Source organism: Salvelinus namaycush, chromosome 6, assembly GCF_016432855.1.
Source record: "Salvelinus namaycush isolate Seneca chromosome 6, SaNama_1.0, whole genome shotgun sequence".
NCBI lineage: Eukaryota > Metazoa > Chordata > Actinopteri > Salmoniformes > Salmonidae > Salvelinus > Salvelinus namaycush.
In genome coordinates this window covers 33643373-33715461 of record NC_052312.1, presented here as the reverse complement: position 1 = coordinate 33715461, position 72089 = coordinate 33643373, and positions in this window count along the sequence as shown.

The following is a 72089-nucleotide window of genomic DNA, read 5'->3' as shown; positions in this document are numbered from 1 at the left end:
CCTCTCTCCTGTTCTGTCAGACAAACAGACAGAATGTCACACAGACCTAATGCCATGCAGAACGATCCCCCAAAGTGAGAAGGCAATTTGCCTCTGCCACAGTCGACACATTGCTGCTAGGAGGTGATTGAATTTGTCAACCTGCCAGAATGAAATGGCATAAACGACACTTTATGAGACAAATGAGAGACAATTGTGTGGTTGTCATGTTTGAGTACACACACAAAGACACACAAAGACAAGCATACGTCAAAGATGGATGCAATTTGCCCAATGACTGTGACTTTGCACAATCTCTTGATTTACATACATATGCTTACATAGAAATGGTTCAAGACAAAGCATTTCTGTCTGTCTGTACTTAAAGCAATTACTGTGTGTGTGTGGACTTCCAACTGTAGCGACATTGGATCAAACTAAGAGACCAACACTTCCTGTATATGTTAGTGTGAAGGAGCCTTTAGTATATCAGCAAGCCTGAGAACTCTATGCACATACTAAATGAAACCTAATCAAACCTGTACACCAACAGAAGCAATCTGGAGTTGGTACATCAAAACCAAATCCATGACATCTGTAAGTCTTATCCCATATTTGGGTGTAATTAATACACACACTTATCGACAGACTCAGGGGGAGGTGGAAATACAGCACTAGGAGGAGAGATTAAGATGACCCCACTTGCACAGATGACCCAGCCCCCAGACACAGGCTGAGGTGTGTGTATGTGTATGTGTGTGTGTATGTGTGTCTTTTGAGATGAAGTGATAGAGGTAGGTAGAGATGGATGGATGGAGACCGAGAGAGAAGCGTGAGGCAGATGGTAAGGGCCACAATCAGCTGATGCAAGGTGCAGTTACTTAGACACTCACAGCTGTGTCACTGCACCCCACCTCCCCCTACTGAGACGATGTGTGAGTAGGGGACCCTCTGTGACTGAGAAACTGAGTGTCCGTATTCCTCCATTTCTCACATTAATATAAAACTGTCTGTCTTTTTCTAACAGCCTGCTTTTCTCTGCCTCTTCTCACCCCTCTCTTTCTATTTCACACACTGTCACTGATGTAGAGAAAGCAACAAGAAATATGTATATCTGTGGCTCAGCGAAAGGGGAATGTTTGTACGCACGTGGGGAAATCATCTGACGGGCGAGTCGTTGGCTTAAGTAAATGCAATCCTTTTTCATTTAAGGAGGAGCATTTAGATTTTCTGCAGATCAGCAAGTTCACAAATCTTTATGAGCATCGATGCTGAATAAAACGCTTTGATGAATATCAATGAGGATTCTGTTTGTGTGTCGGTCTGGTGAGAGTTTCTGGCGGCCTAGTATGTAAAATGACGTTGAAAACACATCTTTTAGACGTCTTTTCCAGATATTGACATCACGTGCATTTCAGGAAAAGGAAAAACAAAACCAACAGACACTAGACCCTCCATGGAATGAGTTTGACACTCCATTTTTTACGGATGTCAAAAAAAACATTTTATAGTCACATTTCAACTACACATACATTCTGAAGTAAGCATTATACCACAATGATACAACCAACAGACCAATTCAACTACAATGCCATTCTCAGTAACGGTTACAGATTTTTGTTGTTGTTGCTATGACTGTGATATGTTGCACCTGGCTACCTTGGTTAGCGCGCACTGCGCCCGGCCCGCCACAGGGGTCGCTGGTGCGCGATGAGACAAGGGTATCCCTACCGGCCAAACCCTCCCTAACGCGGACGACGCTAGGCCAATTGTGCGTCGCCCCACGGACCTCCCGGTCGCGGCCGGCTGCGACAGAGCCTGGTCGCGAACCCAGAGTCTCTGGTGGCGCAGCTAGCGCTGCGATGCAGTGCCCTAGACCACTGCGCCACCCGGGAGGGCCCCTCAAGGCTATGTTTAACAAGTCTGAACATTACGGTACAGGAAAATCAAGTTTTATTCAGTAGAGTGGAGTGGAGTAGAGTACAGTGTAGTTTAATTCAGTAGAGTACAGTTTAGTTTAGTAGAGTAAAGTAGGGTACAATACAGTACACTACTCAAGATACAGTGCCTTGTAAATGTATTCACCCCCCTTGGCGTTTTTCCTATTTTGTTGCATTACAACCTGTAATTTAATTTGATTTTTATTTGGATTGAATGTAATGGACATACACAAAATAGTTCAAATTGGTGAAGTGAAATGAAAAAAGTTCCCAAAAATTCGAAACAAAAAATAAATGGAAAAGTGGTGTGTGCATATGTATTCAGCCCCTTTACTATGAAGCCCCTAAATAAGATCTGGTGCAACCAATCACCTTCAGAAGTCACATAATTAGTTAAACAAAGTCCAACTGTGTGGAATCTAAGTGTCACATGATCTGTCACATGATCTCAGTATATATACACCTGTTCTGAAAGGCCCCAGAGTCTGCAACACCACTAAGGAAGAGGCACCACAAAGCAAGCGGCACCATGAAGACCAAGGAGCTCTCCAAACAGGTCAGAGAAAAAGTTGTGGAGAAGTACAGATCAGGGTTGGGTTGAAAAAAAATATCTGAAACCTTGCACATCCCACGGAGCACCATTAAATCCATTATTTTAAAAAATGGAAAGAATATGGCACCACAACAAACCTGCCAAGAGAGGGCCGTCCACCAAAACATACGGACCAGACAAGGAGGGCATTAATCAGAGAGGCAACAAAGAGACCAAAGATAACCCTGAAGGAGCTGCAAAGCTCCACAGCGGAGATTGGAGTATCTGTCCATAGGACCACTTTAAGCCATACACTCCACAGAGCTGTGCTTTATGGAAGACTGGCCAGAAAAAAATCCATTGCTTAAAGAATAAAATAAGCAAACACGTTTGGTGTTTGCCAAAAGTTCTGTGGGAGACTCCGCAAACAGATGGAAGAAGGTACTCTGGTCAGATTAGACTAAAATTGAGCCTTTTGGCCATCAAGGAAAACGCTATGTCTGGCACAAACCCAACACCTCTCATCACCCCGAGAACACCATCCCCACAGTGAAACAAGGGGGTGGTAGCATCATGCTGTGGGGGTGTTATTCATCGGCAGGGACTGGGAAACTGGTCAGAATTGAAGGAATGATGGATGGCGCTAAATACAGGGAAATTCTTGAGGTAAACCTGTTTTAGTCTTCCAGAGATTTGAGACGGAGGTTCACCTTCCAGCAGGACAATGACCCTAAGCATACTGCTAAAGCAACACTCGAGTGGTTTAAGGTGAAACATTTAAATGTATTGGAATGGCCTAGTCAAAGCCCAGACCTCAATCCAATTGAGAATCTGTGGTATGACTTAAAGATTGCTGTACACCAGCGTAACCCATCCAACTTGAAGGAGCTGGAGCAGTTTTGCCTTGAAGAACGGGCAAAAATCCCAGTGGCTAGATGTGCCAAGCTTATAGAGACATACTCCAAGAGACTTGCAGCTGTAAGTGCTGCAAAAGGTGGCTCTACAAAGTATTGACTTCCAAGTTGTTTTCAAACACCAACCTCTATTGGACACCGTAGTTCGAAATATATTTTTTTACAGAAAATTTCACTTGACTTGACTCGTTTTGAAAAATAGTAAACTTGAAAGCAAAAAAGGGAAGCATTAGGTAAGATAGGTACTAAAGCCAACAACTAACCCTTGCGTCACGGAGTTTGATGAAAAAAAATAAAAAACGTCTATCTGATAATCAAACGCTGCTATTTATTTCTGACTAGCAGATGTCACTAATGTGCATTGTGAACAGATAATGAAGCTCTGAGCAATTAACAGTTTTTTGGCACAATTTAGTGAAAGTGCCGAAGCCTTGAGAAAGCATTGGTTTCCCATCACTACTGTATGGTACTGTACTCTACTGTCCTGAACCATACTTTACTCTACTTTTCTTTCCTTTACATTACTGTACTTTACCGTACTGTACTCTGTTGTGCTCTACTGTACCATGCTGTAATCTGCGGTGCTCTACTGTACTGTACTGTACCATACTGTTCAAATTTATGCCGTCTATGATTGGTTCAGATTTTGTCCGGTCCAGACTAAATCGAAACCAATTATAGACGTCTATATTTGGGCCAAATATATGCCAGTCGGGACCGGACGTCTGTGGACGTTGAAATGAAGGTCGGCCCGGCCTGAGTCAAATCTGAACCAAACATAGGCGTTTGTCCCAAATCAAGGACTGTACGGATCGGACAAAATCTGAACCAATTTGGCTTAAATAAGGCCGTTCCGGATGTCTGTGGACATTGAAACAAATATAGGCGTCTGTGATTGCTTCAGATTTGGTCCGGACCAGACCAATAATCAACGTCCCCCAAAATACCTAAAAAAGACATTGCCTGATGGTAAATGCTTAATAGGTGCTCTCCATGCCTTTAATCTCAGTCTCCACTATGTGTCCCGTGGGAGACTCTGTGTCCAGCCTCTGCCCAGTCCAGGTGTGTGTGCGTGTGTCTGTGTGTGTAGAGCGTGTGTATGTGCGTGCGTTCATCAGTTCATATGTGTGTGTGTGTCAGAGGAGGCTTGTGGGAGGAGCTATAGGAGTACAGGCTCATTGTAATAGCTGGAATGTAATAATTGGAACAGTGTCAAACGCATTTTTACCATGTGTTTGCTGTATTTGGTACCATTCCATTGATTCCATTCCAGCCGTTACACTGAGCCCGTTCTCCTATTGCTCCTCCCACCAGCCTCCACTGGTGTGTGTGCATATGTACATGCGTGTGTGTGCTTGTGTGTGTGTGACTCAGTTGAATTGGAGCATTAGGCGGTCTTACATCCTGTCACCATGGTAATGGTTTATGTGTGGTGGCTTGTGAGAAAGCACTGGAGCAGAGTGATGAATGACCTATCAGTCTAATGCTGACACACACACACACACACACACACACACACACACACACACACACACACACACACACACACACACACACACACACACACACACACACACACACACACACACACACACAATGCTAGGCATTTATGAAATTGACATTTTGCCATCCTACCACACCCCATCTCCATTCTCACCCCATCTCCCCAGGATGTGAAGGCCCTGTCCAATGTCCCTCTGCTGGGCTACAGTGTGGAGTCCCCCCCCCCCCTCAAATGGCTGAACTCCAGACTGACCCAGTCCAGGTCAATGCTGGGGGACAACGCTGGGTCACCATCCTACGGGACGCCATTAGGGGACAGGTGACAGGTGTAGTCAATGGAAACTGGACGGTTGTTAATAGCCACGGGATGGTCATCAATGGCAACAGGATAGTCATCAATAGCAACAGAAGTGTCACTGATAATGGCAGTGTCGCTAATGGAAACAGGATTGTCGTCAATGGAAACGAGGAGGCTTGTTTGCACAGCCTTCACACACTCACATAGTTATGCTTCCGGAATGGATAAACCTTGACACACACACAGACGCTACTCCTCAGTCTCTGGTCACTGTGTTATGCTCAACTAGCAATGAGATGTATATTTATGTGTCAAAACTCTGGCGAGACCATATCAGATCTATGCAATTTATAGTTTGTATTTGAAATAATTTACCCTGTGAAAAAAATAAAGTGAAACTGTTGTAACATGAAGCAAGGTATTTATTTGAACTAGAAATGGAAAGTTTGAAACTTTACATCTTACTTTCTCTTAGTTAGTTTACTAACCTACATGCATGGTTTCTTACGGCAGCAGTACCAGTATGTGTTGGTGTTAAGTCCTGTAAATAGATTCCTATTAAAAGGGTCGGCTGAGGACATACTTGACTGACACCGAAATCTCACAAAAGCCTTCATTGTGGAAACACAAAGTTCTACAAACTTTGTGGAGATAATGAGAGAGAGACCTGAAAACAAACAACATGTGTGGTTCTCCCACAGCGTCAGCTTACAGTTTTTTTTTAAAATTTATTTTTACAATCGCTTACACACTAAAAGTGGTACTTGAGACACATTCAGTGAAAACAGTAACTCAATGTACCTAACCTTCAGACCGTGTCTGCAAAACTGAAAGCACATTATCTGCTTTAGACTCAGTTTGCGATCGTAAAACACACTTTTTGCAAAACACTTAACACAGTTCTCTACATTAGACACATCATTCAAAACTAACAGGTCTTGTGTTTTGTTTGGAAAAACACTGTCATTCCAAATGCCACACTCATTTATCTACACCCAGAGCTCACATGTGAAGACACTTATTGCTCATTTCTTCACGAAGAAATCAGAGCTTGAGCACTATAAATAGGCTTCGGGTTGGCTTTCTTGGTTTGGACAGCAATTGAGGTCAATTTTGGAGAGAGAGTTAGAGGAAGAGGAGTGAGAGTAAGAGGGGGACGGGAACAAGGAGGACAAGGACGAGGAGGAAGAGGACAAGGACAAGGAGGAGGACGAGGAAAGGATGAGGAGGGGGAAGAGGATGAGGACAAGGAGTGGGACAATGAAGAGGAGGAAGGAGAACAATGACAGATGAGATCCGGGCCACTTTGGTGGACCATGTGGTCAACCATGGTTTGAGTTTCAGGGAGGATAGGAAGAGGGTCCAGCCTAACTTGAGCCGCTACACTGTAGCAAGTGTTATCAGGACATTTCGGAATGAGAACAGGTAAGTAAACCTACTGTACTTACAGCACTACAGTAACATTTAATTTCATACTGAAAGAAATCTTGTACCCTAACCATTCACACGTTTTTGCAGAATTGCTAGACGACCCTTCAATGGAGGAAGAAACCGGCTGGTCACAGCAGAGCAGGAACAACACAGTGAATATGCTCATTTCAAACAACAGCAGACGTTTACGACAACTGCAACACCACATCGTCACTGACAACACAACATTCAATAACATAAATAGGGTGAGTTTATCCGGACTTGGCCATCTCCTGAAACGCCATCAGATTCGTATGAAGCAGCTCTACAGAGTACCATTTGAGCGAAATTCTGACAGAGTGAAACAACTGCGCTATGAATACGTACAAGTAAGCTATACTATCCTGTCGTTGGTACCTTATTCCCGTTTATTGTGCTACATATCGACTGCTCTATGTCTATTCATACTGTCATACAATAATGTTGTCTCTTGTCTGTTTCAGAGAGTTATGGAACTAGATACTGCTGCAGAGCATCATGATTTTGTCCATGTTGATGAGGTCGGCTTTAACCTTGCCAAAACAAGACGCAGGGGAAGAAACCTCATAGGACACGGCGCTATCGTCAATGTCCCTGGACAGTGTGGTGGCAAGATCACAATGTGTGCAGCCATTAGTCAGAACGGTGTCCATCATCATGCCACTCTTGGTCCTTACAATACCGCCCATATTATCACCTTCCTTAACACCTTGCATAATATCCTCATTCCCAACGACCAGAGGAATGGGCCAGAGCAGTCCAGGTTTGTTGTCATCTGCGACAACGTAAGTTTCAACCGGGTTTCAAGCTGCTTTGGTCCGCAATTGGTTTATTGACCATCCGCAAGTTGATTCTCAACCTTCCACCATATTCTCCATTTCCAAACCCAATAGAAGAGTTATTTTTGGCGTGGTGTTGGAAGGTATACGATTGCCAACCCCACCAATGCATACCCCTTCTCCAGGCAATGGAGGAGGTCTGTGGTGACATAGACGAGGGGTCATGCCAGGGTTGGATACGCCACTCTAGACGCTACTTCCCCCCGCTGTTTAGCCAGAGAGAACATCGCTTGTGATGTTGAGGTGCTGTGGCCAGACCCAAATAGGAGACAGGATGCACCCTAAATGTTTTTATTTTTATAGTAACACGCCTATTTATTTATCTTCTACTGTATTTGTTTTCTGTTACTGTTCATCCCGAAATCTGGATGAAAATACAATGTTTTGAGAAAGAAATACATTTTATTTTCCCCCCCTTGCATGTCTGTTTATAGTGTAAATATATACTGAATATGCATACATAATGTATACATTTGTGCACATACATGTACGTGTGAGTGCTATGACAAACTGCCGTGGACTCCACTGAACATGCAAAAGACACAAGATAGTAGTGGTTTACGTGTCACATCCGTGTGTAGTTGGCGTGCATAAGAGCTAATCATTTGATGGTTTGTGTGTAGAGTTTTGATGCAAAAACACAATTTTGAGAAGAGTTCAAATAGTTTTGAATGAAGTGTTTGGTTTTGCAAGAGATGTGTGATGATTTGCATGTTGTGTGTGTGTTTTGGGGTTTTGTGTGTAGAGTAGAGAAAAGGAGCCATAGTTTCAGAAATCATGCGTAAGCAATTGTCAAAAACTGTAAAATAACCTATGAGGTCAACTCACCGTGTTTTACTTTATCTGTCACACCCTGATCTGTTTCACCTGTCTTTGTGCTTGTCTCCACCCCCCTCCAGGTGTTGCCCATCTTCCCATTATCCCCTGTGTATTTATACCTGTGGTCCCTGTCTGTTGCCAGTTCGTCTTGTCAGGTCTTACAAGCGTGCTTTCCCATCTTCCCATTTTCTCAAGTTCTGTTTTCTAGTTTTCCCCGGTTCCGACTATTCATCTTGTCCTGACCCAGAGCTTGCCTGCCGTCCTGTACCTGCCTGACTCTGACCTGATCACAAACCCTGCCTGCCCTTTGCCTGCCCCTTTTTTACCATAAATAATCTGAGAACTGTACTATCCGCATCCTGTGTCTGCATCTGGGTCATATCCTGAGTCGTGATATTATCCGTATCCCAGATTTTTTTGGTACATATTACTTCATAAGTACATATTCCATTTCTCATGCATTGTCTCACTACCATTGTACGTGTATAAAGAAGGGGACAGAACCTCATACATCATTTCTGAAGAGGTGCCATTTCAGAATGAGGGGTGCTGTATTTCTGCTGGTGTTGCTGTTCTGTCTGTCCGGAACATGGGCTCAGGGAGAGAGTGGAGGGGGCAGAAAGAGTTTGATCGATATCCAATGGACTGAAGCTACAGAGACGATCCACGAACAGATGAGCGGCCAGACCACTGCTGATATCTGGGATGAGCTGAGAGACATGGTGGTGGAGCTGAGGACCATAGAGACCAGTGAGAGGGAGGTGGAGGATCTGAAGACGGAGAATGCAGGTACAAGAATATTAAATCATAGATCACAAATGTGTATCTCAGTGGAGGCTGGCGACTTGAAAAATTGAGGAGGATGGGAGACCCACGGTATAGGCCCGGAACGCACGAAGATGTCAAAGTGAGTTTCAAAAATCAGAGGTTCAGAGGAATGACTTCAGGACAGGATTTGACTGGGAAGACAAAAAACAATAACACAACACACACAAAATGTAGTCACAAAATGTAGTCCAAGCTTGAATCTAAAGTGGGCATTTATATGCTCCCTGCTTTTGTTTTAGCCGTTTGGCTGAACGATCAATGTTCTTCAGGTCACTGTACCCCTCTTTCGCCTAAGGCTCAGACTTTCCAAAAAGCAGGCAAGGCCAGCAATACAGGCGGCTTGATAAAAGGCTCCCTTTTAACCAGCTATACTTTTTATACCAATTGGTATTGAACGCCCTCACCTTTTCATCCGTCTTCATGAAACTGATCTCAGGCTGAGGTCGACCCTCGGTTTTAATTCGCACCTTGTCCGTGTATCCCAGAGAATGAAAGGGGTTCTTCAACAAAAAGTCAACAACATTTGCGGTAGTGTTGATGGTGAAAACTGCACACTCGAGCTGGTAATTTAGCTAGCTAGCTACTGCTACTTCCTACTTCAGTTATGAAGAAAGATAACTGTTTATAATCTACGTCCCCCAACTCCTGTAATTTGAAAAAACGAATTTGAATTGAATAATATCCCAAAATGCCCAACTATCCCTTTTCAATCTCTATCCAATAATTTCAACTCACCAAGCTTCACAACACATAGAACCGCCCCCATAATGCTTTGTGGCACAATCCTAATACATCTCTGATCCTAATCCTATGATTGGATGGACAACATGTCAGTTCATACTGAAAAAGCTTGATTGGTTGGAGGTCATCCTCCAGAAGTGGTCATACTGTAATTACCATGTAGGTCTATGGAAGGGGGTGAGGCCTACGAGCCTCCTAGGTTTTGTATTGAAGTCAATTTACCCAGAGGAGGAAAGAAGCTAGCTGTCCTCCGGCTACACCACGGTGCTACCCCAGAGAGTGCTGTTGTTACTATAGATCTTCATTGCAAAACAGTGTGTTTTAATAAATTATTTGGTGACATGAATATATTTAGTCATTTTATCTAAAAAGGATATTTGTTTTTAGTGTTTCACTATTTTTATTATTATGAAATTTCACTGAGGGGGATGGTCCTCCCCTTCCTCCTCTGAGGAGCCTCCACTGGTGTATCTATGAGTTTAGAAGTTCATTTTCATTATGCTATTGGTTCCGGGGGAGGATCAATAGTTTTTGATAACTGTTTTGTTTCCATAATTCCAGCCATGAGTGAAAGATGTTTCTCAACGTACATGTAATATGTAACATGTAGCATGTAATATATGAAACAAAAGGTGATGAAGACTTATTTATCCATATTTTCAACTCAATCTTTGTGATTGACTATTAGCCTAACCATAGGCAGTTTATTGATGCTTATTTACCATTGTTGATTTTGATGTTTCTTTTCATGTGATTTTAGCCGTGGAGACCAGAGTGACAGCCAGTGAGTGTGTCAACACAGGTAATAAAAAGGTGTTGATATACAATTATTATTATTTTAAAGGTAAGTTTTCTAATGTGCGCTTTCCTGTAATCACAGCTTTGAAACCCAGGCAGAGTGTCAGTGAGAGGGAGGTGGAGGAGCTGAAGAGAGAGAATGCATGTAAAACCCATACGGAAAAGGAGTGTAGTCAAAAATGTTGCACATGCACTTGTTTAGTAACCTAAAGGGGGTAGTTTGGTGGCTGTTGGTGTACGTTTTTTGTTTAGCGTCATAGCCGAATAATGATGTCTGCCATGGGTTAATAGGCTTTAATAATATTTAATCTACCAATTGAGTGCGTTCCCTCCCCTGTGTTCACAGGCAGACCAAAGGTAGCCTTCTCTGCTGATTTGACTGATTCAAACCAAGTAGGACCCTTCAATACTGACACCACACTGATCTACAGTAGAGTCATCACCATCATCGGCATGGCCTACAACCCATTTACAGCTATTAACCACACAAATCAACACACACTGAATCCAACTACAGTCCAGCATAACTACCAGTGTCTATGAGAAATACACAGTGCTGATCGCTCCCTCTCTTCTGCTGCGGGTCTCTTCACAGAACCGGTGCGAGGAGGCTACTACATCAGATTCACTGCCGTGAGTCACCGTGTTTCGCAGTACAGCGGTGTATATCTTTACCGCAATGACAAGAGAGTTAACAATAATAACAAATGCAATACCAGTGGACAGTTGAGGTACTTGTCTAATGCATTGACTCTAGAGCTGGAGGAAGTGGATGCGATCCACATGCGTCTCCCCTCCGGCTGGGTGCCCCTTGATAATTCTGATAACCACAACACTTTCAGTAGCTTTCTGTTCTTCCCTATGTGAAGGAAGCACCACATTTGATGAAATTACCTTTGATTTGTAAAGTGAACAGATCTCAGACTAATAAAACAAATAAGCATAAAAAAGCGAGACGATTCATTAGTCATTGACATTTTACCATCAGTGATGTAATGTGACTCTGTAGCTGTACAGCCTGCTGCTGCTGCTGACACACACACACACACACACACACACACACACACACACACACACACACACACACACACACACACACACACACACACACACACACACACACACACACACACACACACACACACACACACACACACACACACACACACACACACACACCATCTCTGCATTTCAAGTCATTAGAGGAAAACACATTGTATCTATTATGGAAATGAGCAAATTACAAATTATATTGTTGCTGAATTGTTCTCCTACCACAGAGCGAGAAATGGGATTTAATATTTCAGAGGGGAAAACTGAGAATTGTATTTGCTCGGTGTCTGTCTTTATTTGTTGTGTTGACACAAAGTTCTTCCTGTGTACTTTTGAGGACAAACCGATATGAGTTGTGCATTGCTTCACTGTCTCTGACTCAGTCATTCAGATGACAGAAAGAGAGAAGAGTCGGAGAGCATCAAATTATTTCATACATGGTGTCACACACTCTCTCTCTCTCTCTCGTCTAACAGTGCAAAAAGCAAAGAGCCGCAACTCAAATATTTACCAAGACAAGCAGAAGAGGCAGAGTGGGGAATGTGCACGGCTGGATTTACAGACTAGACAGCACAGTCAGCCCATGAATAAATCCCTCCGTGGAATATTCTGTCTGTGATGTTAGTAGGGTGAATCCCAAATGGCACCCCATTCCCTATATAGTGCATAGGCCCTGGTCAAAAGTAGTGCACTGCAAATGGAATAGGGTGCCATTTTGGACGTACAGTATATTACGTCTGTGATGTTAGTCATAGGTTTGTTTCTTCCTTCAGAGAAGTACCTGGACTGAATTCAAAAGGAGGCGCCGTAATTACTCGTACCTGTATCCCTGTGTTAGTGGGTTGGAGCATTCTGCAGCTTTTTCTCTCAAATGCACACACGCACACGGAGTCAAATGCACGTGTGCACACACATTCTGTACGCACGCACACACAGAGCTGGATGGATTCTAGGGTGTTCGCATTACTTCATCATCCGACCGAGCTGTTGAGATAACGGGAGGAGGAACAACAAATCTCCATCTCTACACAAGAACCTGGGAGGGGAAGTACTGTCTGAGAGATGGAGAGGGAAGAGAAGAGAGTAGGAGAGAGAAGGGAGAGCGAGAGAGTAGGAGAGAGAAGAACGCAAGAGAAAGAGGAAAGAGATGAGTAATTCTTCTAGAAAATAGCAGGCCTGCGAAGCAAATTGCAGTTTTTTAAAATATTTATGCCAATTATTTTCATTGGAATAAGAAGCAGAGTTGCCTGAGGTGTCACAGAGTAACAACAAAAGCTTTAAGTGGTGCCAGTTTTAGGAGGGGAATACTGAATTTCAAATTAAATGTGTAGAAAGGTCAGAAGCGTGCAGTCGTGTTTAGAAATAAGTGAGTAGTGTTACTTGTGCTGCATTCATAACCAAGTGGGTAGATGGTAATTACCAGTTGTGAAGTTGTAAATGTGAGTTGGATGAATTCTTGTGCTTTGAACTCATTGAGAAACGCTGATTGGCTAATGGCCAACAAGCTGCGTCAACCATACACTAAAAGTACAACTGTTATGCTTGTAAACAAATTATAGTGCTCATAAACCATTTTAGTTTTTTTCATTGCTAACAAGCATCGGTCAATACTGAAGCCACTTTTTCAAAACTCTTCACAGTCTGCATTACCAACATGCATCTTGGCCAAACAGTTCATCTCACCTCCAAAACTCACTCAAACCACCAGAACAATTCATACATGTCTCAAAATAAGCTCGTTCGACCTTAACACTGGCAACAATTCTCACTCAGAAAACATACATTGTCACTCATAACACACTGACCTAAAAAACACTAACAGCGGGCATTACATAAATGATGAACTTTTCTCTTTGAAGTTTGAATGATTTTTCACATAAATCAGTATTTCATTATATAATAAGAATAACACCTTTTCACTTTATTGACTGTACTAAAGTATATGTAACAAGAATGAATCAAAAATGCAGCAATTTGCTTCAATAGCCTTTATTTTCTGTATCTTTGCATATAGTAATTTACTTGTGAAAATAAAAAGTTGAAACAAAAAACAAATTCCTGAAATTCCAGGGCTGCAATAACAATTACCAAAAAAAACATCAACATGTATAGTATAATCACTCATACTGTACAGTACTGTGTGGGTTCTAGTTCCCGCTCTCTCCTGCGTTTGGCCACAAGTTCTCATCAACATCACATCTGATGATCTTGGAAAGTATCTTCTGGAATGTCTAATCCAACCCTTGCAGTCTTCAGGAGAAGTGTCTCCACACAATCTGTCATTCTACCCATGAACAAGGCAGTTAACCCACTGTTCCTAGGCCGTCATTGAAAATAAGAATTTGTTCTTAACTGACTTGCCTAGTTAAATAAAGGTAAGGTAAAGAAGATGTGGTCATAAACCTTCCACCTCCACGCAGAGAAAAACTCCTCTATGGGGTTTAGGAAGGAGGAGTATGGAGGCAGGAATAGTACTGGCATCCTGGGATGTGCAGCAAACCAGTCTGACTGCAGCAGAGTGGTGGAATGCCACATTATCCCACACAAAAACAAAGGTAGGGGAGTTTCTTGCCACTCTCTCCACCGCTGGCACAAGTTGATTATCTCTTGGAAATAGGGGGCGCTGTTTTCACTTTGGGAAAAAAATCATGCCCAAATTAAACGGCCTCGTACTCTGTTCTAGATCATACGATATGCATATTATTATTACTATTGGATAGAAAACACTCTGCAGTTTCTAAAACTGTTTGAATTATATCTGTGAGTAAAACAGAACTCATTTGGCAGCAAACTTCCAAACAGGAAGTGAAAATTCTGAAAATGAGGCTCTGTGTAAGGCCTTGCCTATTCAATTGCCTTTTATTTATGGATCTGTATGCACTTCATACGCCTTCCACTAGATGTCAACAGGCAGTAGAATGTTGAATGGGGTGTCTAGCTTGATGTGAGACCGAATGAGAGCTTTTGGAGTGACAGGTCCGCCCTATTGGCAGTATTCAGCTGCGCACCAGGGAACACTACATTGTTTTCTGCAATCCGTTAGGTATACACGACGAAATGCTCCGTCTTCGACGTTATTGGATACATATGAGAAAAACATCATAAAGATGGATTTTCAACTGAGTTTGACCAGTTTATTCGACGTTTATTGTGACTTTTGGAATTTTTCGTTCCATGCGCCAAGAGTTCATGGACATGTGCGCTCCACCATGCTAGCCAAAGTTGCTAATTCAACAGAAGAAATGGACATTCTAAAACAAAACAACGATTTATTGTGGAACTAGGACTCCTTGCACTACATTCTGATGGAAGATCATCAAAGGTAAGAGAATATTTATGATGTTATTTCGTATTTTTGTGGAATATGTTGGCTCCAACATGGCGGAGAATGGCTGGGCGCTGTCTCAGAATATTGCATGCTGTACTTTGTACTAAAGTTATTTTTTTTAAATCTAACACAGCGGTTGCATTAACCTGTTTGGGCTGCAGCCCGACGTCGGTACACTTATGACAACATCCAGCTCAAGTGCAGGGCGCGAAATTCAAAAGATATTTTTTTTAAATATTTAACTTTCACACATTAACAAGTCCAATACAGCATATGAAAGGTACACATCTTGTGAATCCAGCCAACATGTTCGATTTTTAAAATGTTTTACAGGGAAGACACAATATGTAAATCTATTAGCTAACCACGTTAGCAAAAAACACCACTTTTTTACTCCACCAGTTTTTTACTCCATCAGTAGCTATCACAAATTCGACCAAATAAAGATATAAATAGCCACTAACCAAGAAACAACTTCATCAGATGACAGTCTGATAACATATTTATTGTATAGCATATGTTTTGTTCGAAAAATTAGCATATTTCAGGTATAAATCATAGTTTACATTTCAGCTACAATCAGAAATTGCACCGAAAGCAGCCATAATATTTACAGACACCAACGTCAAATACCTAATTACTCATCATAAAACATTTCTGAAAAATACATAGTGTACAGCAATTGAAAGACAGGCATCTTGTAATTCCAGACAATATTTCCGATTTATTAAATGTTTTACAGCGAAAACAAAATGTAGCGTTATATTAGCGTAGCCACAATAGCCAGAAACACTTGGGCGCCGACGACCAGTTCACATGCACGACAGATATTAGAAATAGCATCATAAAATGTTTCTTACTTTTGGTGATCTTCCGTCAGAATGTTGGACAAGGTGTCCTTTGTCCAGAACAGTCGTTGTTTGGATCTGGAACGGCAAATTTCCCTCTTCATTTAGCATGGGCACTTGCCAAGTGGCACGGATCTCTCCAACGTCAACAAAGTCAGAGAACGGAACACGGCAAAACTCCCGAAAAAATTTCAATAATCTGATTAAACTATATTGAAAAAACATACTTTACGATGATATGGTCACATGTATCAAATAAAATCAGAGCCGGAGATAGTAGTCATCCATAACGGCAGCTAAACAGAAGGCAATCCCACTGTCCACCTGGCGCTGCCAAGAGTACCGGAAATGAGGGATACGTCATACAAAGAGCTTGTATTCAAATTCAGATCAAGATAAACACGAAATTTCTTCTCTCACAGAGTCTTGACATCCAGAGGAAGGTATATGAAGTGCACGTAGACTCTTACGTACCATGCCCATGTATAGGCAGGAAGTTGAACAGAGCATCGATTTCAGACATTCCACTTCCTGGTCAGGAAATGTGCTGCAGAATGAGTTCTGTTTCACTCAGAGAAATAATTCAAACGGTTTTAGAAACTAGAGAGTGTTTTCTATCCAATAGTAATAATAATATGCATATTGTACGAGCAAGAATTGAGTACGAGGCCGTTTGAAATGTGCATCTTTTATCTGGCTAATACTGCCCCTTGCAGCCATAAGAAGTTAAGAACCAGTGTATCTTTCATTTGCTGTACAACATGTATTTTTTAGCAAAGTTTATGATGAGTTTTTTGGTTAGATTACATGACTGTCCAAAATATCTCCGGACAATTTGGTGCATTATGGCGCCATATTCACAATGTAAAACCACGATTTGTAGCTATAAATATGCACATTTTCGAACAAAACATAAATGTATTGTATAACATGATGTTATAAGACTGTCATCTGATGAAGTTGTTCAAAGGTTAGTGATTAATTTTATCTCTATTTGTGGGTTTTGTGAAAGCTATGTTTGCGGTGAAAACATGGCGTTGTGTGTTTGGCTATTGTGGTGAGCTAACATAAATATATATTGTGTTTTCGCTGTAAAACATTAAAAAAATCGGACATGTTGGCTGGATTCACAAGATGTTTATCTTTCATTTGCTGTATTTGACTTGTGATTTCATGAAATTATATTATATGATATCCCTGTGGCGCAAGGCTAGGCTATGCTAGTCAGCGTTTCTGATGAGGAGGATCCCGGATCCGGGAGGGTGAATCGGTAGAGGTTATGCAGGTCATCCAGAAAATAAATGAGTCTCTCTGTATTGTAGGGGCCAATGAGTGGTTTGTGTAACAGCAGTGCTGCACCAGTGCTGCACACATTGTGATGTTAGCTCCTCTCTGGCCTGGGACATCCACGGTTGCTCTCTGTCCAATCACATTTCTTCCCCTTTCTTCCCCTTCCCCTTTTGCCAGGTTGAATCCAGCTTCATACACAAAGATGAATGTATGTGCAGTTTGCCTGGCTTCCATCTCCATTACTCTCTAAAATACAGTAAAGTTTTACAGTACTTTACATTATGCTTAGTTGTGTATGTACCTTGTTTGGTTATTGAACAGACATCTTACCTGGACATATTGATACCGGAGTTCTTTCACACGTTCACCGTTTCTCTCAAAGGGTTCAGTGCTTCATCCTTATTTTATGATTCTCTAGGACTCTGGCAATTGTCGTTGTGCTGACCGTATTCACATTCCCAAAAGTGATATTGTCTGCCAGCACGCTGTCCCTAATGTCCCGTAGTTTTATTGCATTGTTGCCAATTACCATGTCAACAATGGCAATTTCCTGCGCATCTGATAATATTCTGCCTCTCCTTCCTGTGGGAGGCAACCTTTGGATCCTACTGAAAAACACAAAACAATCAATATATTTCAAAATGTCAGTACATGTAAAAATGTGAACATACTGTATTGTACTGTAATATGTCGTTCAATTATCACTGAAGGATGCACATCTCACCTGTTGTTTTGCTGGAAAATTCGTACTATTGATGCAACTGTTGAACGCTGCAGATTTGGTTGCACCCTTAAACCGGCCTCTCTCAAAGAGAGACCGTGGTTTACAACATGGTCAATAATTGTGGCCCTTATCTCATCAGAGACCACCGCTCTTGGTCTTCCTCTCCTTTGTCCTCCACGCATTCTCCCTCTCCCTGCCACTCTTCTTTCCTGTAATAGATTGCTTTTAGAAATAATGTTTTGCTGTTGCATTAAACTGCCAAAAATGCTGTTATCGAGGTAATTTCCTTAGTAAGTGACGTCAGAGTTCAGCATGTGGGAGAAGTCAACTCAGGGATGATAGACGAGTTTCCCACTAGTAATTACCAGTCCTGTGTGGTAAATACCACCTTCCCACTTGGTTGTGAACGCTGACCCCTCCACAACCAGGTGGAGGGGTCAGAGTTAGATTGAGGAGGGGTTAGTGTTAGGTGGAGGTAGTACAAGAAGGAGTTTTAATTAGGGGAGGGGTTAAAGTTAGAATTGTTAGGGGTTAGAGGGAGAGTGAGGGGTTAGTCAGCACAGGGAGGGGTTCCAATTGGGGTGAGGGGTTAGACATAGAAGGGGGGGGGGGGGTAGAGTCAGGGGAGGGTTATGTCAACTCAGGTCTAAAGATGGGAGGGCCTATTTATGTAGGCCTATTTACTTGAGGTAAAAAAAAATGTATGCATGTAAATCAAGGAGAAGTGAAGCCTGACATTGTTTAATCAGAACTGATGGGTCTTAAATGGATGACATGTCCATGGCTTCCATCAGCAGGGAGAGAAGGGTAGAAGAAGGAGAAAGGGAGAAGGGGTGAGAAGCAGAACAGTGGGGGAAGGGAGATATGTTTATATGGCCTGCAGACACTGCCTGAGACGTGATAGGGCACTCCACCGCCTGTCTCCCCGTGTCTACTACGACCATGTCGTTACCACCAGTCAGTGGCATTCCGTCACACATCAGTCTACATGGTCGTTGGTATTCAGATAGCAGACATCTGAGTTGCATGACTGTGCAAAGGTTCAGGAAATCCTATTATTGAGAACATGAAGCATTCCTTGCGTGACTGTTTTGAAAAGCTGCCATCAAAAGGGTAATTTCAGGACAATACATGAAATCTTACATTTTAAAGTGATACTATGAAAACTGCAGTACAGCTAGCGGTATGAGGACAGTGACATCACCTTGGGTCTCTGAGCTTTTCCGTTGTCTGTTATCAACAACACCCTCTTGCAGGAATTACCTTCTTTATCTTCTCTGTGTCCTACAGCAGGGGAAGCATCTTAAATTTGAAAGTGACATGTCCTGTTGTACACTCTCACTGCATTCCTAAGAGTCGCTCCATTTCTGTGTATTTTGTTCAACCAAGGACGTAATGTAAACTCACCCCATTTCGTACAAATGTGCGTAACCGCGACATTCAAACGAGGCTACAAAGAAAACTAATGGGACTGTAGCGACTGTGTTGACTTCAAAATCGGGGGTGTGAACTAGGTTTCTATTCATGCGTTGATCGACATGGTAATGGCTCTATAGTATTGGAGAAAAGTTGAAAAAACGGACCCTCCGTTACATCTTGACGTGTCATGTCGTAACGTACAGCACGCATAAAGCAACTATTTCTGTCTTACAATCTCTCTCCACCAGGTGTAGCACTTCTCTCATCGTTTAAAAACAAGAAATTGAGAGGTTTTTCTCAGGTTTTTTCCTGCCATATGAGTTCTGTTATACTCACAGACATCATTCAAACAGTTTTAGAAACGTCAGTGTTTTCTATCCAAATCTACTAATTATATGCATATTCTAGCTATTAGGACTGAGTAGCAGACAGTTTACTCTGGGCACCTTTTTATCTAAGCTACTGCCCCCCTGTCCCAAAGAAGTTAAAAGACCTAGCGCTTTTTGTTTTACGTTGTATAATCTACACTGAGTGTACAAAACATTAAGGATACTTGCTCTTCCCATGACATAGACTGACCAGGTGAATCCAGGTGAAAGCTATGATCCCTTATTGATGTCACTTGTTAAATCCACTTCAATCAGTGTAGAGTAATGAAAGGAGACAGGTAAAAAAATGATTTTCTGAGACATGGACTGTTTATGTGTGCCATTCATAGGGTAAATGGATAAGACAGAATATTTAAGTGCCTTTTAACGGGTATGGTAGTTGATGCCTTCTCAACATGGCTCCTCATGTTTAACTGTCACTCAAATAATGTTGCCTGATACAATTTTTGAACATCATATTTCACGAAAGAATGCAGTTCTCCAAGCTTGCTGATATTATCCCGAAAGGCAGGTTTTCATTTTGAGCCCTGCCCCTACAGAAAGATACTGTTGTCATCTTCTTTCACCAAAGAACACAATTCTCCAAGCTTGCTGAAACTCTCCTGAAAGGCAGGTTTTCATTTTGTGCCCTGACCCCTATAAAAAGATAGTGTTGTCATCTTTCACCAAAGAACACAGATCTAGATGCTTGCTGAATCTCTCCCGAAAGGCAGGTTTTCATTTTGAGCCCTGACCCCTACAGTACAGAAAGATACTGTTAGAGTGCTGACAGTGATAAAAAAGTAGGCTATAGATTCTTAATTCCAATCCTCATTCAGAATGAACATATCATTGGTAACAATATAAAGGTATTGAAGCACATTTGATTACAATGCTAGTAGTTTTTGCTTAAGAAAAGGTTTTGAGTGGGTTTCCAATAGTTAATCCAGTAAAAGTATTTTCTATAGTGCCTCTTTCAGGCCTTATCATGCCTGTCACCAATGCAGTCGTTTATGATGTAGTTCTATTCTCAATGTCTTATAGGCCTATCATGTAAACATTTCCTGCAAGCAAACACTTCTGATTTATTACATTTGTACAAATACAACACTTTCAATCAATCATTCACTGGTGTGTCATTTCGCAATTCAACGGCTCAGACACAAGACGTATTTGGCAGGGTCTACAGACAATCACGGACTACAAAGGGAAAACCAGCCATGTCGCAGACACCGACGTCTTACTTCCGGACAAGCTAAACACCTTCTTCGCAAGCTTTGAGGATAACGCAGTGCCACCGACGCGGCCCGCTACCAAGGACTGTGGGCTCTCCTTCTCCGTGGCCGACATGAGTAAGACATTTAAGCGTGTTAACCCAGGCAAGGCTGCCGGCCCAGACGACATCCCTAGCCACGTCCTTAGAGCATGCGCAGACCAGCTGGCTGGAGTGTTTACTGACGTATTCGATTTCTCCCTATGCCGTTCTGCTGTCCCCAAATGCTTCAAGATGTCCACCATTGTTCCTGTACCCAAGAAAGCAAAGGCAACTGAACTAAATTACTATTGCCCCATGAAGTACTTTGAGAGACTAGTCAAGGATAATATCTCCTCTACCTTACCTGACACCTTAGACTGACTTAAATTTGCTTACCGCCCCAATAGATCTACAGACAATGCAATCACCATTACACTGCACACTGCCCTATCCCATCTGGACAAGAGGAATAACTATGTAAGAATACTGTTCATTGACTATAGCTCAGCATTCAACACCATAGTACCCTTCAAGCTCATTATTAAGCTCGGGGCCCTGGGTCTGAACCCCGCCCTGTGCAACTGGTTCTTGGACTTCCTGAAGGGCCACCCCCAGGTGGGGAAGGTAGGAAACAACACCTCTACTTCGTTGATCTTCAACACAGGGGCCCCACAAGGGTCCTGTACTCTCTGTTCACCAATGACTGCGTGGCCACGCACGCCTCCAACTCAATCATCAAGGTTGCAGATGACACAACAGTAGTAGGCCTGATTAACAACAATTACGAGAGACCTTACAGGGAGGAGGTGAGGGCCCTGGGAGTGTGGTGCTAGGAAAATGACCTCTCACCCAATGTCAACAAAACAAAGGAGCTGATCGTGGACTTCAGGAAACAGAAGATTGAGCACCCCCTATCCAAATTGATGGGACCACAGTGGAGAAGGTGTAAAGCTTCAAGTTCCTCGGCGTACACATCACTGACAAACTGAAATGGTCCACCCACACAGATAGTGTCGGGAAGAAGGCACAACAGCGCCTCTTCAAACTCAGGAGGCTGAAGGAATTTGGCTTAGGACCTAAAACCCTCACAAACGTTTACAGATGCACAATTGAGGGCATTCTGTCGGGCTGTATCACCACCTGGTACGGCAACTACACCGCCTGCAACTGCAGGGCTCTCCAGAGGGTGGTGCGGTCTGCCCAAAGCATCAAGGGTGCAAACTACCTGCCCTCCAGGACACCAACAGCACCCGATGTCACAGGAAGGCCAAAAATATCATCAATGACAACAACCACCCGAGCCACTGCCTGTTCACCCCGCAATCATCCAGAAGGCGAGGTCAGTACAGGTGCATCAAAGCTGGGACCGAGAGACTGAAAAACAGCTTCTATCTCAAGGCCATCAGACTGAAAAACAGCCATCACTAACATAGAGAGGCTGCTGCCAACATACAGACTCAAATCTCTTGCCACTTTAATACATTTAATAAATGGATTTAATAAAGGTATCACTAGTCACTTTAAATAACACCACTTCAATCATGTCTACATATCCTACATTACTCATCTCATATGTATATACTGTATTCTGTACCATCTACTGCATCTTGCCTATGCCGCACGGCCATCGCTCATCCATATATTTATATGTACATATTCTTATTCACCCCTTTACATTTGTGTGTATGAGGTAGTTGTTGTGAATTTGTTAGATTACTTGTTAGATAATACTGCAATGTCGGAACTAGAAGCACAAGCGTTTCGCTACACATGCATTAAAATCTGCTAACCATGTGTATGTGACCAATAAGATTTGGTTTGGGGGATTTGATTTGATTTGTTGCCAATCCAATGTCAACAAGGGCAATTTCCTTGGTATCTGATAATATTCTGCCTCTCCCTCCAGTGGGAGGCAACCTTAAACTGACTGTTAAATAGCCATCACCAGCACCTTAGAGGCTGCTGCCTTGTATACATAGACTTGACATCGCTGGCCACTTTAATCATGGAACACTAGTCAATTTAATCATGTTTGCATATACAGTTGAAGTCAGACGTTTATATAGACTTAGGTTGGAGTCATTAAAACTCGTTTTTCAACCACTCCACACATTTCTTGTTAACAAACTATAGTTTTAGCAAGTTGGTTAGGACATCTACTTTGTGCATGACACAAGTAATTTTCCCACAATTGTTTACTGACAGATTATTTCACTTATAATTCACTGTATCACAATTCCAGTGGGTCAGAAGTTTGCATACACTAAGTTGACTGACTTTAAACAGCTTGGAAAGATCCAGAAAATTATGTCATGGCTTTAGAAGCTTCTGATAGGCTAATTGACTAATTGGCTAATCATGTGAGTCAATTGGAGGTGTACCTGTGGATGCATTTCAAGGCCTACCTTCAAATTCAGTGCCTCTTTGCTTGACACCATGGGAAAATCAAAAGAAATCATCCCAAAAAATGTCACGTCCACGTTCATCTGTACAAACAATAGTACGCAAGTATAAACACCATGGGACCACGCAGCCGTCATGCCCCTCAGGAAGGAGATGCGTTAAGTCTCCTAGAGGTGAACTTACTTTGGTGTGGAAAGTGCGAATCAATCCCAGAACAACATCAAAGGACCTTGTGAAGATGCTGGAGGAAACAGGTAGAAAAGTATCTATATCCACAGTAAAACGAGTCCTATATCGACATAACCTGAAAGGCCTATCAGCAAGGAAGAAGCCACTGCAAAACCACCATAAAAAAGCCAGACTACAGTTTGCAACTGCACATGGGGACAAAGATTGTACTTTTTGGAGAAATGTCCTCTGTTCTGATAAACCGAAAATAGAACTGTTTGGCCATAATGACCATCGTTATGTTTGGAGGAAAAAGGGGGAGGCTTGCAAGTCGAAGGACACCATCCCAACCGTGAAGCACGGGGGTGGCAGCATCATGTTGTAGGGGTGCTTTGCTGCAGGAGGGTCTGGTGCACTTCACAAAATAGAGGGCATCATGAGGTAGTAAAATGATGTGGATATATTGAAGCAACATCTCAAGACATCAGTCAGGAAGTTAAAGCTTGGTCGCAAATGGGTCTTCCAAATGGACAATGACCCCAAGCATAGTTCCAAAGTTGTGGCACGCTTAAGGACAACAAAGCAAGGTATTGGAATGGCCATCACAAAGCCCTGACTTCAATCCCACAGAAAATTTGAGGGTAGAACTGAAAAAGCGTATGTGAGCAAGGAGGCCTACAAACCTGACTCAGTTACACCAGCTCTATCAGGAGGAATGGGCCAAAATTCACCAAACTTATTGTGGGAAGCTTGTGGAAGGCTGCCCAAAATGTTTGGCCCAAGTTAAACAATTTAAAGGCAATGCTACCAAATACTTATTGAGTGTATGTAAACTTCTGACCCACTGGGAATGTGATGAAGAAATAAAAGCTGAAAAAAATCATTCTCTCTACTATTACTCTGACATTTCACATTCTTAAAATAAAGTGGTGATCCTAACTGACCTAAAACAGGGAATTTTTACTAGGATTAAATGTCAGGAATTGTGGAAAAACTGAGTTTAAATGTATTTGGCTAAGGTGTATGTAAACCTCTGACTTCAACTGTATTGGATTACTTATCTCATATGTACGGTAAATACTGTATTTTATTCTATTCTACTGTAGTTTAGTCTATGCCGCTCCAACAATGGTCGTTCAAATATGTATATATTCTTAATTCCATTCCTTTTCTTTAGATTTGTGTGTACTGTATTGTTTGTATTGCTGTGCAATTATTAAATATATCTTGTTCGATATTACTGTGCTGTTGGAGCTAGAAACACAAGCATTTCGCTACACCTGTAATAACATTTGCTAAACACGTGCATGTGACCAATACAATTTGATTTGATCACTATAATTTTCATTCCATGTATCCATCGCAGTGCCATTCTATATTGTCAAAGTACAGTTCTAGGTCATTGTAGAGTGCATATGGAAAGTATTCAAACCTGTTTACTTTTTCCACATTATGTTACGTTACAGCCTTGTTCTAAAATTGATTATTTTGTGTTTCTCCTCATCAATCTACACACAATACTCCATAATGACAAAGCAAAAATACATTTTTTGCAAATGTATTAAAATTAAAAAACTGAAATATCACATTTACAAAAGTATTCAGAACCTTTACTCAGTAATTTGTTGAAGCACCTTTGGCAGCAATTACAACCTCGAGTTTTCTTGGGTATGATGCTACAAGTTTAGCACACCTGTATTTGGGGAGTTTCTCCCATTCTTCTCTGCAGAACCTCTCAAGCTCTGTCAAGTTGGATGGGGAGTGTTGCTGAACAGCTATTTTCAGGTCACTCCAGAGATGTTTGATCGTGTTCAGGTCTGGGCTCTGGCTGGACATTCAGAGACTTGTCCCGAACCACTCCTGCATTGTCTTGGCTGTCTGCTTAGGGTTGTTGTCCTGTTGCAAGGTGAACCTTGGCCCCCGTCTAAGGCCTTGAGTGCTCTGGGGCAGGTTTTCATCAAGGATCTCTCTGTACTTTTCTCTGTTCACCTTTCCCTCGATCCTGACCAGTCTCCCAGTCCCTGCCGCTGAAAAACATCCTCACAGCATGATGGTGCCACCAACATGCTTCACCATAGGGATGGTGCCAGGTTTCCTCAAGACGTGACGCTTGGCATTCAGGCCAAAGAGTTCAATCTTGGTTTCATCAGAGCAGAGAATCTTGTTTCTCATGGTCTGAGAGTCTTTATAGGTGCCAACTCCAAGAGAGCTGGCACGTACCTTTTACTGAGGAGTGGCTTCTGTCTGGCCACTCTACCAAAACCTGATTGGTGGAGTGCTGTAGAGATGGTTGTTCTTCTGGAAGTTTCTCCCATCTCACCTCCCTGACCAAGGTCCTTCTCCCCCGATTGCTCAGTTTGGCCGGGCATTATGGGGTATTGTGTGTAGATTGATGAGGAGAAACACAAAATAATACATTTTAGAATAAGGCTGTAACGTAACAAAATGTGGAAAAAGTTGAGGAGTCTTAACATGCATGATTTCAACATACCGTTGAAATCAACAACGATTCCAACTATTTTGGAGCTGCATAGGACTGAAGCCAACTCATCACTCCTAGTCTTCCCCAACTAGCTCTACCGACTTCAGAAGACAAGGTCGCATAGCATTATAGCATTCTCCTCCACAACCACGGCTCTGCGATCCAACGCTATTGCCTCGCGGTTTTGGTCCTCCGTCCACCACAGCCTTTAGCGGGGACGAGGCTGTGAGAAATGGAGGCTGTTGTCCTTGCTTCTTCAAGACTATAACTAGCTAGCTGGTAAATGAGGCTTTCCCTAAAGCCTGTTGGCATGATCGCTAATACATCTTCCCCTTGCACAAAAGCTCGAAATGCTTCAAGTTGCTCCTATTTAAATTAAATCCCTATGTTGGTTGTTACTATGTGGCAGTGTCGTCTCTCTATCTCCTTTTCAGAAAGCTCCATCACTGAGTTTTTCTCCAAACAGTTTTAGTTAGACCTAACTTTATCTTGGCTTGTTTACCTCTCTAGTGGGGGCGTAGCAAATTGACGAGGAAGCGTGGGGGACGTTGTGCATTCAAATAGGGTGCATATGAAAACCAATCAAAAAGTAGCTCAAAGTCGCTAAAAATTTTAGCTAAACTTCACTTTTACAAGCCCAGGAAACCAGACCAGTGAGTTACAGCTTGCTGTGTAGTGGGTCGCGCGTCAGTCAGTCTATAAAGGACGGCTATGGATGAACAATACAGATCCAGAATGGTGGTGCCCAAGTCAACCGCAGCTTGATACTCCTTCATTAGCCTTACGGAAACCGTGACCTTGGGACTATAAGGTTCTATCAGATAAATTCAGATCTATTTACGATGAAATAAATGACAAAGTTCTATCTGCGCAAACACCTTTTAACTTGATGCTGTAAGGTTATGTCTGCAATTCAATCAAACAATGCTGTGTTGTCAATGTATTCTTTTTTTTATGTAAGGTGATATACTTATCGAGTCATGAAAGAGATCTGGGACTTGAAAAATACTAATCTCAAAACTATAAATTTTTCAGATAGAAGCTTATAGTCCCAAATCCTAATTCATATCATAGGTTTTGGTCCTCTTTTTCAATTACCTAGCTAGATAATGTTTTTACCACTTTTTCAGAAGAATGGTGATAACATAAGCTCTTTATGGTAAAATCAATAAATACAGGTGCCTAAGATCATATTTAAGGTACTCGGGAGAGGCATTGCTGTTTTTGTCTTATTCTATATCAATACGAAAACCTCCATGGAAATGCTATTTCACCCAAAGTACAAATGTACCACATTGTATTGATAACTAGCAAGTAGTGAATTTGGGTGTCAGAGACCAGAAACATATATATCAGTTTACTCATCCAGAGCTAATCTTTAGCATTGTTGCTAGTTCTCCATAGGACACATTGTATTTGTCATTCATGGGAATTAATATATTTGATAATGAGATTTGAAATAAGGAAGGCTATTCTCTTTATTTAATCATTCAATGTCTGTACTTTTCTATTGAAATTGAAATGATTGTAACATTCGGTGCCATATGGCTGAGCCCAGATTGACATTTCAGAGCCATAAGGTTCTATCTGCGATTGCATCCTCCTAAAAAAAACTGACTTACAAATATCTTAGGATTTTGATACTCAGCAGTTTGGGTACCTTTTAAGGTGAGGGCGTGAATGGATTATAAAAGAGGAATTCACTACAAAACAGTTCTGAAATCTGAGACGTGAAATCTTTGATGCTCAGTATCTCTATGCTTTGCGCAGATAAAACCTTATTCGTAGTCCCAAGGTCTCGAGACACTGCGTAGAGACTAGAGGCACATCTGTGCCAATCAGAGTGTAAAGACTCTCTGGTCTATATACAGACTGCAGACACACAGTGAAGCTCTGAGTCAGGGATGAAGCTGGGGCTGGGAAAGGGCAGACTGAAATGCCACCAGTGTTTATAAAAGCAGATCGATGGAGCGAGGTAGAGGGGATAAACTCTCCCAGACCACAAACCTCAGACCGAGGCAGAGACAAGGTTAGAGTGGGGGCTGGACACAGAAGCTAGTTGTACTGAAGCATCCTGCAGGGATGTCACCTTCACTGAGACATGAAGAAGTACTGTACTTGCATGGCAACAAGCGTTTATGGTATAGTGTTTGACAGGGAGTAGAGGATACACTCTTAGAAAAAAGGGTTCCAAAAGGATTATTTGGCTCACCCCATGGGAGAACCCTTTGAATAACTATTTGGGTTCCTGGTAGAACCCTCTGTGGGAATGGTTCTACATGGAACCCAAAAGGGTTCTTTAAAGGGTTCTCCCCGAGGGGCAGCCGGAGACCCTTTTAGGTTCTAGGTGGAACCTTTTCTAAAAGTATACAGTTGGGAACTTATATCAAATCAAGGAGTGTGTTGGTATGCTCTATATGCATCCCAGCCTAGTCGGGGTTTGATTGGGGACAGAAACGGATTAGAAGTGTGACACAAACAAGGAAGTCAGAGGCAATTTGAAGCTTCTATCAACAAGAGTGAAAGAAGCCGGGCCTGATCTGAGAGAGTAAACAAACTCATATGCAAAGTAGTCATGAATAATTCAGTTTTACTCCTCCTTTCTCTCCTGCCCCTTCCTCTCTCCCTCAACGTTTACTAGGGTCGACGACTGTTTAAGTGGCAAAGACAATCAAAGGCTCTTTTACCCCTTATTCTGTCTCCATCAATCTTTTTTCCTCCTTCCATCTCTCTCAGAGAGAGATGCCTCTCATTTGTGTTCCTTTCAATCTACTCCCTTAATAAGAGGAGAGATGAATTCAGTATAGTGCAGATAAAACGACTGCTTTTGCAACCTGTTGTCAATTATCAGACCTACCCCCCTAGGAATGCAATTCCACAGCAGAGTTAACAGCTGTTCCATTACAATCTGAACCTTCATGTTAAGGGGAGATGCGTGTGTCCGTGTGTATGTGTGTGCATGCATGCAGCATGTTCTCATTATACACCGTTAAAATTAAGTGCTTCGTAAGACCAAAACTAGTGGCAACAGAGCTGTCACCAACTTGAAGCAGACGAAACCTTAACTTTGCTGGAGTATTGAAACACATCATGCTGAGACGCTTTGAAACATTACATGGTGTGTTGTAACACATGCACTGAATCCCCCAAAAGTGTTTACACAACACTCTCTTAAAAACACAAATATTCAGGTTGAGGAACCACTTTGTACTTAATTTCTGTTTTAAAACACATTGGGTTTACAATCAAAGACCAGACCTCAACCTTGGTGCTCTACTTTTCATGGTTTCATTACACAATCATGGTGTTTTGAGACTTTCTATTTTTACAGTGTAGCCCACCAAAACTAGATCAGACACAGACAGACAGACAGACAGACAGACAGACGAGACAGCACATCATCCTTCAGAATAAGATGATGATGTTGTTCCAACTCCAATGGGAGAGAAAATCAATACACTAGACAGCACACATTATAGGAAATTGAATAAAACACGCAGAGAGAAAACGATGAATGAGAAATAATTGAGTTTAACGTTGGGAAGAAGAGCAACATTCTTATTGGCATTTATAACTTGAACATACAAATAATCTGAAGAGTCTCTCTTGAAGACAGGATGTTTATAAAATACTACTAAACTATTATTTTGGTATAATATTTATTCAATACTGTAAAACCTGACTACATTATAGAATCAATTGCGTCAGGATAAATCTTGACCATACAAAGACTGACGCACACACACACACACACACACGCTATTCCTACACACACACATCTGAGACAAAAACACATATCCTGACTCCACCATTATTCATTGTGACTCCATAATGTGTCCAGCGACTACTATCAGCTCATAATAGGAGTTATTTCTTGCACCAGTTAGAGTGTAATCAACGACCATGATGAACAGCCACCACAGCAACCTGACTGTCAGAAAAGTGTAGCAAATCAATCGTAAGAAAATCACCGGCTGTAGCTGTTGTATGCCTGGTGTTAGCACTCCAAGTGAATATCCCTAGTGAATGATTCGTTATTCCACATGTCTAGAATTGATTCCCTTTAATGACGAGACACATACTAAAGCCCACACACATATACTGAAGCCCACTCGCACACATACAGTCACACCAGTGGAGACTCCTCAGAGGAGGAAGGGGAGGACCATACTACTCAGTGAATGTAATAGAAATCAAATTGTGAAACATTCAAAAAGTTATAATTTTAAGATAAAACTACACGAAAACGTATATTCACGTGTCACCAAATAACGGATTAAAACACACTGTTATGCAATGAAGGTCAACAGTAGCTTCAACAGCACTCTGTGTCACGATCTTTCAAGATCGAACCCAGAAGCAGACCAGGACAAGGAGCGTAGGAAGAAGGTGAGTATTTATTTACAATTAAATGTGAAAAGGTAGATATATCCAGATGGCGTAGCGGGCAGCGGTGGTGAATAGATGAGGGGAAATAGGTGAATCCAATGTAGTAGTAGAATCCTCTGTCAACCAGGCGGGAATGGAGTGAATGATCCAGGTGAGTAACTGAAGGCAAAACAAACGGAGGTAAGTTCAAGGCAAGCAATACGTAAATGAAAACAACAAAACAAATACTATCCAACTGGAGTCTGGTACTCAGGCACAACATACTGTTCATGGCTAACGATCCGGCAGGGAATGGAAGTCAGGTCAGAGCTTTTGAAGGGAAGAGATGATGATCAGGACAGGTGTGCAGATTACTGATGGGAAACAGGTGCGGGTGAACATCAATCTCCCAACGAGCTAATTCGCCCGGCAACCAGACAGGGTGCGTTCCAGGACACCTGAAACACACTCCAGGACAGACACACAGGCAAACCCAGACTCAGGAAGCGGGATTCGTGACAGTACCCCCCCTCCGACGAACGCCACCGGGCGGACTACCTGGAGCGCCAGGATGGAGGCGGTAGAAGTCACGAAGCAGGTCGTCATCCAGGATCTGACGCCGAGGAATCCAACTCCTCTCCTCTGGACCATATCCTTCCCAATCCACTAGATACTGGTACCCTCGACCCCGCCGTCTGGAGTCCATGATGCGGCGCACCGTGTAGACCGGACCACCTCCGATCATCCGAGGAGGAGGAGGAGGAGGAGGCAACAGAGGACTGAGGTGAACCGGCTTGAGACAGGAGACATGAAAAGTGGGATGCACTCTAAGTGTTGCAGGTAACTTGAGTCGAACCACCACAGGATTAATGATTCTCTCCACTACAAACGGACCAATGAACTTCGGCGACAACTTCCTTGACTCCGTCCGTAGAGGAAGATCCCGTGTAGCCAACCAAACCTTATCTCCAACCGTATAAGCTGGGGCAGGAATACGGCGACGATTCGCCTGGATCTGATACCGGTCAGAAACTCTAAGGAGAGCCTTCCTGGCCCGATGCCAGGTCCGGTGGCAACGACGAATGTGGGTCTGGACAGAGGGAACCGAGAGATCCCTTTCCTGAGAAGGAAACAAAGGAGGTTGGTATCCGTAAAGGCATTGGAAGGGGGACATCCCAGTGGCAGATGAAGGAAGAGTATTATGGGCATACTCAACCCAGGGTAATTGAGATGACCAAGAGGTAGGATCAGAGGAGACAAGACAACGCAGCGTGGACTCCATCTTCTGGTTGGCTCTCTCCGCCTGACCATTAGATTGTGGGTGAAATCCAGAAGTGAGACTGACTGTAGCTCCAATGGCCAAACAGAAGGATTTCCAGACAGCAGAGGTAAACTGAGGACCACGGTCAGAAACAATGTCACTGGGCAATCCGTGAACCCTGAAAACCTCCCTGACCAGGATCTCGGACGTCTCCGTAGCCGATGGAAGCTTGGAGAGAGGAACAAAATGAGCAAACTTGCTGAATCTGTCCACAATGGTCAGAATGACCGTGTTCCCAACAGAAGGGGGCAATCCCGTGACAAAATCCAGGGCCAGATGCGACCAAGGTCGCCGAGGAATAGGTAGGGGGTGAAGAAGCCCAGAGCTGGGCCGATTGGTACTTTTGTTCTGGGCACAAACAGGACATGCGGCAACAAACCTCCGGGTATCTTCTCCCATGGCAGGCCACCAAAAACGTCTGCGCAGTAGTGCCATAGTCCGAGCAACGCCAGGGTGACAAGCTATCTTGCTGGCGTGGGACCACTGAAGGACAGCAGAACGGACCGACTCGGGTACGAACAACCGACCGGGTGGACCGTTACCGGGGCCGGGCTGCGTCCGAAGGGCCGCCATCACATCCTCCTCTATCCTCCATGTAACGGCTCCCACGACAACATTCTGGGGAAGAATCGTCTCAGTCTTGACCCCACTCTCCTCCGTCTTAGAGAACATCCGGGACAGGGCGTCCGCCTTCCCGTTCTTCGACCCAGGTCGGAACGTCAGGGAAAAATTGAAACGTCCAAAAAACAAAGCCCACCTGGCCTGACGGGCGTTGAGACGTTTAGCCGATTGCACGTAAGCCAGATTCTTGTGGTCAGTCCAGACCACAAACGGTTGCTCCGCTCCCTCCAACCAGTGACGCCACTCCTCCAAGGCAAGCTTCACAGCGAGAAGCTCCCGGTTACCCACATCGTAGTTTCTTTCAGCTGGAGAAAGACGACAAGAGTAGAAAGCGCAGGGATGGAGTTTACCGTCAGTGGAGCTACGCTGGGACAGGATGGCGCCCACACCCACATCAGAAGCATCCACTTCCACAACGAACTGACGGGAAGTGTCAGGTTGAGAGAGAATCGGGGCGTTGGTGAATCGGCTCTTCAAGTCCAGAAATGCTCGGTCTGCCTCAGGAGTCCAACAGAACTTTCTGGTGCAAGACGTCAGGGCAGTTAAAGGTGTAGCCACCCGGCTGTAGTCACGGATAAACCTCCGATAAAAATTCGCAAACCCCAGGAATCTCTGGAGCTGCAATCTTGTACCGGGCTGGACCCAATCCCGAACCGCCCGAACCTTCTCTTGGTCCATCTTGATCTCTCCCCTGGATATGATGTACCCGAGGAAGGACGTTGTGTGGGCGTGAAAATCACACTTCTCAGCCTTCACGAACAGACGGTTCTCCAATAACCGCTGCAGGACCTGCTTGACATGCAGAACATGGCTAGAAAGCTCCTTTGAGAAGATGAGGATATCATCCAGGTAAACGAACACAAAAATACCAATCATATCTCTCAGAACGTCATTCACCATACTTTGGAACACAGCCGGAGCGTTGGTCAGTCCAAACGGCATCACCTGGTACTCAAAATGTCCCATCGGAGTATTGAACCCAGTCAACCACTCGTCCCCCTCCTTGATCCGAACCAAATGATAAGCATTACGTAAATCAAGCTTCGTAAAAACCGTAGCACCCTGTAAGGAATCGAAAGCCGAGCTCATCAAGGGCAGGGGATACTTGTTCTTAACCGTAATATCATTCAAACCCCGATAATCAATACACGGTCGAAGAGAGCCATCCTTCTTGCTCACAAAAAAAAATCCTGCTCCCAAAGGTGATGACGATGGCCGAATGAGACCTGTAGCTAGAGACTCCTTGATGTAGGTCTCCAAGGCCTCACGTTCCGGTTGAGAGATACTGTATAACCGTCCCTTGGGAAAGGCAGATCCAGGAAACAGATTAATCGCACAATCATAAGGTCGGTGGGGAGGAAGGGACAGAGCCTTCTGTTTACTGAATACCTCACCCAACTCGTGATATGTTTCTGGAACCAGGGACAAATCAGGAGGAGCAGAGTCACTGACCTGACTGGAAACAGCAGGAGAACAGGCAGTCCTAAGGCAGTTAGCATGACACTCAATGCTCCAACTATTTACCTTCCCTGTCACCCAATCAAACGAGGGATTGTGTTCCTTCAGCCAGGGGTAACCAAGAACCAGAGGAACATGGGGCGAGGACAAAATGAAGAAAGAGATAAACTCTGAATGATTTCCCGACACCAACATCTTAACCGGTTCAGTCCTCATAGTGATCCGTGCCAGACTACTGCCGTTCAGAGTGGTTGCTTCAATGGCTTCCGGCAATTGCTCCTTGGAAAGCCCCAGCTGTTCCACCAAGTCGGCATCCATAAAGCTGCCATCGGCACCTGAATCGATAAAAGCGTTCATGTCAAAACTCTGATCCTTATTCATAAGGGTCGCAGGAAAACGGGGTCTGACAAGATCCTTGAGAGATTGAAACTGGCTCGCTAAAATTCCTCCCAAAACTAGCGAGCCAGGCAGTTTAACGGGCGCTGTGGACAAGCGGAGATGTAATGTCCCGATCTACCACAGTAGAAACAGCTATTGGTCTCACGTCTACGTTGGCGCTCCTCCTTAGTTAGCCCGTGTCGCCCCACTTGCATTGGTTCAGAATCTGGTGGCAAGACCCCTCCACTAATCCCGTGTGGAGAATAATGATCAATACGTCCTGGTTCACCTCCTGAACCGAATGGTAACCGAGTTGCAGATTGATTGGATGGGCCCCACTGCTTCTCCCTCCTTCTCTCTCGGACTCTATTATCTACCCGAATAGATAAAGCGACCAAGCTGTCCAGGTCACTAGGCTCTGGATAAGATATCAGCTCGTCCTTAAGTTCCTCTGACAACCCCTTGTAAAAAACCGCTTGTAGTGACTCCTCATTCCAACCACTCTCCACAGCCAATGTCCTGAACTCAATCATAAAATCTGCCACACTGCGATCTCCTTGGCGAAGAGAGAACAAACGTTTAGCTGCATCCTTACCTCGGACTGGATGATCAAAAAGCTTTCTCATCTCTCCCGTGAACTCCTGATATGAAGCCGTGCAGGTTCCCTGTCGTTCCCAAACGGCTGAAGCCCATTCCAGAGCTCTTCCACGCAACAGTTCAATAACAAAGGCTATCCTAGCCTTGTCAGTGGCGTAAGAATGGGGCTGTAGATCAAACACTAACCCACACTGCATAAGAAACGAACGGCATTTTCCCAAATCCCCTTCATATTTATCAGGCGTCGGTACCTTGGGTTCACGGAATGACACCGCTCCAGACACGGCAGGTGAGATGGGTGAAACCGGTGGTGAATGAATCGCCGGCAAACTGAGCTGATCCTGGATTTGTGTCAAGCTAGCAGATAAGTTCTGGATCGAACTCGCTATCTCCTGTAGCGCCGTATTGTGTTGTCCCAATGTCTTCCCCTGCTGGGTAATGGCATGGCAAACGGAGTCCAGGTCCGCTGGGTTCATCACTGGCCGGATCGTTCTGTCACGATCTTTCAAGATCGAACCCAGAAGCAGACCAGGACAAGGAGCGTAGGAAGAAGGTGAGTATTTATTTACAATTAAATGTGAAAAGGTAGATATATCCAGATGGCGTAGCGGGCAGCGGTGGTGAATAGATGAGGGGAAATAGGTGAATCCAATGTAGTAGTAGAATCCTCTGTCAACCAGGCGGGACTGGAGTGAATGATCCAGGTGAGTAACTGAAGGCAAAACAAACGGAGGTAAGTTCAAGGCAAGCAATACGTAAATGAAAACAACAAAACAAATACTATCCAACTGGAGTCTGGTACTCAGGCACAACATACTGTTCATGGCTAACGATCCGGCAGGGAATGGAAGTCAGGTCAGAGCTTTTGAAGGGAAGAGATGATGATCAGGACAGGTGTGCAGATTACTGATGGGAAACAGGTGCGGGTGAACATCAATCTCCCAACGAGCTAATTCGCCCGGCAACCAGACAGGGTGCGTTCCAGGACACCTGAAACACACTCCAGGACAGACACACAGGCAAACCCAGACTCAGGAAGCGGGATTCGTGACACTCTGTAGGGTAGCACCATGGTGTAGCCGGAGCACAGCTGTTTTCCGTCCTCTGGGTACATTGATTTCAATATAAAACATAGGAGGCTCATTGTTCTCACCCCCTCCATAGACTTAAACAGTAATTATGATGACTTCTAGAGGATGTACTCCAACCTAGCCGTACTCCAACCCAATCAAAGGGTTAAAGATTCATCTTGTACTGAAAGCATAAGCTACAGCTAGCTAGCACTGCAGTGCATAACATGTGGTGAGTAGTTGACTCAAAGAGAAAGAAAGACAATAGTTGAACACATTTTTGAACAAATTGATTTCTTAAAAAATGTAGAAGAAGCAGGAGAGAGAGATTTCGTTGAATCTTTTTCACTTTCACTTACTTAACTAGCTAATGCAACTAGCTAATTTAGCCTACTCAAACACCTGGCTCAAATAGAGAGGAATGCTATTTTTGTTAGCTAGATGGCTAAGGCTATCCAACACTGGAACTCTTTCAAGTCAAGTTAAGCTTTCGGTTTTATAAATGTATTGCCACCGGCGGCCGCTGGTGTAACTGCTTAACTGCTTGCCTTACACTGTACTGCGTGATTGTAGAGGATTTACTAACACGTTATTTCTAGTAGCTATGTTGACTATGACGCTAGCTAAAATGGTGACAACGACGTAGGCTGTGTGTAAAAAAAAATCTATATATAGTTTATATTTGAAACTCTTCAAATAGCCACCCTTTGCCTTGATGACAGCTTTGCACACTCTTGGCATTCTCTCAACCAGCTTCATGGGGTAATCACCTGGAATGCATTTCAATTAACAGGTGTGCCTTCTTAAAAGTTAATTTGTGGAATTTCTTTCCTTCTTAATGCATTTGAGCCAATCAGTTGTGTTGTGACAAGATAGGAGGGGTATACAGAAGATAGCCCTATTTGGTAAAATACCAAGTCCATATTATGGCAAGAACAGCTCAAATAAGCAAAGAGAAATGACAGTTCATCATTACTTTAAGACATGAAGGTCAGTCGATATGGAAAATGTCAAGAACTTTGAAAGTTTCTTCAAGTGCATTCGCAAAAACCATCAAGCGCTATAATGAAAGTGGCTCTCATTAGGAACACCACAGGAAAGTAAGACCCAGAGTTACCTCTGCTGCAGATGATAAGTTCATTCGAGTTACCAGCCTCAGAAATTGCAGCCCAAATAAATGCTTCACACTGTTCAAAGGAGACTGCGTGAATCAGGCCTTCATGGTCGAATTACTGCAAAGAAACATCTACCAAAGGACACCAATAAGAAGAAGAGACTTGCTTGGGCCAAGAAACATGAGCAATGGACATTAGACCGGTGGAAATTTGTCCTTTGGTCTGAAGTCCAAATTAGAGATTTTTGGTTCCAACCGCTGTGTCTTTGTGAGACATGGTGTGGGTGAATGGATGATCTCGGCATGTGTATTTCCCACCGTAAAGCATGGAGGAGGAGGTGTTATGGTGTGGGGGTGCTTTGCTGATGACACTGTCTGTGATTTATTTAGAATTCAAGGCACACTTAACCAGCATGGCTACCAAAGCATTCTGCAGCGAAACGCCATCCCATCTGGTTTGGGGTTAGTGGGACTATCATTTGTTTTTCAACAGGACAATGACCCAACATACCTCCAGGCTGTGTATGGCTATTTTATCAAGAATTGGAGTGAAGGAGTGCTGCATCAGATGACCTGGCCTCCACAATCCCCCGAACTCAACCAAATTGAGATGGTTTGGGATGAGTCAGACCACAGAGTGAAGGAAAAGCAGCAAACAAGTGCTCAGCATATGTGGGAACTATTTCAAGACTGTTGGAAAAGCATTCCAGGTGAAGCTGGTTGAGAGAATGCCAAGAGTGTGCAAAGCTGTCATCAAGGCAAAGGGTGGCTACTTTGAAGAATCTCAAATATAAACTATATTTTGATTTGTTTAACACGTTTTTTTTACTACATGATTCCATATGAGTTATTTAGTTGTTTTGATGTCTTCACTATTATTCTACAATGTAGAAAATGGTAAAAAAATAAAGAAAAACCCTTGAATGAGAAGGTGTTCTAAAACTCTTGACTGGTAGTGTACATATACAACAAAAGGTAGAATGTGGACGCAGAGGATATCACTTGAAAGTATTTATTACAACGCTTGTTTCCAAAGTGGTCCTCGATGGAAAAAAACAAAAACACATATAATGATTAAAAGTCAAGACAAAATAACAAACAACCATAAATACATTAATTTATATTGACATCCTAAAAAGTGGCACTATTCACTGAACTTTTCCCTAACCTTAAAAATCAACCATATTCATTTGACATTAAAACAATCTATTAATGCACATCTTACCTATCCTTCAAATAAATTCAGAGATCGAGCATGACCCATCCTTCCTATCTCTCTCTTTACTCATATCTCTCTCTCACTCTCTCTCTCTCACACATTGAAGGCTCTGATTAAAAGTGGTTGCGAAAGGCAGGGACACACATCAAGCCCAGGCAGACAGGCAATGGGGCCCACTGGGTGGAATAAACATTGATTTTTGCTTGTTTCATTCCCACCGGCATTTCAGGACCCACCGTGTGATCAATGATTTTAATGTGTTAAGGTGGAGATAATTGTGTTTGGAGGGTAGTGGTCGCCGGGCACTCAGGTAGCTAGAAGCCTTGTAATTGGTTGGGACAGAGTAGAGTGGAGAACTGGGACTTCACTGTGTGTAAGGGTGGGGGGGAGTGCATTTGTGTGTGTGCGTGCGTGCATGTGTGCGTGTGTGTGTGATTTACATCAGTGACTTGGCAGTTACTCATCAAGGGGCTTTGTGAGGGGGTTGATGGCCTAACTTGCTTACAACTCCTTCAGACTGTCAATTTTAAAGAGATGGAGATTGAAAGATGGAGGCATGGAGACGAGAAAGAGTGAATTTAGAATGGGGAGTACTGAGGGTAGTATACACGAGAGAGACAGAGAGAGAGAGAGAAAGAGTATGTGTGAAAGAGAGAGAGAACGAGAGAAAGAGAGAGAGAGAGGCATGCATGAATGACTTAGATAAAGGAGAGCAGAAACAAAGAGGATGGTAAAAGCGCAGAAGAAAGCCCAGAGTTTAGATATACACGAACATCTTCCTCCTCATCCTCTTTACAACCCGACCCCTAACAGATAACCCTACCATTTGTTTCCTATAAACTTGGAGTATCGTCGGGCTTTTCAATCAGCCTGCCTGCTGTTACAACCAGTGTTCAATAGATGGCGCTGTGGTACCTATGTTTCTATGTACTATGCAGCATAGCAGCACACATGAACAAGGGAAAGGGAAAGCGGGATACCTAGTCAGTTGTACAACTGAAAGCATTCAACTGAAATGGGCAGACATTGTCTGACTACTGGAATTACATACAAAAGCTGCATCGCTCATCCACCTAAAGAAATGCAGGTTATGTAACCAAGAACCAAGACTCCATCACACACCCTTTACAGCTACAGGGCAGATAAAGAATACCATTTGGTTATTCTCTTCATAGATTGGTGGTGTCTTTCACCAGCCGTGTGTGCATCATGAGACCACAGTGTTGGTACGCCAGGCTAATACAGTTGTATCCAAGCACCATGACGGTCGAAACATTGTTTGTTTATCACTGAAGAAAGTGATTAAAATCTATTGTGGAAGCAGCCATTACCATTTTACAGCCCTGTGTATGTGTGTGTGTGTGTGTGTGTGTGTGTGTCTGTCTATCTGCATGCGTGTGTCACAGTGTGTTTGTCATAAAAAGGAGCCTCTCAATCGGAGTGTCAGGTGTCACAGGTGGGCCTCAGCCAGGTCACCCGTGATACAAGTCATCATTCGACGTCCATCTATGTCTGAGGACTTCGGGAAATGATTTGGAAACCAGGCACTAGGGGCAACAGCGAGTAGTGTTACCTTCAAGTGTGTTTCAGTTGTGGATGGGGATGGTGGATGGGCGTAAGAGCCAATTTATGCTTGATCCGAAAATGTGATCGGAGGTGCCTTATGGATGTTGTGGCGCAATTGCAAAGCCTCTGGGGGCACGGAGAGGCCAAATTGAGCTCCGTAACGCGTTGCCGTGTGCCTCTCAAATGTTGTAATAATGCGGAGTGCTCCGTATAGCTCTGCATTGATATGATTGGTTGACGGTAGGTGAGGGCGGAAGGTCCTGTAAAACACAAACTCACTTCCTTGACAACTTCCTTCACAACAGCTCTGCCCTGCTCTACGAAGCGCAAAAAAGTAGGAATGCCGACTCCTACAGAGGCCGTATCACTGTAAATGCTGCTCGGCCAATGCAGACATCAGATTAACCATGCAGCGCCTTAAGCATCTGCCTCTGATTCCGAAGGTTCGAAGTTCAAATCCAGCCATAGAAAGTGGATTTTGATTATTTTGTTTTAAGCTTATCCTAAACCGTAACCCTTGCCTTAACCATTTGGAGTCAATGTCTAACTTTAAGAGTTTGGAGTTAACACCAGAACTTAATAACCCTAACCTTAAAAATTCTGAGTGAATGCCTGAACCTTTAAACACTTCTACATTTGACGTTTGGAACAATTTCGAAACTTGACTTTTGAGAAACATGGATGAACGTCTAATTCTGATGTGTGATATCCTCTCATTGACATTGACACGCGCGCACACACACGCACGCACGCACGCACGCACACACACACGTTAGTTTGTTACACCGTCCTCTGGTCTGTCTGGTTGGCAACCACACACACACTGCCCACTGTGAGGTGTGAATGCGGAATGCGCAGCACCAGCTTTCTGCTTGGCTGCACACAGAGGAGTGTTGGCGCGTAGCTGAGGGCTGCTGGGTAAAAAGGCAGTTACAATACTTTCAGTGGAGAGGTCAGGACAGGAAGTGACCCAAGCACAGAGGAGACTGACTTCTCCACTGAGAGACCAGGACCAAGAGATGAGACGGAACACTTCCTACACCTACACACTACGCAGCTCTCTCTCGCTCTCTTTTCCCCTCCTCTCTCGCTCTCTCTCTCTCTCTCTTTATCTCCCTTTCTCTCTATCCTTTCCCTCTCTCTCTTCCCATCCCCCGCACTCACAGACTCGAACAGCTCACTATCTACAGGTAACAGTCAAAATAAAGGAAACACCAACATTAAGTGTCTTCAAGAGCGTTGGGCCACCACGAGCTGCCAGAACGGCTTCAATGCTCCTTGGCATAGATTAAACAACTGTTTGTAACTCTATTGGTGGGATGCTACACCATTCTTCCATGAGAAATGTCATACTTTTGTGTTTTGTTTATAGTCGTGGAAAATGCTGTCTCAGGCGCCGCTCCCGAATCTCCCATAAGTGTTTGTTCAATTGGGTTGAGATCTGGTGACTGACAAAAACACACGCACACACACGCACACTCCCTTCTATCTCGTCTTCACACTCCCATTCCTCTACAATCTCTCCCTTCTGTCTCTCCATCTAGGCTCCCGAGTAGAGCAGTGGTTTAACCTCTCTGGGGCAGGGGGCAGTATTTTGAAGTTTGGAAGACAAACGTGCCCAAAGTAAACTGCCTGTTACTCAGGCCCAGAAGCTAGGATATGCATATAATTGGGAGTATTGGATAGAAAACACTCTGAAGTTTCTAAAACTGTTAAAATATTGTCTGTAGGTATAACAGAACTGATTTTGCCCCGAACCCCGAGGACAATCGATCCAGGATTATTTTTCTTTGAGGTCATTGGACTTTCCTATGCTTTTCTATGGGAAAGTCTCATAACTAGGACCCAGGTTGCAGTTCCTATGGCTTCTACTAGATGTCAACAGTCTTTAGACATGGTTTCAGGCTTGTATTTTGAAAAACGACAAAGAAAAATACCTTTTGGTTAGTGGACACTGATTTCATGAAGTGCTGGTTTGCGCGCGTGACCATGTGCGCGCCCTTCATTGTTTTTCCTTTCTATTGAATACGCTATTGTCCGGTTGAAATATTATCGATTATTTAGTTAATTGACAACCTGAGGATTAATTGAATTACATTTTCAAATTTTCATTTCACCTTTATTTAACCAGGTAAGCTAGTTGAGAACAAGTTCTCATTTACAACTGCGACCTGGCCAAGATAAAGCAAAGCAGTGCGACAGAAACAACAACACAGAGTTACACATGGAATAAACAAGCGTACAGTCAATAACACAATAGAATAAAAAGAAAGTCTATATACAGTGTGTGCAAATGGCATGAGGTGGTAAGGCAATAAATAGGCCATAGTAGCAATTATAAACATCGTTTGACATGTTTTGACAAACTTTACCGGTACAATTAGGATGTATTCGTCTGCATGTTTTGACCACCTTTCAGCCAGTGGATTACTGAACAAAACGCACCAACCAAACAGAGTTTTTGGGATATAAAGAGGGACTTTATCGAACAAAACGACCATTCATTGTGTAACTGGGGACCTTTGGATTGTAAAAAGATGAAGTTCTTCAAAGGTAAGTGATTTATTTTATCGCTATTTTTGAGTTTTGTGACACCTGTGCAGGTTATGAATTTATGTTAATGCAGGAAGTATGTGAGGCGCTGTCATCAGACAATCAAATGCTATGCTTTCGCCGTAAAGCCTATTGTAAATTGGACCACGCAGTTCGATTACCAAGATTCAAAGCTAAAGAATCATGTATGACACTTGTATTTTCATACATTTTTAATATTCGCAGTTTTGTATTTTGAATTTGGCGCTCTGCAATTTCACCGGATCTTGGCCTTGGTGGGACGCTATCGTCCCACCTGCCAGAGAGAGGCTAAGGCACTACATCTCAACGCAAGAGGCATCACTACAGTCCCTGGTTTGAATCCAGGCTATATCACATCTGGTTGTGATTGTGAATCCCATAGGGCGGTGCACAATTGGCCCAGCAACATCTGAGTTTTGCCGAGGTAAATAAGAATTTGTTCTTAAATGACTTGCCTAGTTAAATAAAGGTTAAAATAAAAAATAAAATAATCTCCCTCTCTGTCCTTTCTCCTCTGTACTTTCTCTTACTCCTTCTCCTATCTCTCTGCCCTCTCTCTCTTCTTCTCCTCCTATCTCTGTCCTCTCTCTTCTTCTTCTCCTCCAAATCAACTTCAAACACATTAAGTGTGATGAAAGGAAAAAATACCCATCGAGGAGAATTTAGCCCCCATGCCTAGATGAAAGAGCATCTTCTTTCATCCACATCACCATGTCTGTGTAGCTCTAGTTGTAAAACTGTGTGTGAATGCACTAAGTACTCTGGAACACATATTTCTGGGCTTTAAACTCAGTAGCCTGTAGATTTCATGTAATCTAATGGCAAGAGAGAGCACTGTATGTTCTCTCCAGCGGAACAATGCTCAGCTACGCATTCATCTCGATGAGAAGGTTGGTTGTCTTGTGAACACAACGTAACGAGATCAACTCCCGTAGGGAGCCTGTGTCCTTGCATGCAACACATGCAGACACAACGAGTAGGAGATATATTTAAAACATTTTTATTGAACTAGGCAAGTTCGTTAAGAACAAATTCTATTTACAATGATGGCCTACCGGGGAACAGTGGGTTAACTGCCTTGTTCAGGGGCAGAACACCATATTTTTACCATGTCAGCTCGGGGATTTTGTCCAGCAACCTTTCGGTTACTGGCCCAATGCTCTAACCACTAGGCTACCTGCCACCCCTATACACTACAGATGTCAAATAACATTTTATTAGTCACATGCTTCGTAAACAACAGGTATAGACCAACAGTGAAATGCTTACTTACGGGCCCTTTCTAACAATGCAGGTTCGAAAGATAACAGAGAAAATATTGAAAAGTAATAACACGGAATAATAAAAGTACTAATAAATACACAAGGAGTAATGATAACTTGGTTATACTGTACACAGGGTAACAGTACCGAGTCGATGTGCAGGGGTACGAGATAATTGTGGTAGATATTTACGTATAACTAGGAATAAAGTGACTAGGCAACAGGATAGATAATATACAGTAGCAGCAGTGTATGTGATGAGTCACCAACGTTACTGCAAAAAGGGTCAAAGCAGACAGTCCGGGTAGCTATTTGGTTAACTATTTATGGCTTATGGCTTGGTGGTAGAAGCTGTTCAGGGTCCTGTTAGTTCCAGACTTGGTGAATCGGTATAACTTGACGTGCAGTAGCAGAGAGAACAGTCTTTGACTTGGGTGGCTAGAGTCTTAATGCAGCCAGTCAAGATGACTACCACCATCATGTTTCAGCAAACATTAAAAAAATATATATATTTCACCTTTATTTAACCAGGTAGGCTAGTTGAGAACAAGTTCTCGTTTACAACTGTCACCTGGCCAAGATAAAGCAAAGCGACACAAACAACAACACAGAGTTAAACATGGAATAAACAAACATACAGTCAATAATACAATAGAAAAAGTCTACATACAGTATGTGCAAATGAGGTAGGATAAGGGAGATAAGGCAATAAATAGGCCATAGTGGTGAAATAATTACAATATAGCAATTAATGAGGGTGTTGGAGGCGTACATGGCCATGCAGCTGTCTGTGAACAGGGAGTACAGGAGGGGACTAAGCAAGCACCCCTGAGGGGCCCCAGTGTTGAGGGTTAGCGTGGCGGATGTGTTGTTGCCTACCCTCACCACCAGCAGGCGGCCTGTCAGGAAGTCCAGGATCCAGTTGCAGAGGGAGGTGTTCAGTCCCAGGGTCCTTGGCTTAGTGATGAGCTTGGAGGGCACTATGGTATTGAACGCTGAGCTGTAAGGGAGGAGAGAGGGTGGAGGGAGGGAGGGAGGGAGGGAGGAAGGAAGGAAGAAAATGTGACATTCCTTTAGTTCCTTTTGAATAGCAGCAGAACCTGTGTTTGTGTGTGTGCGTGTGTGTGTGCGCGCGTTCTTGCCTGCCTGCCTGTCGAAGTTAATAGCATATGTATCTCTCCTCATGAAGGGTCATCTGTATAATGACCACATGTTAGACTCTCCTTCATGGAAATGCAGAAGCTCATTCATAATGGGGGAGGTATGGTAACATACTGTTGAGAACAGAAATACTGGAATGATGATTAGGACCCACCTTCCACTGACATAGAGCCCTGAATACAATCCAGCAATCAAGTAATCATGTGGAGATCAATTTGGAAATGACGTAGAAATATGAATTTAATTGAGGGATAAAATACTCTTCAATGTAATAATTTCAGGTGTTGCATGAATATGTATAAGCCAGAGTGAATATGTCAATTGAATTGAATTTGAAAGGTCTTACATTGGTTCTTTACCAAATAACCCTTGAGGTCATCAGTAACTTGTTAGGGGGTGCTGGAGTGGTAAAAGGAAACACTCAAAGTAAAATATATTACTCTGAAATACAATGGGAGGCCGTGCCAAGGTTTGTCTGTGTGTTTAGTAGAACAGGGTACAGGAAGGAAGTCCTTGGTCTACATACGAAGCGATCCATCTACATTACCCAGAACACTTACCTCTCTGCCTGAGTGAGACTTTCCCGATGTGCCTCCCAGCTCCATATCCTCACACTCAACAGGGCCTCACACACCTCGGTGAGCCCAGGTCACATGAGGGTAGTATGTCATTATTAGTGGTGGGCCACCTGATGAACATAAACCATAAACCCCAGGCTGTTATCACACACACACACACACACACACACACACACACACACACACACACACACACACACACACACACACACACACACACACACACACACACACACACACACACACACACACACACACACACACACGCACCGTCCCATGCTGATAGGGAGGGAAAGTTCAGAGGAAAGAGCGGTATAAGCCACAGGGCTAACAGCAGTTCACATCAGCCAGACTAATGGGACTGTCAGACAGCAGCCGTGCTAGTTATCACACACAATGCCAGTGTACCAAATGACACCCCATTCCCTATATAGTGAACTCATTTCGTCAAAAGTAGTGCAGTACATAGGGAATAGGGTACCATAGAGAATGCATAGACACAAAATGCAAACAAAAATTACACACGTACATATTCACACACATTCTGCATACACATACAATACTATTTTCATACAGTTTGAGAGCTTTATACTGTATGTACTTTTACCCTATGCAGAGGTTAAAATAATCATTTGAAAGATGTGGATAAGCTTTTATAATTCAGTCCCTATTGAGATCACTACTGACCTGACATAGTATCATATTCAGCTGCCTGATTGGCATACAGATACACTATATATACACAAGTATGTGGACTCCCCTTCAAATTAGTGGATTTGGCTATTTCAACCACACACGCTGCTGACAGCTGTATACAATCGAGCACACAGACATTCAATCATTGGCAGTAGAATGGCCTTACTGAAGAGCTCAGTGACTTTCAATGTGGCACTGTCATAGGATGCCACCTTTCCAACAAGTCAGTTTGTCAAATTTCTGCCCTGCTAGAGCTGCCCCTGTCAGCTGTAAGTGCTGTTATTGTGAAGTGGAAATGTCTAGGAACAACAACGGCTCAGCCGCGAAGTGGTACGCCACACAAGCTCACAGAATGGGACCGCCGAGTGCTGAAGCGCGTAAAAATCGTCTGTCCTTGGTTGCAATACTCACTACCGAGTTCCAAACTGCCTCTGGAAGCAACGTCAGCACAAAAACTGTTATTTGGGAGCTTCATGAAATAGGTTTCCAAGGCTGAGAAGCAGCACACAAGCCTAAGATCACCATGAGAAATGCCAAGCGTCGGCTGGAGTGGTGTAAAGCTCGCCGCCATTGGACTCTGGAGCAGTGGAAACACGTTCTCCGGAGTGGTGAATCACAATGCATAGTGCCAACTGTAAAGTTTGGCGGAGGAGGAATAATGGTCTGGGGTTGTTTTTCATGGTTCGGGCTAGGCCCCTTGGTTCCAGTGAAGGGACATCTTAACACCACAGCATACAATGACATCTAGATGTCATTGTATCTAGATGATTCTGTGCTTCCAAGTTTGTGACAAAAGTTTTGGGAAGGCCTTTCCTGTTTCAGCATGACAATTCCCCCGCGCACAAAGCCAGGTCCATACAGAAATGGTTCGTCGAGATCGTTGTGGAAGAACTTGACTGGCCTGCACAGAGCCCTGACCTCTACCCCATCGAACACCTTTGGGATGAATTGGAACGCCGACTGCAAGCCAGGCCTATTCGCCCAACATCAATGCCCAACCTCACTAATGCTCTTGTGGCTGAATAGAAGCATGTCCCTGCAGCAATGCTCCAACATCTAGTGGAAAGCCTTTCCAGCAGAGTGGAGGCTGTTATAGCAGCATAGGGGGCGACCAACTCCATATTAATGCCCATAATTTTGGAATGAGATGTTCGACGAGCAGGTACTGTATAAGATCTTAGAGTTCTATATGACATGTCAGAAGCCTTGAATCTTATACTGTATTTTGTAGAATCTGTTGATACATTATTAGGCTGGGGTTACACAAAGCAACTTTCACACAATTTTATACTTTACAAAAATATATACGCAACATGTAAAGTGTTGGTCCCATATTTAATGAGCTGAATTAAAAGATCCCAGAAATGTTCCGTACTCACACAAATCATATTTCTCTCAAATTTTGTGCACAAATGTATTTACATCCCTGTTAGTGAGTATTTCTCCTTTGCCAAGATAATCCATCCACCTGACAGATGTGGCATATCAAGAAGCTGACTAAATAGCATGATCATTACACACCTTGTGCTGGGGATAATAAAAGACACAAAAATGTGCAGTTTTGTCACACATCAAAATGCCACAGACGTCTCAAGTTTTGAGGGAGCGGGCAATTCATGTTCATTTATCTACCATAAGCCGCCTCCAACATCGTTTTAGAGAATTTGGCATAATGTCCAACTGGCCTCACAACCGCAGACCAAGTGTATGGCGTAATGTATGCGAGCGGTTTGCTGATGTCAACGTTGTGAACAGAATGCCACATGGTGGCGGTGCGGTTATGGTATGGGCAGACATAAGCTATGGACAACGAACACAATTGCATTTTATCGATGGCAATTTGAATGCATACCATGACGAGATCCTGAGGCCCATTGACGTGCTGTTCGTCCGCCGGTATCACCTCCTGTTTCAGCATGATATTGCACTACCACCTGTCACAAGGATCTGTACACATTTCCTAGAAGCTAAAAATGTCCTAGTTCTTCAATGGCCTGCGTACTCACCATACATGTCACCAATTGAGCATGTTTGGGATGCTCTGGATCGACGTGTACAACAGCATGTTCCGGTTCCTGCCAATATCCAGCAATTTAGCACAGCCATTGAAGAGGAGTGGGACGACATTCCACAGGTCACAATCAACAGCCCGATCAGTTCTATGCGAAGGAGATGTGTCGCACTGCATGAGGCAAATGGTGGTCACACCAGATACTGACTGGTCCCTACCTTTTTTAAAGGTATCTGTGACCAACAGATGCATATCTGTGTTCCCAGTTATGAGAAAGCCAGGGCCTAATTTATTTATTTAAATGTCTGGTTTCCTTATATGAACAGTAACTCAATAAAATCTTTGAAATTGTTGCATGATTTTCATACATTTTTGTTCAGCAAGTTGCTTTGTGTACTGCCAATCTAAAACACTAATTTCCCAATAGATTCACTAGTGACTAAGATGAACTCAAACTTCATGAATTCTTCCTAAAAAAAATTGACATTAAGTTTTGGAGGCAGATCAGATTTTGGAAAGTAAATGTTGCAGTAATTAAAGGCATATTTGAAATTACATTTTCATAATTCACCATAACAAGACATGCCGTGCACAATCGAAAACATAATTAAACAGTTATATCAGCCCATCCCCCCCAGGGAAAAAAGAGAGAGAGAGAGATGGAGGGAGGGAGATGCAAGGAGAAGAAAGAGATTTGTACAAAACATTAGAAACACCTGCTCTTTCCATGACATAGACTGGCCATTTGGATCCAGGTGAAAGCTATGATCCCTTATTGATGTCACTTGTTAAATCCACTTCAATCAGTGCCGATGAAGGGGACAGACAGTTTAAATAAGGATTTTTAAGCCTTGAGACAATTGAGACATGGATTGTGTATGCTTACCATAAGCATTTCACGGTAAGGTAAGGTCTACACTTGTTGTATTCAGTGCATGTGACAAATAAAGTTTGATTTGATTTGTACCATTCAGAGAGTGAATGGGCAAGACAAAAGATTGAAGTGCCTTTGAATGGGGTATGGTAATAGGTTCCATGCTCACCAGTTTGTGTCAATAACTGCAACGCTGCTGGGTTTTTCAGAGAATGGTCCACCACCCAAAGGCTGTTCTGTATGCAAAAAGGGGGGGGGGGGGGGGGGGGCTGCAACTCAATATTAGGAAAGTGTTCCTAATGTTTTGTATACTCAATACTCAGTATAGTTTGAAGTTGGTGATGTGGATAGAAAGAGAGTAAAGGGCATATAGAGAGGGAAGTAGTAGAGGGGTAGAGAGGGAAGGAGATGTTACATGCAGCTTCTGAAGGACAGAGGAGGAGAGTAGAGGCGAGGAGGAGAAAGAGAAAAGAGGAGAGACAGGAAGAGAAGGAACAGTAGATTCTCTGTGGTGGTTTCAGATGTCATTTCTTTGTCTCTCTACCATTACGTTCTGTCACATCAGAGCGGTGTGGCCCAGGGTACAGCAGGTAAATTACCCTGCCTGTCTGCCTGCATCACGTGCATGGCTGCTCGCCAATATCACCTCATAACCCAATACAGACACACAGGGAACAATATGTGTGCAGCACTAAACAACAACAAAGCCTAATTCCAAAATACAACCACAAAAGGAACAATACAGTAATCAAACCACGCCAAATACTATGGAGAAAAGAACACATAAATACGGCTTCTACCAGCACACATGATATATCCAAGGTTGTAACCCTTCACAGTTACTGTATGCAATAACGCAATAGCACACAATGCCTCCGTCTTGACAGTCTCCACACATTATGAGAATTCAATTATTTCCTCACAGCTTCTCGTGGACATACTTATTAGGGCGCTTTGTATCCTTGGAATGTCGGATAATGAAATTAAACTGAATTCTGGACGTATCTTTATGGATATTAGAACAGTCTAAAAGTCTGCCTACTGTTTAATGAGAGAACGGCGTAGAGACTGATGATAGTGCACTAAACCTTTGGGAAAAGAGAAGGAGAGTGAGAGAGAGAGAGAGCGGGATGGGATGAGAATAAAAGAGAATCGAGAAAGAAAGAGAGAGAGGAAGAGAAGGGTAGAGAGAGTGATAGATAGAGAGAGGGGGAAAGAAAGGTAGAGAGATTAAGCTAGAGAGAAAAGATAGAGAACGATAGAGAGAGAGAGAAAAAGAAAGAAAAAGAGATGAGAAAAAAGGGGCCCCTTTTTCATGTCTGGTCACTCATCCAATGTCATCTATCGTCATTAGGACCGCCTCTCCTCCATCTCTGTCCTCCATTCCTCTTTGTGCTGAGCTCAGTGCTAAAGAGGTAGGATGAGAGAGGAGAGAGAGAGAGAGAGAGAGAGAGAGAGAGAGAGAGAGAGAGAGAGATAGAGAGAGAGAGAGAGAGAGAGAGAGAGAGAGAGAGAGAGAGAGAGAGAGAGAGAGAGAGAGAGAGAGAGAGAGAGAGAGAGAGAGAGAGAGAGAGAGAGAGAGAGAGAGAGAGAGAGAGAGAGAGAGAGAGAGAGAGAGAGAGAGAGAGAGAGAGAGAGAGAGAGAGAGAGAGAGAGAGAGAGCATGTCCTCATACATTTTGATGACACACACGGCTGCTCCCGATATCGGAGGGGGAGACACAACGTGTTATTGTTGAGACAGAGTGGTGGCACGTTCACGCGGGTGCTGCCTACCTGACAGCTTAACACGCCTCTGCCCATCACACTGCTGACATCCATCCTCACTCACTGTAAAGTGGTTACTGTGAATTTGACAGTAGCTTACAGGCACGCACGGTGGCAAATAAAATTATGTATTTCATAATACAGTACACCTAGTGTAATATACGGTATCAAAGCAAATACTGTGTAATGACACACAATACAATACAATACCGTAATCAGAATGAATGAGTGAATGGAATTCATTGAGGGGACGGGTTTGTATTTCACAATACTTTACTGTAATTACAAGGGATTGGTGCAAGCAGGTTGACTGCTAGGTAAAGTATTTACACATTACAATATATTAATGAATATTTTTGGTTTGCACTTGCACTTCTACTGGCCTTAACAAAGGCTTCCAAACTGACAGCAACTACAGACCAAAAGGACAATGCAAAATGCTCAACCATTTAAGTTTTGAGTTTTGCTGCAACCCCTGTCTGTACCTTATCCAAATTTATGATGTACATTAACGGCATTAAAGTTGAATTGGTACAACGTTCTTACTCACGGGTGCAACAAATATAGCCTCAAAATGTGTTAATGAGACAGAAACAACAGTACCATGCACCCACTAGTGGTCAAAAGGTTTTTGGTGCTCCAAAGCTACGGTACGGTGCTGTTTTCTGTGCGGTGGAATTACAGTACCATTCGAAATACGGCAATTCCTTTCCCGCCCACAACATTTCCACGCAAAGCACCATCATTTACAGTATGCTGCAGTAAAACATCTCAGGGTATTTTACTGTTGATAATACCCCAAATTACCGTATAATTTACAGTGCTGCTAAGAAGCTGAGAAAAGCCATGCACACAGGAAGGTATGCAAGCAGACAGACAGACAGACACGCACGCACGCACACACGTACACACACACACACAGCCCAAGGCTTTCTTTAATACCCTCTGAAATGCAACCCCCGTCATTGTAAAGTGTGTCAAGGCTTACAATCACTATTCTTGTTTTTATTTACCCAGGGGATCCGAGTACTGTATAGCAGGGCCAAGGTACTATAACCGTTACACTCATGTCTAATGCATTTAAGCATTGCTGTTTACTGAATGGGTTGAAAATGGTAATATTATTATAGATGTTTTTATTGAACCTTTATTTAACTAGGCAAGTAAGAACAAATTCTTATTTACAATGACGTCCTACCCCGTCCAAACCCTAACCCGGATGACGCTGGGCAAATTATGCGCCACCCTATGTGACTCCCAATCACGGCCGGGTTGTGATACAGCCTGGAATCAAACCAGGGTCTGTAGTGATGCCTCTAGCACTGAGATGCAGTGCCTTAGACAGCTGCGCCACTCGAGAGCCCAACTCCGGTCTGTAAGCCATATAGGTGCAGGAAATCTCTTGGGATTGACTTCTGACCGACTAGAAAGCAACACACACACACACACACACACACACACACACACACACACACACACACACACACACACACACACACACACACACACACACACACACACACACACACACACACACACACACACACACACACACACACACACACACACAACCAGAGCAAAGCAGACTGGCAGACCATAAAGATGTTTAATGTAATGGGAGGCCCTGAATCACCTGAATCACAAACTCAGCCCTGACAATGACAGCGGCCAGACGGAGAGGGGGACAGCTTAGTGCTCTGGGTTGTAAATCCATTATAGTGTCTCTGAGAGAGAGCCTGGAGCTGGGGTTAGCCAACATCTCTGATGAAGAGAATAAGAGACGTTAGCTTGGTCCCAGATCTGTTTGTGTTGTCTTGCCAACTCCTATGGGATGTTTGGCGTGACAGGGTCCACTGGATTTGGCAGGACAGCACAAACAGATCTGGAACCATACTAGAGTGAGTAGGGAATGTTATCACGTCATGTGTAGCCTCTAGGTACATTCTTCACTACAGTGTGATGCTGTGACCGTAGTTAGCGTAAAGACCATAGTGTAAGTCTGGTTACTACCTAATTTGCCATGTTAATTACACACGAAACTTCAAACCGTATTGTGAATGCCAGCTTTTCACTGCTGGGATTCACAATAATCAGTAGAGAGGTGTGTCCGTTTGATCTTCACATTCCCTATTATTCGACCTTCTATGCCGTTTTTAAGTAATGTCAATACCATCTCAGTGACTCACGGTGCCTCGGCCTTTCTCAAAGTCAGAAAATGTAGGAAATATCGAGTCTTGTATAAAGATCAAGTCTTTGGAAAAAGCTTTATCATCACAGAGCCATCCTGCTTTAGGATCTGTGCGGGGCGATTGTTTTGTACATTTACAGTACAGTACAACCGCTGCCTTGGAAAACTCCTTTTGAATCAGACCCCCTCCATCCACAACACAATACCTGCCATGTTCAAAGTACAGTTTGGGTATACATTCAGTGTCTGAAACCGTTTGAAGTGGAGAGCAGATGAAAGCAAAGGCATGAGGACACCATCTCAGCGATGCCTCAGCTCTCTAGTAACACAGATACAGTATATTCAGGAGAATGTTTGCCACTTTTAGCACTATTTAACTTCCTATTTCTCCCTCGTTCTGTCCTCGCTGTCCTTTCCCTCTCACTGACATCCTCTATTACTTCTCTTTGTCCTACATAGCTCAGTGAAACAGTGAAACATTGTCTTGCTCCTCCTGTGTCCCAGCTGCCCCAGCCAAACACCTGAACAAGCAGGGCCTAATTACCCACAAGGCTCTCTAGAGTTCCAATACAGCACAGCCAGAGAGAAAAAAAAGTTTGTTCCAGATAGGTTATACTGTGAGTCAGCAGAAACCAGCCTTGGTTGTCTGTCTCTCTCTCTCTCCCCCTCTCCCTCTCCCTCTCCCTCTCCCTCTCCCTCTCCCTCTCTCTCAATCTCTCTCTCCATCCTCTCATGCTCTCTCTCTCTGCCCATTTTCTCCCCCATTATTTCTCTGTCTATCTCTGGACAACTTTCTCCCCCATTATCTCTCTCTTTCTCCCTTCCCCATTCCACCAGACACAGACACACGCCACTTTCCACCAAGAGGAAGATTAATGATCTGACTCCGAGATTAAATATCAAAAGCAAACTCTAACATCTCAACTTCGCCTGCCAGCTGCACTCCCGGAGTAATTGTTCAAATCCGTCGGAAAGAGAAAGCTATTACGCCATACCAGACATTTCAAAGATGAATGGCTTTACAATGAAATGTCAACAGTCAATGTTGTATATAATTTGCATCCTCACTACTTCCTACATGCCATTAGCAGGTGACTCATGTAGAGTCCGGGGCAGGAGTTCACATAGTTAAGTTGTCTTCCTGAAAGTAATATTACTTCAGTCCCATGCCTTTAAACATCTAGCTGATGAAAGCCATTAGGAATGGATGTTTCGTAATGATTCGAATTGAGTAGGAGGAAGTTAGGTAATATTGTTTTTCTTTCCTAAAAGGAAAGGAATGTATACCCATGCAAACATACCCAGTGATACACAATAAGCACAGAAAACACTCACAAAGAGAGAGCATCATTTATATGACATGAGGGGCTGTGTCGTCCAACCCAGGCCTAGATCTGCATTACCAGGAAAGATCAGCCAATCAGCTGATCAAGTAATTGTCGAACGTTCCAAATGTTCCAAATGTTTTCCTCCTCTGCCTATCCATACCGCAATACAATGTTAGCCTACCCATGGAATTGTAATTTTGACAATACATCAGCCTCATATTGTGTTGCACTGAAAGCCTCTTTCATCCTGTTGGTATATGTAAAGCTAAAGGAGCAGACTCTAACTGCAGTCTGAGGGAGGGAAAGACACACATCACATGGAAATGCCTTAAAGCATCCTGCTAGCTCAGGGAGATAATGGAGAGCCATGGGGAAGCTTCTCTCTCACACACCATGGGGACTATCTTTAGCTAGCTCCACATAGAGTGCAACACAATATGAGGCTGATGTATTGTCAAAATTACAATTCCATGGGTAGGCTAACATTGTGTTGCGGTATGGATAGAAGAGGCTTTCTGTTGGGCTGGTTCTCTGTACACCCTGCAATGTCAACAGAGCAGAGCAGAGACAGCAGGACAGGTTTCAGATCAGCCATTTATGCTCATCTCTAATTAGAGCTCTGACAGCAGTAAGTCAATGATCAACTGATAGCGTTAAGATTTCCCTTCACTGGAACTAAGGGGCCTAGCCCCAGACCATTATTCCTCCTCCACCAAACTTTACAGTTGGTATTATGCAGGGGAGCAGGTAGTGTTCTTCTGGCATCCGCCAAACCCAGATTTGTCTGTTGGTGAAGCGTGATTCATCACTCCAGAAAATGCATTTCAACTGCTCCAGAGTCTAATGGGAGCGAGCTTTACATCACTCCAGCCGACGCTTGGCATTGCACATGGTGAGCTTAGACTTGTGTGCGGCTGCTTGGCCATGGAAACCCATGAATCTCTCGATGAACAGCTTTTGTGCTGACATTGCTTCCGGAGGCAGTTTGGAACTTGGTAGTGAGTGTTGCAACCGAGGTCAGTCAATTTTTACACGCTATGAGCTTCAGCACTCGGCGGTCCCGTTCCGTGAGCTTGTGTGGCTTACCACTTCACGGCTGAGTCATTGTTGCTCCTAGAAGTTTCCACTTCACAATAACAGCACTTACAGATGACCGGGGCAGCTCTAGCAGAGCAGAAATTTGACCAAATGACTTGCTGGAAAGGTGGCATCCTATGACATTGCCACGTTAAAAGTCACTGAGTTCTTCAGGCGGGCCATTCTACCGCCACTGTTTCCTATGGAGATTGCATGGCTATGTGCTCAATTTTAGACACCTGTCAGTAATTAGTGTGGCTGAAATAGCCAAATCCACAAATTTGAAGGTGTGTCCACATACAGTACCAATCAGAAGTTTGGACACGGCTACTCATTCAAGGGTTTTTACTATTTTCTACGTTGTAGAATACTAGTGAAGACATCTATGAAATAACACATATGAAATCATGTAGTAACCAAAAAAGTGTTAAAAAAATCAAAATATATTTTATTATTTTAAGAAGGCTAGAAACTCCACAAATTAACATTTAACAAGGCACCCATGTTTATTGAAATGCATTCCAGGTGACTACCTCAAGAATCTGGTTGAGAGAATGCCAAGAGTGTGCAAAGTTGTCATCAAGGCAAAAGTTGGCTATTTTTAAGAATCTCAAATATAAAATATATTTTGATTAACACTTTTTTGGTTACTACATGATTCCATATGTGTTATTTCAGAGTTTTGATGTCTTCACTATTATTCTACAATGTAGGAAATAGTAAAAATAAAGAAAGCTTAGTTGTAACGAATGTCGTCTGGAGAAGGAGAAGAGGACCAAGGTGCAGCGTGGTAAGTGTTCATACTATTTAATTAAAATATGAAACACTAGACAAAACAACAAACACGACAAACGAACAGTCCTGAAAGGTGAAACAAACACTAAACAGGAAACAACCACCCACAAACACAGGTGGGAACGGGTGTAACGGATATGAAATGGCTAGCTAGGTAGCGGTGGTGCAGCCTTTCAGTCGGTGACGTCACTTGCTCTGAAACCTTGAAGTAGTGGTTCCCCTTGCTCTGCAAGGGCCGCGGCCTTTGTGGAGCGATGGGTAACGAAGCTTCGTGGGTGACCGTTGTTGATGTGTGCAGAGGGTCCCTGGTTCGCGCCCGGGTCGGGTCGAGGGGACGGACGTAAAGTTATACTGTTACATTGATGCTGTTGACCCGGATCACTGGTTGCTGCGGAAAAGGAGGAGGTTGAAAGGGGGGTGAGTGTAACGGATGTGAAATGGCTAGCTAGTTAGCGGTAGTGCGCGCTAATAGCGTTTCAATCGGTTACGTCACTCGCTCTCAGACCTTGAAGTAGTGGTTCCCCTTGCTCTGCAAGGGCCGTGGCTTTTGTGGAGCGATGGGTAACGACGCTTCATGGGTGACTGTTGTTGATGTGTGCAGAGGGTCCCTGGTTCGCGCCTGGTTCGGGGTGAGGGGACGTACTAAAGTTAAACTGTTACACGGGCAACTTAAGTATGATTCTCAATTCGATTCGACAGCTGCTGCTGCTGATTCAACAGCTGCCTCTGATTGAGAACCATACCAGGCCAAACACACAGAAATACAAAACAAGGACAACATAGAACACCAGACATAGAATGCCCACCCAAACTCACACCCTGACCAACCAAAATAGAGACATAAAAAGGATCTCTACGGTCAGGGCGTGACATTAGTAGATACATTTTTTACAAGTACTGTACTTTTGTTTATATACATTGCATTCGGAAAGTATTCAGACCCCTTGACTTTTTCCAGAATGTTATGTTACCGCCCTACTCTAAAATTTATTAAATTGTTTTTCCCCCTCATCAATCTAAACACAATACCCTATAATGACAAAGCAAAAACATGTTTTTAGATTTTTTTTGCAAATGTATAAAAAAACTAAAACTGAAATATCATATTTACATAAGTACTCAGACCCTTTACTTAGTACTTTGTTGAAGCACTTTCAGCAGCGATTACAGCCTCAAGTCTTCTTGGGTATGACGCCACAAGCACCTGTATTTGAGGAGTTTCTCCCATTCGTCTCTGCAGATCCTCTCAAGCATCGCTGCACAGATATTTCCAGGTCTCTCCAGAGATGTTCATTCGGGTTCAAGGACAGGCTCTGGCTGGGCCACTCAAGGACATTCAGAGACTTGTCCCGAAGACACTCCTGAGGTCCTGAGTGCTCTGGAGCAGGTTTTGATCAGGGATCTCTCTGTACTTTGCTCCATTCATCTTTCTTTTGATCCTGACTAGTCTCCCAGTTCCTGCTGCTGAAAAACATCGCCACAGCATGATGCTGCCACCACCATGGTTCACTGATGGTGCCAGGTTTCCTCCAGACGTGACACTTGGCACTCAGGCCAAAGAGTTCAATCTTGGTTTCATCAGACCAGAGAATCTTGTTTCTCATGGTCTGAGATTCTTTAGGGTGCCTTTTGGCAAACTCCAAGTGGGCTGTCATGTGACTTTTACAGTGGAGTGGCTTCCATCTGGCCACTCTACCACTGGTGGAGTGCTGCTAAGATGGTTGTCGTTCTGGAAGGTTCTCCCAGGAACTCTGGAGCTCTGTCAGAGTGACCATCGGGTTCTTGGTCATCTCCCTGACCAAGGCCCTTCTCACTGAGACTGCTCAGTTTGGCCTAGTGGCCAGCTCCATGAAGAGTTTTGATGGTTCCAATCTTCTTCCATTTAAGAATGATCGATTACACTGTGTTCTTGGGGACCTCAATGATGCAGACATGTTTTGGTACCATTTCCTGGATCTTTGCCTCGACACAATCTTGTCTTAAAGCTCTACAGACAATTAATTTGATCTCATGGCTTGGTTTTTGCTCTGACATGCACTGTCAACTGTGGGACCTTATATAGACATGTGTTTGCCTTTCCAAATAATGTCCAATCAATTGAATTTACCACAGGTGGTCTACAGTCAAGTTGTAGAAACAAACATATCAAGGATGATCAATGGAAACAGGATGCACCTGAGCTCAATTTCAAGTCTCATAGCAAAGGGTCTGAATACATATGTAAAAAAAGCTATTTACGTTTCAGTTTTGTTTTATAAATTTGTAAAAATGTATAAAAGCCTGGTTTCACTTCATCATTATGTGATATTTTGTTTAATCAATTTTAGAATAAGGCTGTAATGGAACAAAATGAGGAGAAAGTTAACGGGTCTGAATACTTTCCAAATTCACTGCAATGTATGTAAGCATCATTGACTTATATGTCAATGTTCAACCTTAACATGTGATGACTATCTAACAAAACAGATGAACAGGAATGACATTTACTCTCTTGGGTGGATAAAAATAACTATCTGAATGCCACGCCCCTACTAAACTACCCCTCCAGTCTTCTGATCTGACCCGCTGGGTCATATCTCAATAAAACAGCACCAATAACCCAGCACTCAGCATCAATAACCCAGCGTTTTTAAAGAAAAGAACCCAACTAAGTGACCAAACACCTGCAACCCAGCAGTTTTTAAGTGTAGAGAGAGAGAAAGAGAAAGATATGGAGATAAACAGAAAAATATAACTTTTACAGTGATTCTTTGTCGACATTTAGAAAGTTTGCATAGAAAATAGATGTGACAATTGCCTGCTACACCAAAAAAACATCTGGGCTAAAAACAACTCAGCCCTGGCTAAACAGTGGACAGAACACACGTTGGGTTATTTTTCACCCAGCCAGTTATTATCCACCAGGTCAGATCAGAAGACTGGAGGCATGGCTTAGTAGGGGTGTGGATTTTATATAGTTATTTTTGGCCACCTGTGAGAGTAAATGTCATTCCGGTTAATCTGTTCTGTTGCATTGTCAACACATGTCAAGGTTGCGCACTGACACTTTTGTAGCTTAATGTGCCTTACAACAGTTCAGTTTCTCAAGTGCATTTGTGTTTCTTAAGGACCCATGTGAAGTTCAGAGGAGCGTATAAAATGAGGTGTTATATGAAAGCTTGGAGTCTAGGTATATTTTTGGGAAATGAAGGCATAGATATATTTTCAACTATTTTCCATTGAAAAAATGTGGCATAAGTGAAGGCTTTGATTTCTGGATAAAGAGATCTACCAGAAAATGTCTTTAAACCTATCAGAAATACATAAAAAGACAATAATGTTGATTTGAAGACCCCCGCCAACAAATATCAACACTTATGTTATATTTCATTTTGGATTAATTGTTTAGCTTCTGTAAATGTAATAAATATTGCCTTGTGCCTTGTAATTATGTTGCCATAAACCCACAGAAGATATTTTTCTAATTTCTCTCCCTCATGAGGAGGGAGGATAATTAAAGTTCACAGAATTAACAAGTAATGACCTAACAATTAGTTATAGTGATTTTTCTGATATACATGTTGTTTATGAATTATTAAGTGATTAAAACTTGTAATTCCACTACAAAATTACCCTAAAATCAGTAACGGAATTACTGGAACAGTTGGGTCCCCTGCTACAGACCTCCCTTCCACTGGCATACTGATATGTTATGTACTGATATGTTATATACTGATATGTTATATACTGATATGTTATGCACTGATATGTTATGTACTGATATGTTATGTACTGATATGTTATGTACTGATATGTTATATACTGATATGTTATGTACTGATATGTTATGTACTGATATGTTATGTACTCATATGTTATGTACTGATATGTTATATACTGATATGTTATATACTGATATGTTATATACTGATATGTTATATACTGATATGTTCAGCTTATTTTCCTTTTCTTTCTTTTCTCTGGTGTTCAAACCAATAGTGTTAAAAAACTGTACAACAACAGTCTGTACAACCCCTCCCTCTCTCCCTGCCTCTCTCTCTCACTTTCCAGTTAACGTCACCTCTCGCCTACTCATGAGCCCCCTCTCATTCCGTTAACTGTAACCAGCATCCGAACCCACTGAGCACCGACTTACATGGACCAGCCTGGACCAAATCTGAACCTATCATACACGTGTTTTATACGTTTTGACAGCACAGTACAGTACAGCAGAATACTGTACAGTCAGTAGAGCACAGTAAAGTACCGTCCAATACCATTCAGTAGTACAGTACAATACAGTATAGCAAAGAAAAGCAGAGTACAGTACAGTAAAGTACAGTACACTGTACTGTACTCTACTGTACCAAACTCTCCTCTACTGTACACTACTGTACTCTACTGCACTGCATTGTACTGAACTCTACTTTGCTGTGCTATGCTGTGCTATAATGTATTGTACTGTACGGTACTCTACTACGCTCTGCTGTGCAGCGCTGTGATGCCCAAACTTGTGAAATATAAAGGAGGATCACAGTCATATCCATAATTATGAATTTCTGTGTAGTACAGATCATGGACCCATGGTTTAATTCCGTTACCCTAATTCCATTACCGGGTGTAAATCCACTTCACTTACTGTAGTACAACAACAAAAATAGAACTGAAGATAGAACTCAAGGTGCTGTGGTATTGCTGACACCCCATTCTTTCTGCAGACGTCTCTATATCTTAATTCGGAGCAGATATTTAACTATGTGGTCGCAAAAAACCCAGAGGGAGATTCTACTGTAATTCCATCTGCATACTGCAGTTCTTCCACTAAATTCGTTTTTTTTTGTGAAATGTTCAGTGGAAATTGTTAAAAGTAGTCGTTGTGCAGAGAGGTTAGTTAAACTTTGAAAATCAATGGCTTCTGTTTGTCTGTAAGTCAATGCTTGATTCAGTTACCGTGGAATTGCCCCTTAGCTTTGTGAGGTTGATGACAATCCCCTCTAGCCCAGATATCAGAGAGGCAGACATCAGTCCTTAATGGTGCGGAGCTGGGGCCACACACAAATGTGCATGCGTGCCTGCAAGCATCTGTGTGTGTGCTTGCGTGAAATCATGTGTATGGGTGTACACATGTGTGCATGCGTGTGTGTGTGTGCACTCCCTCCAACATAACCACATCACATCAATGTCCCATCAGCACTGGGGAAAAGGATCCAATATGTTCATTAGAGTGGCTAATATTGGCTTCAGTTTCAGTGTGTTTATATACCCAGCCTGTTCACCTCAAGCCTATCTCAAAGTATTCTCCTCCCTTAGCCAGCAGCCAGAGAAGACATTAGCAGTCCATATGTTACAGCGCCAGACATGCAATGTGTCGACACACGACAAGATAGTGTCCACATCTCTGAGTCGTGTCTCCTCTCTTCAACAGCCAAGCGTGACAGCCAGCCATCTCCAGCATGATAATGACCCCTCTCACTCTACCTCAACAGTTCTCATTCTCACTCCCTCCCCTCTTCTTCCTCTCCCTCTCTCCCCACGATATCAACAAACATACTGTGTCCCTCTAACATTTTTCATTCTACCTCTCTCCTTCTCTCACCTTCCACTCTGTCTCCCTGTCCCTCTCTCCCCTGCCTCTCCTCCTTTGCCTTTCTTCTCATCTTTTCCTTCTCTCCCCCCGCTCTTACTGTATATCTATAATTATTTCTCTCTATCACTCTCCTCCACCTCCACTCTCATTCTACTTGTCCTCTTCAGATTCCTGTTTTTCTATCTCTAACCTCCATCTCTATATACCCCCTTTCTCCCTAAAATCCATCTTTCTCCCTCTAACTATCCCTACCTCTCTCCATTCTCCACCTCCCTCTCAGATGTACCTTCCTAGTGGTTCTGGTTGGTTGCAGAGGTAGCTGGCATGACTCGTCTCTCTTCCATCCGGGCTGTTGCTGCCAGCCTGTTTACTGTATGTTAATTAGACAACTCAAGAGGGTAAATATCATCCTGGGTACCACATCTGACAATATCTGACAATATCAATAGCACACACACACACGTTTGTTTGTTGGCTACCCTGGGGATGGTTGCTAGTGTGGCGGACACAGAGTGAATCAAACTAATTAATGCTGGGGAGCAATACCTTACAAAGTATTTCTGTGTGTGTGTGTGTGTGTGTGTGTGTTGACTAACTGACTGAAACACTTGCAGGAGTCGAGTAGGAGTAGTTATCTTTTCCCTTCTGGCTTTCAACCAAATCAAAGCTTCAGCTTCTAACAGAAATACACACTCCGATATCTCTGCCAAATCTGCATCACTCTGATCCAGGTCTAGTACTGCATTTCACCTAAATGTTACCTGCTTGGTTTATGTACTCTACTAAATACTGCCAATGCACTGCACTGTATTGCCAAAACTCCACCACGTCACCGCTCCTGTCCTCTGAGGGTGGAGTAGAAGTGTCCTGGTTGTTTATCATACACTCTAATATTAATCTACAGCTAAATAATTGAGTGTGTCTGGGGAGAGACAGGGGGTAGAATGCTTGAATGTGTAATGAGAGCAGAGGGACTGGTGCAGAATGGTGTCCTAACTGAACATCCATTTCACTCTCTGGTCGAGAGATTTATTGCTACTGGGGCCCGCCAGTGTAACTGCTAAACTGCTTGCTGTACACTCTACTGCGTGATTGTAGAGGGTTTACTAACGCATTAGTTTATAGTATGTATGTTGACTATGACGTTAGCTAATATGGTGACATTGACAACGATGTAGGATGTGTGTAGCGGTTAGCAGTTATGTTTTGAAGGTTTGGCTTGGAAAGGTTTTTTCGCCCGGTCACAGACAGCTGTTGTGCTGTACACTGAAGTCCACAAGAGAAGGGAAAATGTAGGAGGAGGAGAGTGCGTAGATGCTAGAAGGAATTGTACAACGAGAAAGTGCTGATCCTGATTGTATGTGGTTGCTATGAAAGTGAACTATGTGTGCGGGTGATCAGGGCTATATTCATTCTGCCGATTCTGTTGAAAAACGTTTCTTAAACAGAACAAAACAGGGATAAACTTACCTGAATTTGTTTAAATAGAAACTCTCGTTTGGACTAATGATTACACCCTAGATCATCTAGATGAAGACAAGAGTTTGCAAGGCAGTACTGAATGTCTCACTGTTTGTCACATTGATTACTCCCATTTGTCTCTCGACCCGTTATATTTTTAATTTGTAGGCTAGGTTGTAGCAACCTCATGATGGGTATAGGGAAAACATTGAGGATTATGTAGTAGCCTAAACCTACCGATGTTACATTGAGCTGTGTGAATGGAATATGAATGAGTCATTCAATATGCTGTAATATACATAAACACATCTTAAATGGCACCGACTGATAATTGATCTCATCGTGCAAGAATGAATGCAATTAAATGATTGTAGAATGTTATGAAGGACACAACTTTGTAGAACCAAAACTCTTCTCAAAAAACTCAAACTCGAGAACAAATTGTTTTGGGGGCTGCAGTTGGCGAACTTTATTTTGCATATCACTTTCACGGAAGTCAAGCAATGCATTCCTCCAAGTGTCGTTCACAATCTAGCCTAGCCCTGTTGCGGCCTCCACAAATAGACCTTGTCTAAACTATATTAAAAAATTATCTTATTTGTATGCCTAGCAATCAACAAATGTACATTGTTTATTAATGCACATTTTTACAAGTCTCAGTCACAAATAGGCCCCCTATAGTGAAGGACATGTGAACGAGAGGCTTGTAGAATCATTACTCTTTCGAGTTTTTAGTTCATCGTTCGCTGGTAGGGGATCCTGCATGCTAGGGTATTACTGACTCAAATGAACGAAAGGAGTTTAAACAATTCTTTATTCTCACTGAACGACTCTAAAAGGTCAGAGTTGTTAAAACCTCTTGCAAATAGGGGGCGCCCTTTTCACTTTGGGAAAAAATAGTGCCCAAATTAAACGGCCTCGTACTCTGTTCTAGATCATACGATATGCATATTATTATTACTATTGGATAGAAAACACTCTGAAGTTTCTAAAACTGTTTGAATTATATCTGTGAGTAAAACAGAACTCATTTGGCAGCAAACTTCCAAACAGGAAGTGAAAATTCTGAAAATGGGTCTCTGTGTAAGGCCTTGCCTATTCAATTGCCTTGTATTTATGGATCTGTATGCACTTCATACGCCTTCCACTAGATGTCAACAGGCAGTAGAATGTTGAATGAGGTGTCTAGCCTGATGTGGGACCGAATGAGAGCTTTTGGAGTGACAGGCCCGCCATATTGGCAGTATTTTGCTGCGCACCTGGAGCACCATATCATTTTCTGCAATGCGTTAGGTAGACACGACGAAATGCTCCGTCTGGGATGTTATTGGATACATATGAGAAAAACATCATAAAGATGGATTTTCAACTGAGTTTGACCAGTTTATTCAACTTTTATTATGACTTTTGGAATTTTTCGTTCCATGCGCAAAGCGCTCATGGACACGTGAGCACCATTATGCTAGCCAAAGTTGCTAATTCGACAGAAGAAATGGACATTCTAAAACAAAACAACGATTTATTGTGGAACTAGGACTCCTTGCACTGCATTCTGATGAAAGATCATCAAATGTAAGAGAATATTTATGTTATTTCGTATTTTTGTGGAATATGTTGGCTCCAACATGGCGGAGAATGGCTGAGCGCTGTCTCAGATTATTGCATGCTGTGCTTTGTACTAAAGTTATTTTTTTTTAAATCTAACACAGCGGTTGCATTTAGAACCAGTGTATCTTTCATTTGCTGTACAACATGTATTTTTCAGCAAAGTTTATGATGAATTTTTTGGTTAGATTACGTGGCTGTGTAAAATTTCTCCGGACAATTTGGTGTTATTTGTGACGATGGCTGCGTTGTAAAACCCAGATTTGTAGCTATAAATATGCACATTTTCGAACAAAACATAAATGTATTGTATAACATGATGTCATAAGACTGTCATCTGATGAAGTTGTTCAAAGGTTAGTGATTAATTCTATCTCTATTTGTGGGTTTTGTGAAAGCTATCTTTGCGGTGACAAAATGGCCTTGTGTGTTGCGCTATTGTGGTGAGCTAACATAAATATATGTTGTGTTTTCGCTGTAAAACACTTAAAAAATCGGAAAAATTGGCTGGATTCACAAGATGTTTATCTTTCATTTGCTGTACAAGATTGTATTTTTCATAAATGTTTTATGATGAGTATTTATGTATTTCACGTTGCTCTCTGTAATTATTCTGGCTGTTTTGGTGCCATTTATGATCATGGCACCAATGTAAAACCAGGATTTGTAGCTAAAAAATATGCACATTTTCGAACAAACATAAATGTATTGTATAACATGATGTTATAAGACTGTCATCTGATGAAGTTGTTCAAAGGTCAGTGATTCATTTTATCTCTATTTGTGGGTTTTGTGAAAGCTATCTTTGCGGTGACAAAATGGCGTTGTGTGTTGCGCTATTGTGGTGAGCTAACATAAATATATCTTGTGTTATCGCTGTAAAACATTTTAAAAATCGGACACGTTGGCTGGATTCTCAAGATGTTTATCTTTCATTTGCTGTATTGGACTTGTTAATGTGTGAAAGTTAAATATTTCAAAAAAATATTTTTGAATTTTGCGTGCTGCCTTTTCAGCGGAATGTTGTGGGTGTTCCGCTAGCGGAACCCCTGGGCGAGAAAGGTTAAAAAGAGACAAACGTCCCATCACTATATCACATACGTTCATGTACGTTTTTCTAATAATATAAACTCAGCAAAAAAAGAAACATCCCTTTTTCAGTACCCTGTCTTTGAAAGATAATTTGTAAAAAATCCAAATAACTTCACAGATTTTCATTGTAAAGGGTTTAAACACTGTTTCCCATGCTTGTTCAATGAACCATAAACAATTAATGAACATGCACCAGTGGAACGGTCATTAAGACACTAACAGTTTACAGACGGTAGTGTGATAACGTGCGAAATAAGGCAGGCAACAGGTACCCTATATACACACAGAAATAATCGCAAATGAAAACCAGGTGTGAAAAGAAACACAGACAAAACAAACAGAAAAGGAAAAAGGGATTGGTGGCGGGTAGTAAACCGGCGACGCCGACCGCCGCCCGAACAGGGAGAGGAGTTACCTTCGGTAGAAGGTGTGACAGGTCACAGTTATGAAAACTTAGGACACTAAAGAGGCCTTTCTACTGACTCTGAAAAACACCAAAATTAAGATGCCCAGGGTCCACGCTCATCTGCGTGAATGTGCCTTAGGCATGCTGCAAGGAAGCATGAGGACTGCAGATGAGGCCAGGGTAATAAATTGCAATGTCCGTACTGTGAGACGCCTAAGACAGAGCTACAGGGAGACAGGACGGACAGATGATCGCAGTGGCAGACCACGTGTAACAACAACTGCACAGGATCGGTACAACCGAACATCACACCTGCGGGACAGGTAAAGGATGGCAACAACAACTGCCCGAGTTACACCAGGAACGCACAATCGCTCCATCAGTGTTCAGACTGTCCGCAATAGGCTGAGAGAGGTTGGACTGAGGGATTGTAGGCCTGTTGTAAGGCAGGTCCTCACCAGCCATCACCGGCAACAACGTCGCCTATGGGCACAAACCCACCGTTGCTGGACCAAACAGGACTGGCAAAAAGTGCTCTTCACTGATGAGTCGCGGTTTTGTATCACCAGGGGTGATGGTCGGATATGCGTTTATCGTCGAAGGAATGAGCATTACACCGAGGCCTGTACTCTAGAGCGGGATCGATTTGGAGGTGGAGGGTCCGTCATGGTCTGGGGCGGTGTGTCACAGCGTCATCGGACTGAGCTTGTTGTCATTGCAGGCAATCTCAACGCTGTGCGTTACAGGGAAGACATCTTCCTCCCTCATGTGGTACCCTTCCTGCAGGCTCATCCTGACATGACCCTCCGGCATGACAATGCCACCAGCCATACTGCTCTTTCTGTGCGTGATTTCCTGCAAGACAGGTATGTCAGTGTTCTGCCATGGCCAGCGAAGAGCCCGTATCTCAATCCCATTGAGCACGTCTGGGACCTGTTGGATTGGAGGGTGATGGCTAGGGCCATTCCCCCCAGAAATGTCTGGGAACTTGCAGGTGCCTTGGTGGAAGAGTGGGGTAACATCTCACAGCAAGAGCTGGCAAATCTGGTGCAGTCCATGAGGAGGAGATGCACTGCAGTACTTAATGCAGCTGGTGGCCACACCAGATACTGACTGTTACTTTTGATTTTGACCCCCCCTTTGTTCAGGGACACATTATTCAATTTCTGTTAGTCACATGTCTGTGGAACTTGTTCAGTTTATGTCTCAGTTGTTGAATCTTGTGATGTTCATACAAATATTTACACATGTTAAGATTGCTGAAAATAAATGCTGAAAAACATTTATTTTTTTGCTGAGTTTATATTAGGTAATATTTCAAGTGTTTTTCTTTCATTTTATTATTTTTTTAAAGTATATTTTTTGGATTTTGTTTAATTTATTTAGGTTTTTTTTCTACCTTTTTGTACTTTAACTCCAGCAGCAATGATCTTGAAGTCTATCCAACATGATAAATCAACCAACAGAACACTTCAATTACAATAACATTCTGAGTAACGGTTAGAGATTTTTTTTGTAGTTGCTATGACTGTGATATGTTGTTGTTTATCTACCTTAGTTAAATGCACTGACCTAAATGTAAACACTTGCAAAGCATGCTGGGTATTATTTGAATAAACTCCGCCCCCAAACAAGTACACATTTGGTCGGTGCGGACCAGATCCAAATCTGAACGAATCAAAGACGTCTAGGCTATGTAGTACAGTACAACACAGTAGACCACAGAAGAGTACAGTACATTATGCTAGAACACAGTACAGTAGAGTTTAATTCATTAGAGTATAGTACAGTAGAGTACAGAAAAGTACAGTACAGTATAGTTTAATTCAGTAGAGTACAGTACACTAAAGTACAGTATAGTTTAATTCAAATCAAATGTATTTATAAAGCCCTTTTTACATCAGCAGATGTCACAAAGTGCTTATACAGAAACCCAGCCTAAAATCCCAAACAGCAAGCAATGCAGAAGTAGAAGCACAGTGGCTAGGAAAAAATCCCTAGAAAGAGGATCCTAGGAAGCAACCTAGAGAGGAACCAGGCTCTGAGGGGTGGCCTCTTCTGGCTGTGCCGGGTGGAGATTATAAGAGTACATGGACATTAAGGCCAGATTGTTCTTCAAGATGTTCAAATGTTCATAGGTGACCAACAGGGTCAAATAATAATCACAGCAGTTGTAGACTAGAGGGTGTAACAGGTCAGTACCTCAGGAGTAAATGTCAGTTGGCTTTTCATAGCCGAGTATTCAGAGGTCGAGACAGCAGGTGCGGGAAAGAGCGCGAGAGAGAGAGAAAGAGAGAGAAGTAGAGTTGAAAACAGGAGGTCCAGGACAAGGTAGCACGTCCGGTGAACATGGCAGGGTTCTATATCCGCAGACAGAACAGTTGAAACTGGAGCAACAGCACTACTAGGTGGACTGGGGACAGCCAGGAGTCATCAGGGCATGGTCCCAGGGTTCAGGTCCTCCGGGAGGGGAGGAAGAGAGAATTAGAGGGAGCATACTTAAATTCACACAGGACACCCGATAAGACAGGAGAATTACACCAGATTTAACAGACTGACCCTAGAGCCTGAGACCGAAGACCCGGGGGGGTGGGGGGGGGGGGGGGGGGGGGGGGGGGGTGGAGGACACCGTGGCCACGTCCGACAAATTACTGTCTCCTAATAATCTGCTGCTCTAATTCAGTAGAGTACAGTACAATACGGTATAGTTTAATTCAGTAGAGTTTAGTAGGGTGCTGTACTCAACTACACCTTGTGTTTACTGTACTGTGTACTGTAGTTTACTGTACTCTGCTGTACTGTACTGTGTTGTGCAAACTTGTTGAACAAATATGTCTATGATTGGTCTGGACCCGACCAAATCTGATCCAATTATAGACGTCTATGTTTGGGCTAAATCAAGGACGTCTATCATTGGTTCAGATTTGGTCTGGACCAAAAATAAACGTCTCTTGACGTTGAAATCAAGGCTTGTCCGGACCACCCCAAATCAGAATCAGGGGAGAGGATGTGTGTGTGTGTGTCCCAGGAGGTTGGTGGCACCTTAGTTGGGGAGGACAGGCTCATGGTAATGACTAGAACGGAATAGGTGGAATGGTATCAAACACTTCGAACACATGGTTTCCTTGTGCTTGATGCCATTCCACTTGCTCCGTTCCACGTTCCAGACATTATTATGAGCCGTCCTCCTCTCAGCAACCTACACTGGTCCGTCTGTGTGTGTGTGTGTGTGTGTGTGTGTGTGTGTGTGTGTGTGTGTGTGTGTGTGTGTGTGTGTGTGTGTGTGTGTGTGTGTGTGTGAAGGTCAGGCATGTCCCTGTGGATCTCCAGAGCAGCAGATTATTAGGAGGCAATAATTCTCACATTCAGTAGAGAAGAATAGAGTGGCTTGACAGAATGAGTGTGTGTATGGGCTCTGGCAAGCCCATACACACACTCACAAACTATTGAGCCCGGAGCACTGTGAATCCCACACTCAGGGTGGCATAGCATTGAAATGTTGTAGCTCCTCAAGAACCCCATTGGAGAGCAGAGGGAGGGCTACAGAGAGGACAGAAGAGAGCAAGCGAGAGAGCACAGCAACAGGGTAAGAGGCTGGAGAATCCCTAGAAGGACCAAAACTGTTTATCTGAAGAGATGATTGCTATTAGCAGGAGCAGAGACAAGGGACTCCCATGAGGAGTGGATCAGAGGAGGAGAGGAGTGGAGGAGGAGGTGAACGTGTGACCTTGCCAACGGAAGAACCCTGGAGTCAAACACACAGGCATTAGTATGCAGAGGAAACAACACGGAGAGAAGAGACACAAACCTCCTAGGGAGAAGAGGGAGACGCATGACTCTAATCAGATATTACACCGGCATTGACAAGAGGGGAATGCGGCCGGTTGATGTTGTTTTCAATATACTTGAAAGCGAGATGTACACTGAGTATACAAAACATTAAGGACACCTTTGCACCGGCTTGTGTCAAGAACTGCAACGCTGCTGAGTTTCACCCTCAACAGTTTCCTGTGTATATCAAGAATGGTATACACCACCCAAAGGACACCCCGCCAACTTGACACAACTGTGGGAAGCATTGGAGTCAACATGGGCCAGCATCCCTGTGGAACGCTTTCTACACCTTGTAGAGTCTATTCCCCGACGAATTGAGGCTGTTCTGAGGGCGTGCAACTTTATATTAGGTTCCTAATGTTTGGTATAATCAGTGTATTGAGAGATTATAATAGAATATGTACAAATCAGATTTACATACGTATAAAGGGTTACCAAAAATAGATTTAAACACTTGATTCTAACAAGTGACAATGTAATACAAGTGCGGCTACAAGAGCTGTTGGATAAGACCGATTTCAATAACAGATGAAACCCATGCGGCTGTGTCGCGGCTACACAACTCTGCGTGACTGAATACAGTCACTGCCTGAATCAGAACAATACATCAGAACCAGCAGTCTTCAACAGTAGTCCTAGGTGATGAATGTGTGATAATGAAGCATAGGGATAAGTGTGTGTGTGTGTGTGTCTCTCTGTGTGGGTGTGCGTGTGTGTGTGTGTGTGTGTGTGTGTGTGTGTGTGTGTGTGTGTGTGTGAGGGATTTGGTGTGTCTTACATTTTTTGGTTCGTAATGTATCAGCCATCATTTCCTATGACTGAAAACACATCAGAACAGTGATCACTAACCTCGATTTGTATAAAGATTTCTACTTCAGTGAGTTGGTGGCACAAGACATCCTGCTCACCCCGGACCAGAACCTATCCCCGACACTCAGAAACGAAAGAGACAGCTATATAGAGGCCGACGTGCGGGCACCCTGATGAAACTGCACGTACGAGTAAATAATCCGTCTCTGCCTTCTGTTCTTTGGCAAATATACAATCACTGGAGAACAAACTGGACGAGCTCCGGTCGACACTATCCAATCACCTGGACCTGAAGAACTGTAATATCCTATGTTTCTCAGAAACTTGGCTGAACAAGTACAATATTCAAGCAGTTTTTTATTATGTATCAGCCTGATAGAACGGTAGCAAGTGGGGTGGTGTGTGTCTCCTTGTCAACAACAGCTGGTGCGCAGTCTTATAATATTAAAAAAGTCTCGAGATTCTGCTCGCCTGAGTTAGAATACCTCATGATAAGTTGTAGAATATAATATATACCAAGAGAGTTTGTATCTATATTTTTGTATCTGTCTTTTCAACACCACAAACCGATGCTGGCACTAAGTCCGCACAACAAACCGTATAGTGCCATAAGCAAACAAGAAAATGCTCATCCAAAAGTGGTGTTTCTAGTGGCCAGTGATTTTAATGAAAGAAAACCGAAATCCGTTTTACCTCATTTCTACCAGCATGTCAGCTGTGCAACTAGAGGCGAAAAAAAATCTAGATCACCTTTACTCCACTACACACACAGAGGCACATACAAAGCGCTCTCTCTCTCTCAATTTGGCAAATATGACCATAACTCTATCTTCCTGATTCCTGCTTACAAGCAAAAATTCACACAGAAAGTCAGATGTGGTCAGATAAAGCTAGCACAGGCTGGAATATGTTCCGGGACTCAGTGGCATTGAGGAGTTTACCACATCCGTCACCAGCTTCATTAATAAGTGCATTGACGACGTAGTCCCCACAGTGACCGTACGTACATATCCCAACCAGAAGCCATTGGTTACAGGCAACATCCACACTGAGCTAAAGGCTAGAGCTGCCGCTTTCAAGGAGCAGGACACTAACCCGGATGCTTATTAGAAATCCCGCTAAGCCTTCTGACTAACCATCAAACAGGCAAAGTTTCAATGCAGGAATACTACTACACCAGCTCTGACGCTCGTCGGATATGGCAGGACTTGCAAACTATCACATATTACAAAGGGAAACACAGCCGCGGGCTGCCCCACAAGCCTACCAGACGAGCTAAATGTTGTCTATGCTCGCTTCAAGGCAAGCAAGACTG